Genomic DNA, 72,089 nt, shown 5'->3' with positions numbered 1-72,089 from the left:
ATGATCATACATGTATCACCTAACTTGTGGAATGTGTTAGGGTCCGTTTACACGTCCGTGGTGTATTGCGGATCCGCAATACACCCGGACGGTACCCCCATAGAACTGCCTATTCTTGTCCGCAATTGCAGACAAGAAGAGGACATGTTCTATTTTTTTGCGGACCCGCGTCCCGGAAGTTCGGGGCCGAAGCCCGGAAATGCGGATGCAGAGAGCACATAGTTGCTCTTTGCATCCCGTTCTGCCCCATTGAGAATGAATGGGTCCGCACCCGTTCCCGATATTGCGGAACGGATGCGCACCCATTTGCGTACGTCTGAATGGAGCCTTAATCTGTGAGAAAAGCCAGTCAGTAGCACAAGAAAATGTCTCTAACCCTGGCCTTAAAGTGTTTTTCTGAGACTTATTCTCTGGATATGTCATCAGTATCTGATTGGTGATACAGAGGATAGGTCATCAGTTATAAAAGCCTACCCTAAATCTCTGATTACTGACAGCTCATTCACAGTCTTTATAGCCCCATTCTTAGCAAACTAATAAGAAAATAGCTTAAAGGGGTTCTGCACTTTCATTTAACTGATGATCTATCCTCTGGATAGATCATCAGCATCTGATCGGCGGGGGTCCGACACCCGGGACCCCCGCCCCCCGCCGATCAGCTGTTTGAGCCCCACTGATGTCATGACTAGTATCAACTAGCGTGGGCGGGGCTAAGCTCTGTTCCCTTGTATTAGCCCCGCCCACGCTAGTTGATACTAGTCGTGACGTCAGTGGGCCGGCGGTAAACAGTGAGAAGGCTGCGGCGCTGCTGGAGCGCCGTTACCTTCTCAAACAGCTGATCGGCGGGGGTCCCAGGTGTCGGACCCCCGCCGATCAGATGCTGATGATCTATCCAGAGGATAGATCATCAGTTAAATGAAAGTGCAGAACCCCTTTAAATAAGTGTTTATGAGCGGTCAGGAGATTAGAGATAATGCACAGCCATCAAATGACAGTTCATAGTGAAGGTAAGATGCTTAAACAGGACCTGTGACCACTCCCATCATGTCTGTTTTAGTAACTACTTGCATCCCCCTTGTGATAACAATTCTGGAGCATCTATTCCTATGACTATGATGTGCCATTCCTGTATTATTCCTGCTAGAAGTTTACAAATAAATTGCCAGCAGTCTGCAGTAAAGGTACTGCTGGGTGTTACCAGTAGCAGGTGTGTGTGCCTCTGTCCAATCGGTGCTGCCGGTGTCAGACTGTGCAGGGACACACTCCTGGACTGGTAACACCCATCTGTACTTTTACTGCAAGCAGCTGATAATTCATTCATGACGTCCTAGTAGAAATAACAGAGGAACGGCACAACATAGAATCATAAGAATAGATGCTTGAGAATTGTTATCACAAGGGGGATGCAAGTAGTTACTAAAACAGACATGATGGGAGTGGTCGCAGGTCCTGTTTAAGCATCTTACCTTCACTATGAACTGTCATATGATGGCTGTGCATTATCTCTAAACTCCTGACAGCTCATAAACACTTATTTAAGCTATTTTCTTATTAGTTTGCTAAGAATGGGGCTATAAAGACTGTGAATGAGCTGTCAGTAATCAGAGATGAGGCTTCACATGAGCCATTCCCTGATGAAACATTGTAGGCTACTAGAGAATGTCAATGCTGTACAAAGACCAATTTGTAGCTCAAAATGAGTAGAATGAAATTATATAAAATAAAAAAAATAATAAAAAAGAATATTCCCCATGTGAACATGCGTCCACTGCTGGTATGACTAACATTGTGCCTTTTCTGCTTGAATTCTTAGACATTTCCCAGACTTTATGTTTATGTTTTGTTTTTTATATATTTCAGTGTGGTTCTACGTCGGCATGGGTGGCGCATTTTGCTTCATACTCATCCAGCTTGTTTTACTGATTGATTTTGCCCATTCTTGGAATGAATCCTGGGTTGAAAAGATGGAGGAAGGAAATTCTCGTTGCTGGTATGCAGGTGAGCCACAATTGTATCCATTCCTGAAAGGTACTAGTCTATGTACTACTGGAAAAATTAATTACTTTTATATTCAACAGACAGACTTTTGATGAAAGAACTGATGCCATTAAGGGTCACAGTGGATTTGATGAAAATGGCTTCATATAGTGCAAAATAGATTTACTATGCCATTCTGCAATGCTAAACTCTATAAAACAGGATTTAGATTTCTGTTGTTGTCTAATACATCCAATACTTTGTTTCCATAGCTCTGCTGTCGGCCACCGCTATTAACTATGCCCTGTCAGTGGTAGCCATAGTGCTCTTCTATGTGTACTACACTCATCCCGAAGGCTGCTCTGAAAATAAAGCTTTTATCAGTGTGAATTTGCTTCTGTGCATTGGAGCTTCTATAATGTCTGTTCTACCTAAAATTCAGGTATGTTCATACAAATGAGCTTTGATGGTTTCGGCATGTGAGATTATGTGTCTGAATAGTATAATAATAATACAAGCATGACTACAAAATGACACCAGGAGATTATGTGTCTATATAGTACTATAGTAAAAAGAGCATGACTACAAAATGACACCATCAGATTATGTGTCTATATAGTACTATAGTAAAGAGCATAACTACAAAATGACACCATCAGATTATGTGTCTATATAGTACTATAGTAAAGAGCATAACTACAAAATGACACCAGGAGATTATGTGTCTATATAGTACTATAGTAAAGAGCATGACTACAAAATGACACCATCAGATTATGTGTCTATATAGTACTATAATAAAAAGAGCATAACTACAAAATGACTAGAGTTGTTGCGATACCAAATTTTTGATTCGGTTTCGATACCATGAAAAAGTATTGCGATACTCGATACCATTCGATACCACGCGAAAAAAATAAACAAAAAAAGCCACGTGCATTCCTCATTTTTAAAAATGGCGAATCGCGCAGTTTTTATTTTATTTTTTCTGTTCCGGCATTCACCACCTAGATTTTTTTTTTATATTTTAATAGTTTGGACTTTTCTGACGTGGCGATGTAATATGTTTATTTATATATTTTATATGTGAAATTGGGAAAAGGGGGGTGATTTATACTTCATATTTTAGTGTTTTGTTTTTTTTCACTTTTTATTTAATAACTATTTCCCCCCTTAGGGGCTAGAACCTGGGATCTTTCATCCCTTTTCCTATTCACCCTGATAGATCTCTATCAGGGTGAATAGGACTCCACACTGTCCCTGCTGCTCTGTGCTTTGTGCACACAGCATCAGGGATGTTACCATGGCAACCAGGGCTTCTGTAGCGTCCTGGCTGCCATGGTAACCGATCGGAGCCCCAGGCTTACACAGCTGGGGCTCCGATCAGAAGCTGCCACTGCACCACCAATGAGGGGGAGTGGAGAGGTCCCTGTGGCCACTGCCACCAATGATTTTAATACTGGAGGGTTGAGAGGGGCCGGCGCACTGTGCCACCAATGATTTTAATGGGATGGGGGGATTGAGGGGGGGGGGGCACACTGCACCACCAATGATTTTACCCCTTTATACAGGAGGCGGGTACTAGCAGATCAGCGGCAGTTAACTGCCGCTGATCGCAGCTCCCTGTCAGGGGCAGGGTGCCGGCAATGCGATTCTGCTGCCGGCACCCGCCTCCTGTATGTGTTAAAGACTGACTACTGTATATGAGTCCAGACTTTCACTATTAGGCCACACAGAGCGGCGCCCAGCGATGTCTCAGCACTCACCATTTAGTCCTGGGCGCCGCTCCGTTCGCCCGCAGTGCCCCATTACTGTCTCCTCTCCTGCTCCACATGCTGCTGATTACTATCGGAGCGATGGGAGGAGACATCAGCTTCACTAGTGGGCGTTCCTTCTCCCTGGCTGTAGCGCTGTCCAATCGCAGCGCAGGGAAAAGGAACGCCCACTAGTGAAGCTGATGTCTCCTCCCATCGCTCCGATAGTAATCCTATCATTGGTGGCGCAGTGCGCCCGCCCCTCCTCCGCCCCTCTCTTCTCATTGCCGCCCCTCCTCCACCCCCTCTCTTCTCATTGCCGCCCCTCTCTTCTCATTGGTGGCAGCGGCAGCAGCACAGGGGGAGGGAGGACTGCTTCCTTCTCCCCGTGCTGCTGAGAGAGAACATGAGCGCGCCGATAGCAGCGCGCTCATGTTCAGAGATACTAGACTGCGCAGAAGCGCAGCCCAGTATCGAAAAAACGGAAATCCCGGTATCGTATCGATACCGGGACAAAAGTATCGATTGGGTATCGAAATTTCGATACCCGCAACAACCCTAAAAATGACACCATCAGACACTACAAAATGACACCAGGAGATTATGTGTCCATATAGTACTATAGTAAAGAGCATGACTACAAAATGACACCATCAGATTATGTGTCTATATAGTACTATAGTAAAAAGAGCATAACTACAAAATGACACCATCAGATTATGTGTCTATATAGTACTATAGTAAAAAGAGCATGACTACAAAATGACACCAGGAGATTATGTGTCTATATAGTACTATAGTAAAACGAGCATAACTACAAAATGACACCATCAGATTATGTGTCCATATAGTACTATAGTAAAAAGAGCATAACTACAAAATGACACCAGGAGATTATGTGTCTATATAGTAGTATAGTAAAAAGAGCATAACTACAAAATGACACCATCAGATTATGTGTCTATATAGTACTATAGTAAAAAGAGCATAACTACAAAATGACACCAGGAGATTATGTGTCCATATAGTACTATAGTAAAGAGCATGACTACAAAATGACACCAGGAGATTATGTGTCTATATAGTACTATAGTAAAAAGAGCATGACTACAAAATGACACCAGGAGATTATGTGTCTATATAGTACTATAGTAAAAAGAGCATAACTACAAAATGACACCATCAGATTATGTGTCTATATAGTACTATAGTAAAAAGAGCATAACTACAAAATGACACCAGGAGATTGTGTCTATATAGTACTATAGTAAAGAGCATGACTACAAAATGACACCATCAGATTATGTGTCTATATAGTACTATAGTAAAAAGAGCATAACTACAAAATGACACAAGGAGATTATGTGTCTATATAGTACTATAGTAAAGAGCATGACTACAAAATGACACCATCAGATTATGTGTCTATATAGTACTATAGTAAAAAGAGCATGACTACAAAATGACACCAGGAGATTATGTGTCTATATAGTACTATAGTAAAAAGAGCATAACTACAAAATGACACCAGGAGATTGTGTCTATATAGTACTATAGTAAAAAGAGCATAACTACAAAATGACACCAGGAGATTATGTGTCTATATAGTACTATAGTAAAGAGCATAACTACAAAATGACACCATCAGATTATGTGTCTATATAGTACTATAGTAAAGAGCATAACTACAAAATGACACCATCAGATTATGTGTCTATATAGTACTATAGTAAAGAGCATAACTACAAAATGACACCAGGAGATTATGTGTCCATATAGTACTATAGTAAAGAGCATGACTACAAAATGACACCATCAGATTATGTGTCTATATAGTACTATAATAAAAAGAGCATAACTACAAAATGACACCATCAGACACTACAAAATGACACCAGGAGATTATGTGTCCATATAGTACTATAGTAAAGAGCATGACTACAAAATGACACCATCAGATTATGTGTCTATATAGTACTATAGTAAAAAGAGCATAACTACAAAATGACACCATCAGATTATGTGTCTATATAGTACTATAGTAAAAAGAGCATGACTACAAAATGACACCAGGAGATTATGTGTCTATATAGTACTATAGTAAAACGAGCATAACTACAAAATGACACCATCAGATTATGTGTCCATATAGTACTATAGTAAAAAGAGCATAACTACAAAATGACACCAGGAGATTATGTGTCTATATAGTAGTATAGTAAAAAGAGCATAACTACAAAATGACACCATCAGATTATGTGTCCATATAGTACTATAGTAAAAAGAGCATAACTACAAAATGACACCAGGAGATTATGTGTCTATATAGTACTATAGTAAAAAGAGCATAACTACAAAATGACACCAGGAGATTATGTGTCTATATAGTAGTATAGTAAAAAGAGCATAACTACAAAATGACACCAGGAGATTATGTGTCTATATAGTAGTATAGTAAAAAGAGCATAACTACAAAATGACACCATCAGATTATGTGTCTATATAGTACTATAGTAAAAAGAGCATAACTACAAAATGACACCATCAGATTATGTGTCTATATAGTACTATAGTAAAAAGAACATAACTACAAAATGACACCAGGAGATTATGTGTCCATATAGTACTATAGTAAAGAGCATGACTACAAAATGACACCATCAGATTATGTGTCTATATAGTACTATAGTAAAAAGAGCATGACTACAAAATGACACCAGGAGATTGTGTCTATATAGTACTATAGTAAAAAGAGCATAACTACAAAATGACACCATCAGAGTATGTGTCTATATAGTACTATAGTAAAGAGCATGACTACAAAATGACACCAGGAGATTATGTGTCTATATAGTACTATAGTAAAGAGCATGACTACAAAATGACACCATCAGATTATGTGTCTATATAGTATTATGGTAAAACAAGCATAACTACAAAATGACACCATCAGATTATGTGTCTATATAGTACTATAGTAAAGAGCATGACTACAAAATGACACCAGGAGATTATGTGTCTATATAGTACTATAGTAAAAAGAGCATAACTACAAAATGACACCAGGAGATTATGTGTCTATATAGTATTATGGTAAAACAAGCATAACTACAAAATGACACCATCAGATTATGTGTCTATATAGTACTATAGTAAAACGAGCATAACTACAAATGACACCAGGAGATTATGTCTATATAGTACTATAGTAAAAAGAGCATGACTACAAAATGACACCAGGAGATTATGTGTCTATATAGTACAGGGTGGGCCATTTATATGGATACACCTTAATAAAATGGGAATGGTTGGTGATATTAACTTCCTGTTTGTGGCACATTAGTATATGTGAGGGGGGAAACTTTTCAAGATGGGTGGTGACCATGGCGGCCATTTTGAAGTCGGCCATTTTGAATCCAACTTTTGTTTTTTCAATAGGAAGAGGGTCATGTGACACATCAAATTTATTGGGAATTTCACAAGAAAAACAATGGTGTGCTTGGTTTTAACGTAGCTTTATTCTTTCATGAGTTATTTACAAGTTTCTGACAACTTATAAAATGTGTTCAATGTGCTGCCCATTGTGTTGGATTGTCAATGCAACCCTTTTCTCCCACTCTTCACAAACTGATAGCAACACCGCAGGAGAAATGCTAGCACAGGCTTCCAGTATCCGTAGTTTCAGGTGCTGCACATCTCGTATCATCTGAAGGCAATCGTCTATGCTGTGAAGATACGAGATGTGAAGCACCTGAAACTACGGATACTGGAAGCCTGTGCTAGCATTTCTCCTGCGGTGTTGCTATCAGTGTGTGAAGAGTGGGAGAAGAGGGTTGCATTGACAATCCAACACAATGGGCAGCACATTGAACACATTTTATAAGTGGTCAGAAACTTGTAAATAACTCATGAAAGAATAAAGTTACGTTAAAACCAAGCACACCATTGTTTTTCTTGTGAAATTCCCAATAAGTTTGATGTGTCACATGACCCTCTTCCTATTGAAAAAACAAAAGTTGGATTCAAAATGGCCGCCATGGTCACCACCCATCTTGAAAAGTTTCCCCCCTCACATATACTAATGTGCCACAAACAGGAAGTTAATATCACCAACCATTCTCATTTTATTAAGGTGTATCCATATAAATGGCCCACCCTGTATTATGGTAAAACAAGCATAACTACAAAATGACACCAGGAGATTATGTGTATGTATACCACTATAGTAAAACAAGCATAACTACAAAATAACACCATAAGATTATGTGTATGTATAGTACTATAGTAAAACGAGCATAACTACAAAACGACCCCAGATTATGTGTCTATATAGTACTAAAGTAATCTCATGGTGTCATTTTGTAGTTATGCTCTTTTTACTATAGTACTATATAGACACATAATCTCATGGTGTCATTTTGTAGTTATGCTTGTATTATGTGTCTATATAGTACTATAGCAAAACAAGCATAACTACAAAATGACAACATGAGATTGTGTCTGTATAGTACTATATACACTGCTCAAAAAAATAAAGGGAACACAAAAATAACACATCCTAGATCTGAGTTAACTAAATATTCTTCTGAAATACTTTGTTCTTTACATAGTTGAATGTGCTGACAACAAAATCACACAAAAATAAAAAAAAATGGAAATCAAATTTTTCAACCCATGGAGGTCTGGATTTGGAGTCACACTCAACATTAAAGTGGAAAAACACACTACAGGCTGATCCAACTTTGATGTAATGTCCTTAAAACAAGTCAAAATGAGGCTCAGTAGTGTGTGTGGCCTCCACGTGCCTGTATGACCTCCCTACAACGCCTGTGCATGCTCCTAATGAGGTGGCGGATGGTCTCCTGAGGGATCTCCTCCCAGACCTGGACTAAAGCATCTGCCAACTCCTGGACAGTCTGTGGTGCAACGTGACGTTGGTGGATAGAGCGAGACATGATGTCCCAGATGTGCTCAATTGGATTCAGGTGTGGGGAACGGGCGGGCCAGTCCATAGCATCAATGCCTTCGTCTTGCAGGAACTGCTGACACACTCCAGCCACATGAGGTCTAGCATTGTCTTGCATTAGGAGGAACCCAGGGCCAACCGCACCAGCATATGGTCTCACAAGGGGTCTGAGGATCTCATCTCGGTACCTAATGGCAGTCAGGCTACCTCTGGCGAGCACATGGAGGGCTGTGCGGCCCTCCAAAGAAATGCCACCTCACACCATTACTGACCCAATGCCAAACCGGTCATGCTGGAGGATGTTGCAGGCAGCAGAACGTTCTCCACGGCGTCTCAAGACTCTGTCACGTCTGTCACATGTGCTCAGTGTGAACCTGCTTTCATCTGTGAAGAGCAGAGGGCACCAGTGGCGAATTTGCCAATCTTGGTGTTCTCTGGCAAATGGCAAACGTCCTGCACGGTGTTGGGCTGTAAGCATAACCCCCACCTGTGGACGTCAGGCCCTCATGGAGTCTGTTTCTAACCGTTTGAGCAGACACATGCACATTTGTGGCCTGCTGGAGGTCATTTTGCAGGGCTCTGGCAGTGCTCCTCCTGTTCCTCCTTGCACAAAGGCGGAGGTAGCGGTCCTGCTGCTGGGTTGTTGCCCTCCTACGGCCTCCGCCACGTCTCCTGATGTACTGGCCTGTCCCCTGGTAGCTCCTCCATGCTCTGGACACTACGCTGACAGACACAGCAAACCTTCTTGCCACAACTCGCATTGATGTGCCATCCTGGATAAGCTGCACTACCTGAGCCACTTGTGTGGGTTGTAGACTCCGTCTCATGCTACCACTAGAGTGAAAGCACCGCCAGCATTCAAAAGTGACCAAAACATCAGCCAGGAAGCATAGGAACTGAGAAGTGGTCTGTGGTCACCACCTGCAGAACCATTCCTTTATTGGGGGTGTCTTGCTAATTGCCTATAATTTCCACCTGTTGTCTATCCCATTTGCAAAACAGCATGTGAAATTGATTGTCACTCAGTGTTGCTTCCTAAGTGGACAGTTTGATTTCACAGAAGTGTGATTGACTTGGAGTTACATTGTGTTGTTTAAGTGTTCCCTTTATTTTTTTGAGCAGTGTAGTAAAACAAGCATAACTACTTGAAGTAACGCTATAATTGAAAGTAATAGTTTGCAGAGGGATTAGCAATCATTCGTGGCATGCTCAGGCCCTGCACTAAGCATAAGATACTGTTACACTTTTGCCTGGAGTGTTCCTTTGAACACAAAAAAAAAAACAGGCCAGCACCTCCAAAAAAAAAAAAAAGGGTGCACGCTACCATGGCTGCAGTGTTAAAGATAACAAGGACTACAAGTAGCAGCACACTGCAATGTGCAAAGACACATGTAAACACTGGAAACATGAATAAACGTAAACTGCTCTACTGCTATACTTACTATATGAAAATTACAAGCTCTTTGTGCATATTTTTGATCAAAACTTTTTCTCGCCCATCTACCAGCGACAAGGTGGCTTCTAACAGATGGGACCTACACTGTTGAGCACGTTGGCATCAGATAGAGCAATATAGGGCAAATGGCAGGTCAGCTTTAAGGTGCTAAATTGCCGACCACTGGTGGAAACATTAAGGCCTCATGCACAGGACTGTATTTTTGATCCATGTCCAATCTGCATTTTTTGCTTATTGCATGCAAACCTATTGATTTCTATGGGGTCAGAAAAAAAGCGGACAGCACATAGATATGATCCGTGCGGCTGTTCTGAAGTTTATAGAACATGTCCTATTCTTGTCCGTCTTACGGACGAATAGCCGTTTCTATAATAGGGACCGAGGAAAGGGCAGGATGCACACAACCAGTATCCATACTTTGTGGGTCCGCGGACTGCAAAATACATACGGTCGTCTGCCTGAGGCCTTAAAACCATTACATGCGAACCATCTCCTTTGAACCAGATTTCCAGCTAATGATAATGAACTAAAAGGGTTTTCTAGGACCCACAAAAAAATGGTTTTTGAAGGATGGGAATGATCTAACATATGTCGTATTCACCTGCTGAATCCCTCACTAATCTAACGCTGCAGCTTTGGTGGTCCCTGCAATCTACTGTTCCACGTGACTCCTGTAGCCGATCGCTGGCCTCAGCGGTCACCTTGGCTAGTTGTGCTGCCACGTCGGTCTTGCTACAGTGATGACCTACCCACCAACCCCTTTAAATGTGTTTGGTTGTAAATTTTTGTTTTATTGAGAAATATAACAAAGGCATTACAAGCTTTAAACAGTGCAAATTAGGGTATCAATCACCATTATAATTGCATTAGTACATAAGCGATGTCAATCAATGATAAAATAACATGAATATGATGTATTTCAATGTGTTTGGAAGCTTATCAGTTACCCTCCTTTTCATTTATAGGAATCTCAGCCCAGATCTGGCCTGCTGCAGTCTTCTGTGATAACCATTTACACCATGTATCTGACTTGGTCTGCCATGACCAATGAGCCCGGTATGTATGTTGAAGGGGATTCTGAGCAATTCAGTATGGGCGTACACATTTCAGTACACAATGTAACTTTTCTGACTTTGTTTTCAGATAGGAAATGCAATCCCAGCTTGCTCAGCATCATTGGCTACAATTCCACCACCACTCCAGGTCAGGTCCAGGTAGTGCAGTGGTGGGATGCTCAAGGAATTGTTGGACTGGTTCTTTTCTTGCTCTGCGTCTTATACTCTAGGTATATACACATACGCTGTTGTGTTGTCTGGTCTTGTTTTACTAGTATGTACTTTCACTAAACTGCCTTGTATATTTTTCCAGCATTCGGACATCAACCAACAGCCAGGTGAATAAGCTGACCCTGACTAGTGATGAATCCACACTGATAGAAGATGGTAGCAGAAGTGACGGGTCCTTGGGGGATTCTGATGATTCGCACCGTGCTGTTGACAATGAGCGGGATGGAGTTACCTACAGCTACTCCTTCTTTCACTTCATGCTTTTCCTGGCCTCTCTTTACATCATGATGACCCTCACCAATTGGTACAGGTGCGTATTTCTAAAATAAACTTTAACAATGCTACCCTACAGGTGAGTTGAGGTTTTATACACTTATCAGAGGGACGCCATGTTTTTTTCTCGTACTTTTTTCCATTGGGGGACACAGACCATGGGTATAGCTTAGAGGTATTATTAGGAGGGACACTATGCAAACATAAAAGAGCTCCTCCTCCTTGGGCTATACCCCCAGGCTCCACCAGGAGGAACTCAGTCTTTTCATCTGAGGGAGAAGACTTCAGGAGCAGATAAGTATAAGGCTGCATCCTCTCTGTTCCCCCTCTCCCCCCCCCAGAATTTGCGTCCAGACCGCCGGAACGTTTTTTCCCTTCTCGCGTTCCGGGGGATCCGGCCCGAGCTTTGGACCTCTTGATAGCAGTTTCCTCCCTTCTGGACCAGGGGGTTATTACCCCAGTTTCCCCAGAGGAACAGGGCACAGGTTTCTATTCAAACCTGTTCGTGGTCCCAAAGAAGGAAGGGTCAGTGCGTCCGATCCTGGATCTAAAACTGCTCAACAAGTTTCTGCGGGTGCGGAGGTTTCGAATGGAATCTCTCCGCTCCGTTATTGTTTCTCTTCTTCCAGGGGAGTTCCTCGCGTCTGTGGACATCCAGAACGCCTATCTGCATGTCCCGATCGCAGAAGCTCACCAACGATTCCTGCGCTTCGCCATTGGTGGTCGACACTATCAGTTTGTTGCCCTTCCTTTCGGGTTAGTGACCGCCCCTCGGGTCTTTACCAAGATCTTGGTACCGCTCATGGCGCTTCTTCGTACCAGGGGCATTCCTTTGCTGCTCTATCTGGATGATATCCTGATAAAGGCCCCCTCGCTTCCGCAGGCCGAGGACAGCGTCCGGATCACTGTTCAGACTCTGGGAAATTGAGCAGCCAGCCAAACTGTTCCAAAGTCCTCTCTCCTTCCGTCCCAGAAGCTCTCCTTCCTGGGGATGATTTTGGATACCTCGACCGCCAGAGTATTCCTGCCAGTCTCCAAGTCCTCCCAGATCCAGGGGGCAGTGTCGCACCTGCTGCGCTCCCCGTGCCTCTCCATTCAGGAGTGCATGCGGGTCCTGGGTCTTATGGTAGCCTCTTTCAAGGCCGTTCCATATGCCCAGTTTCATACTCGATTGTTACAACAGGAGATCCTTTCCCTCTGGGACAAGACCTCTCGTGGACTGGACGATCGCATCCGCCTGTCTCAGCGGGTTCGGGCAGCTCTCCCTTGGTGGCTGTCCCCGATGAACCTGAGGTCTGGAAGATCCTTCCTCCCGTTCTCCTGGACGATCGTCACCACCGATGCCAGCCTCCTGGGTTGGAGCGGCGTTCTCCAGTCTCGCATGGTTCAGGGGGTTTGGTCGGCGGCGGAATCTCGCCTTCCGATCAATATTCTGGAACTGAGGGCGATTTTCCACTCCCTCTCCCATTGGACTCCTCTCCTTGCAGGCCTCCCGGTGAGGATTCAGTCGGACAATGCCACGGCTGTGGCTTGCATCAACCATCAAGGCGGGACCCGCAGCCGGATGGTGATGCAGGAGGTGACAAGAATTCTGCTGTGGGCGGAGTCGCACGTTCCGGTGTTGTCAGCGGTATACATTCCAGGAGTAGACAACTGGACAGCGGACTTTCTAAGCCGCAACAAGGTGGATCCAGGCGAGTGGTCTCTACATCCGGACGTACTCGAAGACGTCTGCCACAGATGGGGCCGTCCGGATGTGGACTTGATGGCATCCAGGCTCAACAACAAGCTCCCGGTGTTCCTGGCTCGTGCCAGGGATCCGAAGGCGTACGGGGTGGACGCGCTGGTGTCTCCGTGGCAGGATTTACGCCTCCTCTATGTCTTCCCTCCGCTTCCTCTGCTACCGAAGGTTCTGCGCAAGATCGAGGCAGAAGGAATTCCGACCGTTCTCATCGCCCCAGATTGGCCTCGCCGCCCATGGTTCTCGGATGCTGGCGGACGCCCCATGGCCTCTTCCCGATAGAGAGGATCTACTGTCTCAGGGTCCGCTCTTACGGTCTCTTCGTTTAACGGCGTGGCTGTTGAAACCGCCATCCTGAAGAAGAAGGGGTTCTCGGATTCAGTGATTAGAACCATGATCAGTGCGAGGAAGCCGGCTTCCTCCCGGATTTACTATCGTACCTGGAAGGCCTTCCTGACTTTTTGTGAGAACTCGGGGTTCCCTCCCCTTCGTTTTTCCATCCCTTTGGTACTGTCGTTTCTTCAGTCCGGCCTTGAGATGGGACTGTCGCTGAGCTCCCTGAAAGGTCAGGTTTCGGCTCTGGCTGTCTTTTTTCAGAAGTCCCTTGCTCTTATGGGTCCTGTGAGGACTTTTCTTCAGGGGGTGGCTCATTCGGTTCCCCCGTATGTTCCCCCTTTGCCTCCTTGGGACCTCAATTTGGTCCTGCGCGCTCTGCAGGCGGCCCCCTTCGAGCCTCTGAGGGAGGTCTCCCTGACTTTTCTCACCTGGAAAGTAGTCTTTCTTGTGGCCATAACTTCCATCAGGCGGGTGTCGGAACTGGCCGCACTTTCCTGCCAGGAGCATTTTCTGGTTTTCCACCAGGATAAGGTGGTGCTCTGTCCGGTTCCCTCCTTTTTGCCCAAAGTAGTCTCTCCCTTCCACCTTAACGAGGATCTTGTCCTTCTCCGGCAAACCCCAAGGAACGGGCTCTCCATTCCCTGGATGTCGTCCGGGCCCTGAGGGTGTATCTGACGGCTACCGCCTCCGTCCAGACTCCCTCTTTGTGATTCCCGAGGGACCTCGTAAGGGTCTGGCGGCCTCCAATGTCACTGTGGCTCGATGGATCCGCTCGGCTATCGCCGCGGCTTATCGCGCTTGTGGTAAGGTTCCCCCGGCTCAGATTACCGCTCACTCCACTAGGGCGGTGGGAGCTTCCTGGGCAAGGCGCAATCGTGCCTCAGCGTCTCAGCTGTGTAAGGCGGCCACCTTTACGAGGTTTTATCAGTTGCATTCGCTGGCTTCGGCTGATGCTGTCTTTGGCCGCAGGGTTTTGCAGGCTGTGGTTCCTGTTTGACAGTTTGACGTTCCTCCTGGCGGTGCTGATATTTTTTCCCACCCCATGGACTGCTTTAGGACGTCCCATGGTCTGTGTCTCCCAATGGAAAAAAGTACGAGAAAAGGAGATTTTTTTGTGAAACTCACCTGTAAAATCTTTTTCTCGTCTTTTCCATTGGGGGACACAGCTCCCACCCATTCTGCCTGTTGCAGGAGGAGTTTTCAGTTTGGTTCTGTTGTGGTTGGACCTCATGGGCTTTGTCTGATGGCTTCCATTATTTTTTTCTGGTCTCCTCCTACTGCTTTTGCAACGCCTGAGTTCGTCCTGGTGGAGCCTGGGGGTATAGCCCGAGGAGGAGGAGCTCTTTTATGTTTGCATAGTGTCCCTCCTACTAATACCTCTAAGTTATACCCATGGTCTGTGTCCCCCAATGGAAAAGACAAGAAAAAGATTTTACAGGTGAGTTTCACAAAAAATCTCCTTTTTCCGATGTTTGTCAGCATGATGCTATTGGGTTTCTATAATGCTGTACAATCTGTGAACAGGCAGGAATCAGACTTCTGTGATGTTGTTCCACTAGTCCTAAAATTTCTGTAGGTCATGTGCTAATATATGAGGCCTGAGCCTTTGTGTATCAGACCAGCAAGTCGGCAGTCTGCAATAAGGAATATTTCATGACCATTAGTAGTTTTAAAGAGAATCTTTCACCACTCACTTGAAGTAAGAAGGAGGAGCACTTTTCCTCTGAATTACGCTGACAGTAGGTATACAGGAACACAGTACATTTACTTTCAGTCCTGACCTTCTCTCTGTTCCCTGCACTCAGTAACTAACCAAGAAGAAGAGATGCACAGGGACTAGAGATAAAGGAGCAGGGCTGTGGTAAGGAGATATGAGGCAAGCTGAGAAGCCTGCCTTTTTATGTTCCGCAGTTATCTTCAGCGTTCAGTAGATGCTGAAGATGGACTCTCAGGGGGTTGCTAAGGAGACTCTTTACACCCTGTTTTCTAGTAAAAATAAACACCTCTGCCCAATAAAGTATATCACAAAAATGCTTAACATCCCTGTCCCTACACAATATTAAAAATAAACTGAAATGGCAAGATATTACCTTACAGAATATTTGCTATTTAAGATCTTGAACTAATGGATTTGGCGAGCACAGGGGAGGGAGTGAGCCCGGTCATTAAGCTGTGTTCACCAACGGAATAATCATGCGGATATCATTGTGTAGTCTGTGTTGACATCCTGTGAGTGAGTGTGTGTTATTTTGGGAAGAAAGGATAGAGTATAGCCCCCCTGAATGAATCCATGTGCGGACCAGTGCAAGCCGTGACCTGGTTTTCAGTCACTGGTACGTGCCTTGGTTTTATGCATCATTTGCTCAGTTCTCCAATACGATACCATACATTGTATAAACCTTCATTGAGTCACTTTATGTATTTAATGTGAAACTGACTTAATTTTGTTCTTTTTCTCCTAGCCCCGACTCTTCTTACAAGACTATGACTAGCAAATGGCCGTCGGTTTGGGTGAAAATTTCATCAAGCTGGGTGTGCATTGTCCTGTACGTCTGGACCCTGCTTGCTCCACTGGTGCTGAGCAATCGTGACTTTGACTAGGGAGATGAATTCAGTAGAGTATGCAGTATGTCACCATGTGCCAGGAGCACTAAGTGTGTATAGTAACATATGCCAGTTTTGCATGTTTTTTTTTTTCCCCCGCTTGCATGATGCTGCAGTTTGTCCTGTAAGGTTAGTCATTTGAAGCTTACACTCCATAGAAAAGGCATCTCATTCCAACTGCGGTATGTTTAACTGTGATAGCGTAAGAGACTGCATCTGAGGTGATACATGTGGTAAGAAAACCAATGGAGGAGACATCACTGTGCTGGTCAGGCAGATTGGAACGTGTCACACTATGGCGGTATGGCAGTATAAGAATACATACTCAGGTCATTGGCAGAAAACCTGTACACTCTTATGATTTATAGGAACCCTCCAGTTAGCACTGCCATAGCTACATATGTGTACGGGAAGTAGTTTTAGATGAGTTGTGACATCACGAGTTGACCATTACATTTGTCTGGAACTCCGCACTGAAGAATGGATAACTAGACGAGAGGTTGTATGGGCACTTGTCATTTGTATATAGGTCAGTATTGTAACCTGGGGTGGACTCCTGGTTTTTCCACTATTTTTGTGTTGACTCTATAGTAGTATAATGTAAGTGTGATGATTTTGTATATGTGATCCTTTTTTCAGCTTTATTTTGGAACCTAAGATCATTGTGACTTCAGATCCTTTGTTTTGTTTGTATTTAGCACTGTGGAAATATTTGAAGTATTGTCTTACTAAATAAAGCAAAGACTTCTACTGCAACACAGAACATTGTTCTTGCCTGATAATGTGTTACATATGTACGGTGGAGTCTTTTGGTTACTGTGGGCTCACGACTTCTTCCGTTAGCGCTTGATTAGTTGAACGAGCAAGGACTCAAAGGGGTTGTCCAAATTATTTTTATTGATGACCTATTCTCAGGATAGGTCATCAATATCAGATTGGCGGGTGTCTGACGCATGCAGCCTTCTCTTCATTGTTTATCTGCTCACCGACAGCAGCAATCTATAGGAACGGGCTGTCCGATTGAAATAAATGGGACAGCTTAGGTGTAAGCTGTTGCGACGACGAGCAGGTAAATAAAAATTCAAAGCAATACTTTCTTAGAACCAGTTCATATATTGGAATTTTGGCGCAGATTGTGTACCAAAATTGTATTGTAGGCTGCGTGGTGTCCACCTCCCGTCATTTTCGATGCCCTTCCTTGGCTTGGTGTCTGGACAGACATCGCCGGAAGCTGTGTTAGGTGTCCCTTCGCGGTTTAGCTCTGTTCACAGGGGCTAAACCGCGTCCTTGGGATTCAAAGTGTTAAAACAGAGGCTTTGGAGTACACTGTAATAATCTGCCATATGAACATATACGAAGCATAAATGTTTTATTTATGGAGCATATGGTCCATAATTTTTCATTTTCACTTACCTAGAGCCAAATTGGTAAACGCCCCCCCCATTAGTAATTCAATGTAATAAATTTACACAAACAAATTTATACAAAAAATAATAATGCTCTCGCCAAACGTGTCCTGCGTCATTGCTGTAATACACAAGTTTCCCCATTTTTGATAGTGACTGATTTTATAACGTGGTTGTTGGCTGCTGTGCATGGGAGATCGGTCAACCCATCCAGTCCCAGACATACTTGACATCTTGCACCAAGCTGTTGGGTACCCTGAAGAGCATGATGTGCAGGAGGGCATTAGATGTGGTGTTCCAACAACATAAGTGATGCCATAATGTCCTAGACCAATAATGGCTAACCTCCAGCTGTGGTGAAACTACGACTCCCAGCATGCTCCATGAGAACAGCCGAGCAAGTGTGCATCTTGAAAGTCGTAGTTTTATCACAGCTGGAGTGCCGGAGGTTAGCCATCAGAGTCCAGCAATAGAAAAATGGGGCGCCTGTGACGTCCGGTGTTGCCGGGGGCAGATCCTGGTTAAGGGAACGCCTTCCGCCCGCAGCACCAATCCAGGGCACAGGTGCCAGTGACGTCTATTGTTGCTGTGGGGACTCGGCGCATTATGGACACAGAGTACGCCGGATTTTGGCGCGAATTCACTTCTGAATACAGCGCTGGTTTTCACATGGACCCTCCTTCACCAGTAAGTATTATTTATTTTAAGTATAGGTAATGGATAGATGGTGTAATTAACGTCACTAAGTCACTTCAGATGTAGAATTTAGATCATGTGATGTAACGCCCCACACAGGACACACTCACTGACCCACTATTTAAAGGCACATTCCACTATATGATTTCATAGCTTAAGACCAGAGATGGTTGAAACGTTGCTAATAAAGTAACCGTTTTTTCACCTGAATTGAAGAGTGCTGTGGATTTTTCTATAATTTGTTCTTTGTGAATTGGGACATTTAAACTTTATTTTATTTTTTTATTCCAATTTAAATTTTGTAGGAGTCCGAGTCGGTTCATTTTTGCCGACAGAATCCAGGTACCCAAAATTGCCTGACTCCTCGACTCGGACTCCACAGCTCTGCCCTTGGTTACTGAAGTGCCACCCTGCAAGGAGGTCCTTGGTCTGGAAAGGGTTGACGTGACCCTGACTCAACATATACCCTGCTGCAGAACCCAAAATAAAAGGGTGCACCAACTTGGTTGTTTTAACATTGACCAAGCTCAACTACAAGTTTATACTTTGTCAATCTCGGCCTAATCGGATTAAGTTTTTCAAGTCTTCTTCCATTTACTTGTGTAGTTGCAAAGCCAGAGGTTGCACTACATTTTTCTGCAGAAGAATACTGCATTTGAGTAGCAGAGGAGGAATATAAAGTCAGTTTTTTTTTCTGGCCATAACATTTTTATTTTTGTCAATGTGGCCATAGGAGGGCTTGTTTTTTGCAGGATTTCTTTTTTTTCTTTTTTCCCCCAGACACAATTTTAGGGTCGTAGAACCAAACAAGAAAGAGGCCTCATCTATAAGATCATAGTCGAGGGCAAGCAAGAAAACCAACTATATAAACCTAAAGTGTCGTTCAACAAACGGATGCCCAATATATTAAAAATATATATATTATTTCATAATAATAGATAATACATGATAATTAGAGTATTAGGGATAACAAAAAAAGAAATTTAAAGAGTCAGCAGAAAAAACTCCGGATGCCGCAGTCCCCCGGCCGGTGTCTCTATAACCTACCACAAGATGGAACACATGTAGGGCATGTATAGAATACGCAATGTGGTGATACACAGAAAGTAAGGGGATATATAATATATATACCCTAAAAGGTAATACTACCTGTGATCATCACCTAAGTGCGTAGCTACAGGATGAGGCACCTGGATCCTAAAATATCACAGACAAAAAATATTGCCCATATGGGATACTCCGAATAAGTACATAAATGAGACCCCATGAACCAGACTAACTAGAGAGCTGTAAGCAAAAAGACTCAACCTAAAGTATCAGATGGAAAATCACAACATACCCTGAGACCTGGTGGAGGGCAGAGACAACAGGCACAGGACAGGCAAAAGACCCCGACGCGCGTTTCGCATCAGCTTCATCAGCTCCTGACCGGCCGGGGGACTGCGGCATCCGGAGTTTTTTCTGCTGACTCTTTAAATTTCTTTTTTGTTATCCCTAATACTAATTATCATGTATTATATATTTTATTTCATAATAGATATTTTTAATATATTGGGCATCCATTTGTTGTTTGTTGAACGACACTTTAGTTTTATACTATTTTAGGGTCACAGCTTCAGTTAACATTTTTTTGGCAAGTAAAAAGTTCTGCCATTGTTTACATTTACACCACACGGCATAACTAGTATATTACTATTTATATGCATGAGACATTTTAGAAAACATAAAATTGCTTGTACAGGCACATCTAGGACACTTATGCAAGTGTAATTGTCACTTCTGGAACGACCAATTAGGTGTCAGACGGCCGTGTGAGGTACGTGTTAGGGCGGCATTTTCTGGCCCAACCACATTTTGTCCAGAGTGATCTATAATGCTGTTGCAGTTCCAGCACGACCATGGGTCTAATATAGGACAGTAAAATCGTGGCCACCTGGGAAAGGGGGGGCGGGGGTTAGCATGGAAGGAGCGACCCTGTTGAGTTTCAATGTGCCTGAGCCTTTGTTCTAGAGGGAGGTAAGCCACTACCATTTCTCCATTTAGAACACATGCACATGGATCAGGCGGGTGAGAGGAACAGCTGTCGGCCTATCGGGCCTTTAAACCACCTCTATGAATGTCTGCCATCTTTAAAAGCAGGTTACGCCAACAGCGACACATTTCTGTGTTTGTGCCATGAAGTAGGAGTACAACATGCCTTGGAAATTATGGACAGATCTGTTTATTTAGGTAAAGCCACCTTCTGTAAGTAGTGTATTAACAGGTTTACATAAAAGATCCACAATGTATCATTGAACAGTGATAGTCATTGGTCCCTCAAAATAAAAATTGCTGTTCAAAGCACGCTAAAAGGACAGGCACTTTAGTTCCTAGGTCACATTTTCTTGCACTTTCCATAGCCATCCGAACACAGGATACAATTCCAGCATTGTGTATATACATATGTACTCCTGCTCTCAAACAAGGCACACTGCACCATCCATAGTGATGCTTGCAAGGTGCATTATACGTTAAAGGGACACTACCATCAACCTATAATATGAATATTCTATGTAAAAAAAAAGTGGATGGTTTTACGGAATATTTTGAAGTCACTCCATGTATTCTATTCTTGCCTTGGCTCTTTAAAGGCTATATACACCTTCAGGGGCATCTTTATAGGATTGAATTTTACTCATTTTTGGCTAAAACATTTTTTTTCTTAAAATTTGTCTTTATTAAAAATGCCTGCATTTTCTGAAATTTAATTTAAAAAAAGTCTGTTTTGCCAGCTTTCACTTGGTTTTCTTTTAATCCAGTCAACGTGTACCACTTCTCTCTAACTTCTTGACCTCAAACACTTATTATCTATCCGTTTGCCAAGAATTTAGCTATAATGAGTGTTTATGAGGTCAGGAGATCAGAGGCGCGAGCTCTACAAAAACGAAAGCGACAGCTTCCAAACAGACTTAGTTTTGATTCTCAGAAATGGATGAACATTTTTAATAAAGGCCAACTGAAAAAAAATAAGATTTTCACTCAAAACGAGTAAAATTCAACCCTAAAATAATGCTCACTAAGGTGTACATAGCCTTTTATTTCCCCTTCGTTTGGACAAACCGCAGATAGAGCGACTCAATTAGAGGATCACACTTGGCACTGATAAGTGCTATGCTCTTCTCTGGGCAGTCAATATTTTACTAAATCGCTCCCTCACAGCGGCAACACGATAACAGTGGGTTCCCCATCTACACTATATGTGCAGGTTGCTACAGAGGGACAATATTTTGTTTCTAATGGTACAGTACTGTTGAAATGAGAAAAAACTAACAAAAAAACTACTTTCTGATGGAAGTGTCTCATTAAAGGGGTGCAGCTTAGCCTTTTTTTTTTGGACACCATAGAGCAGGTCTATATACATTACACGTGAAACAAAATGGGGCTCTGGTTTCTAACCTACAATTATAGTAAAAATATACTTGGATAATGCAACAATCGGCCCTTTTTGCTAAAACTAAGGTTATTATTGTGCATAAACAAAATGTGAAATTGCAGTGTCTGAAAGTTGCAAAAAACAAACAAACAAAGAGAAACAGTACCAAAATGATACTTCAAATAAATAGTTCATCATTTTGATGAATATATACAGGTGTGTGGTACCCCTGGCACTTCAGTTGTCCAGCAGGGGCATATCGCTGTCCAGGGGTGAAGGGGCAAGTTCACATAAATAAAACAGGGTTGTCTCGTTGGCCTCTGCCTCAGTCAGCGGCTCCAGTCGCACCAGTTTACTCTGTGGCGGCTCAGAGTCCAGGCTAGATTCCAAAGGATTGTCTAGTTCGCTTGCTTTGCTAGTCTGCGTCTCCGATAGGAAGGAGCCGGGATCACTGTCCAGAAAAGCCATGAGTGGATACGTTGTATACTGCACAAGTTGCTGGTCTGCAAACACAAATGCTACATATTAGTATGACGACTGGTAAATTACATATACTGTACAGGGTTATCGAGGTATTCCGATTATAACATGTTGTGTCCTATCTGCTGGATAGGGGATAGCTATCAGATTGGTGGCGGTCCTACCACCGTGACCCCCACTGATCATAAGAACAGGGGTCACGTACCCTGTGGAGCCCCCCCCTGAAATGGATGGAGCGGCTGGTCCAGTCATTCATTTCTACAGAAGCGCCGAGTGCAGTACTCTATCTCCTGTGGATAGGGAATAAAAGTGGAATATCCCTTTAATGGTTTTGCATGACCATTAACAATGTACAGTGAAATACCAGTGTGCTCCCCCGGGGGCTATCCCAGGTATGGTTGTTTCAGTTCTTCAAATGGTTTTCACTCATTTTTACCATAATTAACATATAACCACAGTGTCATCAACCCTTACAGGTCAGTGGGTAGTGACTCAACTCCACGAAGCAATTTTATTTGGGCAATACAGGCAGTTCTGTGTACAGTTGTGGCCAAAAGTTTTGAGAATTAGATAAATATTGGAAATTGGAAAAGTTGCTGCTTAAGTTTTTATAATAGCAATTTGCATATACTCCAGAATGTTATGAAGAGTGGTCAGATGAATTGCATAGTCCTTCTTTGCCATGAAAATTAACTTAATCCCAAAAAAAAAAAAACTTTCCACCGCATTTCATTGCTGTCATTAACCACCTCAGCCCCCCTAGCTTAAACTCCCTTAATGACCAGACCACTTTTTACAATTCTGCACTACACTACTTTCACGGTTTATTGCTCGGTCATACAACTTACCACCCAAATGAATTTTACCTCCTTTTCTTCTCACTAATAGAGCTTTCATTTGGTGGTATTTCATTGCTGCTGACATTTTTACTTTTTTGTTATTAATTGAAATTTACCGAAATTTTTGCAAAAAAATGAAATTTTTCAGTTGTAAAAAAAATAAAATACATTTCTATATAAATTTTTCTCTAAATTTATTGTTCTACATGTCTTTGATTAAAAAAAATGCAATAAGTGTATATTTATTGGTTTGGGTAAAAGTTATAGCGTTTACAAACTATGGTACAAAAATGATAATTTCGGCATTTTGAAGCAGCTCTGACTTTCTGAGCACCTGTCATGTTTCCGGAGGGTCTACAATGCCCAGACAGTAGAAAAAACCCACAAATTGCCCCATTTCGGAAAGTAGACACGCTAAGGTATTCGCTGATGGGCATAGTGAGTTCATAGAACTTTTTATTTTTTGTCACAAGTTAGTGGAAAATGATGATTTTTTATTTATTTTTTTCTTACAAAGTCTCATATTCCACTAACTTGTGACAAAAAATAAAAAACTTCCATGAACTCACTATGCCCATCACGAAATACCTTGGGGTGTCTTCTTTCCAAAATGGGGTCACTTGTGGGGTAGTTATACTGCCCTGGCATTTTAGGGGCCCTAATGCGTGAGAAGTAGTTTGAAATCAAAATGTGTAAAAAATGTCCTGTGAAATCCTAAAGGTGCTCTTTAGAATTTGGGCCCCTTTGCCCACCTAGGCTGCAAAAAAGTGTCTCACATGTGGTATTGCCGTACTCAGGAGAAGTTGGGCAATTTGTTTTGGGGTGTATTTTTACATATACCCATGCTGGGTGAGAGAAATCTCTCTAAAAGACAACTTTTCCCTTTTTTTTTTTTATACAAAGTTGTCATTTGACAGATATTTATCTCACCAAGCATGGGTATATGTAAATAGACACCCCAAAACACATTGCCCTACTTCTTCTGAGTACGGCGATACCACATGTGTGACACTTTTTTGCAGCCTAGGTGGGCAAAGGGGCCCAAATTCTAAAGAGCACCACAGGGCATTTTTAACACATTTGGATTTAAAACGACTTCTCACGCATTAGGGCCCCTAAAATGCCAGGGCAGTATAAATACCATTTGTATTTTCCATTTGTATATTTATTTCGCCATAGTGATGTGCACCTACATACAGGTTGTGCTGACTCAATCCCTCACATTTTTTCTTTGTAGTATATATTGGAGGCGTGGCGATCTCCTTAGAGTCATGCACACCTGACCAGTCAATCTGTCCTGGAGGGTGGTTTTAAAGTCAGTATAAAACTGAGTCTGCTTATATAGAACCTACCAGTAGCCATTTGGCTCCAGGAGAAGTACACTGCTCAAAAAAATAAAGGGAACACAAAAATAACACATCCTAGATCTGAGTTAACTAAATATTCTTCTGAAATACTTTGTTCTTTACATAGTTGAATGTGCTGACAACAAAATCACACAAAAATAAAAAAATGGAAATCAAATTTTTCAACCCATGGAGGTCTGGATTTGGAGTCACACTCAAAATTAAAGTGGAAAAACACACTACAGGCTGATCCAACTTTGATGTAATGTCCTTAAAACAAGTCAGAATGAGGCTCAGTAGTGTGTGTGGCCTCCACGTGCCTGTATGACCTCCCTACAACGCCTGTGCATGCTCCTGATGAGGTGGCGGACGGTCTCCTGAGGGATCTCCTCCCAGACCTGGACTAAAGCATCTGCCAACTTCTGGACAATCTGTGCTGCAATGTGACATTGGTGGATAGAGCGAGAAATGATGTCCCAGATGTGCTCAATTGGATTCAGGTCTGGAGAACGGGCGGGCCAGTCCATATCATCAATGCCTTCGCCTTGCAGGAACTGCTGACACATTCCAGCCACATGAGGTCTAGCATTGTCTTGCATTAGGAGGAACCCAGGGCCAACCACACCAGCATATGGTCTCACAAGGGGTCTGAGGATCTCATCTCGTTACCTTATGGCAGTCAGGCTACCTCTGGCGAGCACATGGAGGGCTGTGCGGCCCTCCAAAGAAATGCCACCCCACACCATTACTGACCCAATGCCAAACCGGTCATGCTGGAGGATGTTGCAGGAAGCAGAACGTTCTCCGCTGCATCTCCAGACTCTGTCACGTCTGTCACATGTGCTCAGTGTGAACCTGCTTTCATCTGTGAAGAGCACAGGGCGCCAGTGGTGAATTTGCAATCTTGGTGTTCTCTGGCAAATGCCAAACGTCCTGCACGGTGTTGGGCTGCAAGCACAACCCCCACCTGTGGACATCGGGCCCTCATATCACCCTCATGGAGTCTGTTTCTGACCGTTTGAGCAGACACATGCACATTTGTGGCCTGCTGGAGGTCATTTTGCAGGGCTCTGGCAGTGCTCCTCCTGTTCCTCCTTGCACAAAGGCGGAGATAGCGGTCCTGCTGCTGGGTTGTTGCCCTCCTACGGCCTCCTCCACGTCTCCTGATGTACTGGCCTGTCTCCTGGTAGCGCCTCCATGCTCTGGACACTATGCTGACAGACACAGCAAACCTTCTTGCCACAGCTCGCATTGATGTGCCATCCTGGATAAACTGCACTACCTGAGCCACTTGTGAGGGTTGCAGACTCCGTCTCATACTACCAACTAGAGTGAAAGCACCGCCAGCATTCAAAAGTGACCAAAACATCAGCCAGGAAGCATAGGAACTGAGAAGTGGTCTGTGGTTACCACCTGCAGAACCACTCCTTTATTGGGGGTGTCTTGCTAATTGCCTATAATTTCCACCTGTTGTCTATCCCATTTGCACAACAGCATGTGAAATTGATTGTCACTCAGTGTTGCTTCCTAAGTGGACAGTTTGATTTCACAGAAGTGTGATTGACTTGGAGTTACATTGTGTTGTTTAAGTGTTTCCTTTATTTTTTTGAGCAGTGTATATGGTGGGCTCAGCGTGCATGTTGGCACTTGCATCCCTGGATCCGATGAAAGCTGTAATGGCACCGGACGGGGTTAAAAGCAGAGTGTGCTTGGCGTGTATGCTGACCTACATTCCCTGGACTTTGTGTGGCTGTCATGGCCCATGAACAGGTAGGAACTAGTGTTAGGGACCACTCATTAGAGGCGACCTTGACGTGGTGAGTGGCTTATTACACTTTGGCCAAAATGTACACCAATGCCTCATCCAGCATGAATGCTGGATGTAGAGTACTATCACATTTGTATTTTCCGTCAGTATAAATACCCCACAAGTGACCCCATTTTGGAAAGAAGACACCCCAAGGTATTCCGTGAGGGGCATGGAGAGTTCCTAGAAATTTTTTATTTTTTTTGGCACAAGTTAGCGGAAAATTAGGATTATTTTTTTTTCGTTTTTTCTTACAAAGTCTCATATTCCACTAACTTGTGACAAAGTTCAATCTTTCATGGACTCAATTTGTGGGGTGTGTTTACTGTTCTGGCATTTTGGGCAAGGCTAAATTGTGAGCAACCCTGTAAAGCCTAAAAAGGTACTCAGACTTTCGGCCCCTTTACGCACCTAGGCTGCAAAAAAGTGTCACACATGTGGTATCGCCGTACTCAGGAGAAGTAGGGCAATGTGTTTTGGGGTGTATTTTTACATATACCCATGCTGTGTGAGAGAAATATCTCTGTAAATGACAACTTTTTAAAACATTTTATACAAAGTTGTCAATTTACAGAGATATTCCTCTCACCCAGCATGGGTATATGTAAAAATACACCCCAAAACACATTGCCCTACTTCTCCTGAGTACGGCGATACCACATGTGTGACACTTTTTTGCAGCCTAGGTGCGCAAAGGGGCCAAATTCCAATGAGAATCTTTACGATTTCACAGGGCATTTTTTTACGCATTTGGATTCCAAACTACTTCTCACGCTTTAGGTCCCCTAAAGTGCCAGGGCAGTATAAATACTCCACAAGTGACCCCATTTTGGAAAGAAGACACCCCAAGGTATTCCGTGAGGGGCATGGCGAGTTCCTAGAATATTTTTTTTTTGGCACAAGTTAGCGGAAAATGATTATTTTTTTTTTTTCTCTTACAAAGTCTCATATTCCACTAACTTGTGACAAAAAATAAAATTTTACATGAACTCGCCATGCCCCTCACGGAATACCTTGGGGTGTCTTCTTTCCGAAATGGGGTCACATGTGGGGTATTTATACTGCCCTGGCATTTTAGGGGCCTAAAGCGTGAGAAGAAGTCTGGAATATAAATGTCTAAAAATTTTTACGCATTTGGATTCTGTGAGGGGTATGGTGAGTTCATGTGAGATTTTATTTTTTGTCACAAGTTAGTGGAATATGAGACTTTGTAAGAAAAAACAAAAAAATCTATTTCCGCTAACTTGTGACAAAAAAATAAAAAAATCTATGAACTCGCCATGCCCCTCAAAAGTGATCTTTATAGCGCCGCAGCGATTTTACGGTGTTTTTGCAGTGATCAGAAAAAAAAAAAATTCTGTCACAGCGGTGGGGCGGACTGAACGCAAGTGTGCGCACAAGATCAGGCCTGATCGGCCGAACACTGCATTTTTTGTAGAGCCTATAGAAAATGTCCTATTCTTGTGCATTTTCTATATAGTTCTGGCAATGTGCAGATCCGCAAAATGCAGAAAGCACATTGCCGGTGTCAGTGTTTTGCGGATTCGCAAAACACATACGGACTTCTGAATGGAGCCTTACAGGGGGGGGGGGGGGGGGGGGGGTGATCAATGACAGGGGGGTGGTCACCCCCCTGTAAGGCTCCATTCAGACGTCCGTATGTGTTTTGCGGATCTGCAAAACACATACTGACGTCTGAATGGAGCCTTACAGGGGGGTGATCAGGGGTTAATAAGTGACGGGGGGGGGGGGTGTAGTGTAGTGGTGATTGGTGCTACTTTACAGAGCTGCCTGTGTCCTCTGGTGGTTGATCCAAGCAAAAGGGACCACCAGAGGACCAGGTAGCAGGTATATTAGACGCCATTATCAAAACAGCGTCTAATATACCTTTAAGGGGTTAAAAAAAACAACGCATCTACAGCCTGCCAGCGAACGATCGCCGCTGGCAGGCTGTAGATCCACTCGTTTACCTTCGGTTCCTGTGAACGCGCGCGAGATGACGCGCCGGCGCGTCCAGGAGGAATGAATCGACCGCTTCTGGAACGCAATCCTGCGTTAGGCGGTTAAAGGACCTGCTGAGATCATTTCAGTAATCGTCTTGTTAACTCAGGTGAGAATGTTGACGAGCACAAGGCTGGAGATCATTATGTCAGGCTGATTGGGTTAAAATGGCAGACTTGACATGTTAAAAGGAGGGTGATGCTTGAAATCATTGTTCTTCCATTGTTAACCATGGTGACCTGCAAAGAAACGCGTGCAGCCATCATTGCGTTGCATAAAAATGGCTTCACAGGCAAGGATATTGTGGCTACTAAGATTGCACCTCAATCAACAATTTATAGGATCATCAAGAACTTCAAGGAAAGAGGTTCAATTCTTGTTAAGAAGGCTTCAGGGCGTCCAAGAAAGTCCAGCAAGCGCCAGGATCATCTCCTAAAGAGGATTCAGCTGCAGGATCGGAGTGCCACCAGTGCAGAGCTTGCTCAGGAATGGCAGCAGGCATGTGTGAGCGCATCTGCACGCACAGTGAGGCGAAGACTTTTGGAAGATGGCCTGGTGTCAAGAAGGGCAGCAAAGAAGCCACTTCTCTCCAAAAAAAACATCAGGGACAGATTGATCTTCTGCAGAAAGTTTGGTGAATGGACTGCTGAGGACTGGGGCAAAGTCATATTCTCCGATGAAGCCTCTTTCCGATTGTTTGGGGCATCTGGAAAAAGGCTTGTCCGGAGAAGAAAAGGTGAGCGCTACCATCAGTCCTGTGTCATGCCAACAGTAAAGCATCCTGAGACCATTCATGTGTGGGGTTGCTTCTCATCCAAGGGAGTGGGCTCACTCACAATTTTGCCCAAAAACACAGCCATGAATAAAGAATGGTACCAAAACACCCTCCAACAGCAACTTCTTCCAACAATCCAACAACAGTTTGGTGAAGAACAATGCATTTTCCAGCACGATGGAGCACCGTGCCATAAGGCAAAAGTGATAACTAAGTGGCTCGGGGACCAAAACGTTGACATTTTGGGTTCATGGCCTGGAAACTCCCCAGATCTTAATCCCATTGAGAACTTGTGGTCAATCCTCAAGAGGCGGGTGGACAAACAAAAACCCACTAATTCTGACAAACTCCAAGAAGTGATTATGAAAGAATGGGTTGCTATCAGTCAGGAATTGGCGCAGAAGTTGATTGAGAGCATGCCCAGTCGAATTGCAGAGGTCCTGAAAAAAAAGGGCCAACACTGCAAATACTGACTCTTTGCATAAATGTCATGTAATTGTCGATAAAAGCCTTTGAAACGTATGAAGTGCGTGTAATTATATTTCACTACATCACAGAAACAACTGAAACAAAGATCTAAAAGCAGTTTAGCAGCAAACTTTGTGAAAACTAATATTTGTGTCATTCTCAAAACTTTTGGCCACGACTGTACACTGGTGCCATCTGTCACCATATCCATGTTGCCCTGCCTGCCTAGTAGTAGAAGGCGCAGCATATAGTAGTGACAGACCCAGATTTCAGCCCTGGGTCACGTACTTGTGAAATAACTGTTTATTAGATGCGAGACCCAAATGCAGGAGTCCTTGATATTAGACAAGTCCTCGAATTTCAAATACTGACTGAAAATATACGCCCATGTGAATAGCCCTATACATTTTCACTAGCAGCAGATTCCGGTACACAAAATATGTGCCATATATGTATTACAAATACGCTTGTGTGAAAGAGGTGATAGAGGGAAACCTGTCAATCAGTGGCGGGAGAGATGGTTAGTCCACCATTCACGATTACGAGGACACTGCTCGACTCCTGCTACAGCCAACAAAAACTACTTTATGAAAACTACAATGAGTTGCACAACTATGATATGGCAGTTTATTAAAGGGGTTGTTTGGGTTCAGAGCTGAACCCGGCCATACCCCCATTTCCACCCAACCAGCCCTCATGATATGAGCATCAGAGTGTTTCATGCTTCGAAGCTCTCCCTTGCCATGCTCTGGATCACTCAAGGCAGTTTGTTTATGTTTATACACTGCTAGGCGGAGGCTTCCGTCCAGCGGTGTATTCGGTGGCGTCACCGGCTCCGATGGGTGAGCTTTAGCGCTGCCCTAGCCGTTTTACAGGCTAGGGGAGCACTAAAGCCCGCCCATTAGTGCCGGTGACATCACCAGGATCTCTGCTAGGTGAGCAGAAAGCCTCCGCCTAGCAGTCCCTATGGAGAGCCGGGGGCGTCTCCGGATCTCTGAAAAAAAATGCCTTTTCCCTGCGCGATTTAGTGTAGGGCAAGGGAGAGCATCGGAGCATGAAATACGATGCTCATATTAGGGGGGCTGCCTGGGTGAAAATGTGGGCATCTCCAGGTTCAGCTGTGAACACGGACAACCCCTCCAAGAGGCACACTGCTTAAATTTGTTTGGTCCATATGGTAGAAACCAAGATCTACGCCACCAAGGAACTTGAGTATATTTCAGAATCTATTTGTGGGCGTCTTCTGGTGCAATTATTTTGCGTTAGGCTGCATCTGTCCAATCCCCTTTCACGAAGCTCAGCCCCCTTTTTTTTGACGGGGTCAGAGGAGCAAGAATAATAAAGTCACACGATTTTTGTGAGAAATGCTATTTGGACTTTTATGCCAAAAAACAGTCTTTGTAGATGACCCCCAGTATCCTTACAAGTGACCCAGTGCTGAAATTAGATTCTCTATCACTACTTTGTGCTGCCCTCAGATATGGCAACATAAACCTGTCAGATACCTTTCACATCTAGGGTTGTTTCGGGTATCGAATTTTCGATACCCAATCAATACTTTTGTCTGGTATTGACCTGGATTTGCCTTTTTTCGATACTAGGCTTTCTACTGCAGTCTAGTATCAGAGAACATGGAGCACGCTGCTCTCAGCGCGCTCCGTGTTCTCCTCAGCAGCACAGGGGAGAAGGAAGCACTCTCTCCCTCCCCCCTGTGCCGCTGCCACCAATGAGAGAGAGGGGCGGGCGCACTGCGCCACCAATGAAAGTAAACGTTTAATACAAATCCAGGAGGCAGGTACTGGCGGGGAGCTCGGCAGTTAACCCCTCAGGTGCCGCACCCGCCTCTTATAATTAATGTTAATTATCATTGGTGGTGCAGTGCGCCCTCCTCCCCAGTATTAAAATCATTGGTGGCACAGTGCGCCCCCACCCCTCCGTATTAAAATCATTGGTAGCAGTGGCCACAGGGTCCCCTACCCCATCATTGGTGGCAGTGGCAGCAACTGATAGGAGCCCCAGCTGTGTATTCCTGGGGCTCCAATTGGTTACCATGGCAGCCAGGACGCTACTGAAGCCCTGGCTGCCATGGTACGCTCCCTGCTGCTGGGTGTAAAAAAGACCGAAAAATTAAGTATAAATCATCTCCTTTCCCAATTTTACATATAAAATATACAAACAATAAATAAATATAAACATATTACATATCGCCACGTCCAAAAAGTCCAAACTATATAAAAAAAAATGTCCTATGCGGTGAACGCCATAACAGAATATTTATTTTTTTAAATGGCGAATTGCGCAGTTTTTATTTGTCACCTTGTCCCCCTAAAAAAATAGGATTGGACTGTTCTAATATGGGCCGGACGTTCCATAAAATGCGGAATGCACATGGCTTTTTTTGGTGTATCGCAATACTTTTTTATAGTATCGAAACCAAATAAAAATTTTGGTATCGAAACAATCAAACCTATACTGAAAAATACAACTGAAACATTGTCGCCGTGGGCAGGGCTCACTTATTAAATTTTGTTTAAGATTAGGCCTAATTGCAAAAGGTGATTTCTGCTGCACCAGTAGTACATAAAAACCATACCTAAACAGAGCTGACCCCCTCCCCATAATGTTCTAACAAACTTACCAGACTTCCGGCTATCCACAGGGGAATCAGCGGATTCAGGAAAGCTTTCACCATTTCTAAAAGACTCCAGTCCTTTGGTATCCAGCTGTAAAACAATGAGGGATCATTGGATCTGGACCGCACAAATCACTTAAGGCAGTGAGACAATTTTAAGAAACATCCAGTCACGAGTGAAAAACCTATACAGACACGGCCATAACATTTCCTTTCCTTACTTTCTACAAATCATGATAATGTGATGAAAATAGTCCTTAGGCTACATGCACACAAACTTATTTTGTTTCAGTGTCCGTTCTTTTTGCGGATAGGATGTGGACCCATTCATTTTAATGGGTCCGCAAAAAATGCGGACAGCACACAGTGTGCTGTCCGCATCTGTATGTCCGTTCCGTAGCCCCACAAAAAATAAATAAAATTGAACATATTCCTATTCTGGTCCGTTTTAGGCTACATGCACACAAACGTATTTTGTTTCCGTGGCCATTCCTTTTTTTTTTTCAGATAGGATGCAGACCCATTCATTTCAATGGGTCCGCAAAACACATACGGTCGTGTGCATGTAGCCTTAATAGAGTCACAGCTACCAAGGCCGCTTTTCCTCAGATGAATACAAGACACTGGGGGGAGATTTATTAAAGGGGGTTCTCCTGGAAAAAAAACATAACATCCTCAGGATAGGTCATCATTATCACATTACTGGGGGTCCAAGTCCCGCAACCCCGCCGATCAGCTGTTTCAGAGATCCACAAGTGATTCCAAGGACAGAGCGTACATCATATAATGGCGGTGCTTGGTATTGCCCCTAGGGGGCTGATCTGGAACTACGCCATGTATCAGATGTACAGGGATGTCACTGGTTTAGGAAAAGGCTATGGTGCTGAAGGCCTCTTCTAACTGATCGGTTGGGGTCCCGAGTGTCGCACCCCCCCAGATCTGATACCGATTAACTATCCTTCTATTCCTGAGGATAATTCATAAAGAGGTTATCCAGGAAGAGATATTTAAGTTATTCACAACACTAGTGTGGCATAAAATAGTTGCAAAATATGGCACGAGCCATAGATACAACACTGACACAACCCGCAGGATTTCTTATAACTTATGCCAGAAACTGGCGCAGGTTATAGCTCAAGTATATGCTAGCCCCTGGCTGGCAGATACTGAAGTTTCTGGTGCAGAGCGGCATCTGCCTCTAAATAAATTGGGCACATCTTACTCTAGCATATGGGAACACTAGTCTTAATAAATCTCCCCCTCTGCCGAAAAAACAAAAGGCACTAAAAATTACAGGCAGGGCAGGATTAAGGTTTTCTCTAGGGACTAGTCTGTAAAGAAATACAATTGCATACAGCCTCTATGTAATCCACTTATTAAGGGTGCATTCACCCGGCATGCCTATTCTATGGTTCTAGTCACAATGCTGTTATTTAACGGCCATGAAAAACAGACATCAAAACATAGGATGTGTCCTATTTTGAGCATTCACGCGGACTGATGGCGTCGTTATTTTTCTCAACTGCCTGCTGGTGCCAAGACCGGGACCATATCTGTGACAGTGCACCGTATCACCAGAGGGGGGAATCATTGACCAGCAATGACAAACTTGGGATTTCCCAAATAGCCCAATCCAAAAATCCAAAATTTACATGCAGTTTTAGAAAACAAGATCTTTACCAGTGCAGGGAACTACAACCACAGTCCTGATAATAGTGATCCTAAGGATAAGGGGATCACATAACTTATGCCACCTGCCCCAGACGTCACTATGCCTCAAGCCCTAGAAAATGGCAGTGCTGGACCCATCACATCTGTGTTGAGCTTGCTGTTCCTTTAAATTGTCATCTGGATCTGTTTTGATGCCTATTTGTTTGAATGGCCGTCAGTTGTGCTCAGTCTGCAATCAGGTTTTGTCAGTTCTGTCAAACATCAATTATTTTTTTATGGAAGAAGTAGTCCCGTAAAAAATAACTTAAAATCAAGAAGCAACCCACACAAACTGAGAACAATTGATGCTTAAAATTAAACAGATCCCTTCTGGTCCATTAGAAGAATGGAAAGCTCAATGCAAGTGTGAACACAGCCTAAGAAGTATTCAGGTACATCACCAGAAGCATGAAATTCATTATTACCGGGCAAAAATAAATGGTACGTACAATAATTCACCCAGCCAGAGCCTTGACTTAAACATCTCTGAAGGGACCTAAATATGGCTGTGCACCGATTGTACCCATCCAAACCAACAGTACTTGAGGGGATCTGCAGAAAATCCCCCAAATCCAGATGTGCAAACCTTGTGACATGATCGCTGCCAAAGATGCTTCAACCAAGGCTACTTTCACACTAGCAAAACCAGTATCACTGAAAAACCAATAATGTCCAAACTCTTGCAAGAACGAATAGGGATATCACTGAAGGCAAGAATCTAAAACGTAACTTTTATTACATACAATAAAATCATATAACTTGGATCCATAAAAGGTCCTATACACCACAATAAGCTATCACCAAAAACATGGGCTCAAGCAGTGGGATGAGTACTCAGGGAGACTGTGTGAAAAAATATATAAGACTGTCCCTGATCTCACCCTCCAAACTGCTCAGCCTGGGGACGCACCTTAATGGTAGATGCTCCCCGTCCTCGTGCCTAGGACTGCACTTTCCTTATTATGTCCTTGGCCTATCCTTTGGACACTGTTTATTATACCTAAGTACAGCCAGTCCCAGAATGCACACCTAAATAGTCAGTGCCGACGCGTTTTCTCCTCCAGATGGACAGAGGATTCCTCAGGGGATTAGACCGAAAAGTTAAACGGCAAAAAACAATGGAACCATATCCACAAATAGTTAATCATACCAGGTGTCATTATAAGGCCACCATATATGTAGAGGATAGCAGATAATAAGGTTATCCTACCATTATGCTGGGTGTTGCCAGATGAGTCATATACTCACAGACCAGATATGTGGATCAACAGATGTGGTTCCTGGGGCAGATGATAGCTAGGAGCCATTATGGAAACGCTCATTAATACAGGAGGACCGGGAAGCAGTGAATGCAGAGCTTCCCTGGCTCTGTATTCACCGCTTCCTGGTCTTCCTCGGCTGCTCGCTGTGCTGTGACTGCGCTGAGACGTCAGCGCTCTGTGACCTCATGCTGTGCGCGTCAGATCACAGCAGAACCCGCGGCTGAAAGAACAAGAAGACAGCTGGATGACAGGAGCAGCGGTGGCATCTGGAGCAGGAGATTGATCGACAATAATCGATCAATTATTATTATTTTTTGTCTGCTCTGAGCATGGGGGTCATATACATTGGGGTCTGATTGGGGCTCTGAGCTGAGGTCTAATGAATATGAAATTGCAAGTGTACTTATTTTCCTCTATAACCTAGGTGTGCCTAGGGTGAAAAATATGGTGTGTGCCTTCTCCAGCATTTCCTAGGCCAGTGATGACACGTCCATGTGTCACATGGCCTAGGAGCAGCTCAGCCCCATATAAGTGAATGGGGCCGAGTGCGATACCAAGCATTGCCGCTATACAAAGTACGGCACTGTACTTGGTTTGTTCCCCCACCAATCAGGTCATCAGTGTAACACTCAGAAAACCCCTTTAATTATAACCCTCAGTACTATTTGCCATTATATAAGCATCTAGCCCTTTTTAAATGCTGAAATAGTATCTCCCATTACTACCTCTTAGAGTAGGGCATTCCACAGTTAGACTAAGGGTCCATTCACACGTCTGCAAAATGGGTCCGCATCTGTTCCACAATTTTGCAGAACAGGTGCGGACCCATTCATTTTCAAATGGGGCCGGAATGTGCTGTCCACATCTGCGGAGCCGCACTTCCGTTCCGCAAAAAAATAGAACATGTCCTATTCTTGTCCGCAATTGCGGACAAGAAAAGGCATTTTCTATGAGAGTGCCGGCGATGTGTGGTCCGCAAAACACATACAGACGTGTGAATGGACCCTAAAGGGAATGGGTCATTAAAAAACGACCTGCTGTTTAAATCACTTTTTATGTTGAAACATATTTTTTTATAATTTTTGATAATGTTTTTATAATTTTCCATATATTTAAACAAAAGAGAAACTCCTGCAGTTTTGCACTGGCCACTATGTCTAATAATTGGCCTCACTTCTTGGTCTGTACAGATATCATTACAGGCAGGATTAGAATGAGATAACTGCAGTAAAGAGAACACCTCTGTGTACAGATAAGACAGGATCCACCATTCACAACAGGCGATTGTCAGAGCTCTTCTTTTCTTTCCTTGTACAGGTCAGAGAGCATGTCTAGAAATCTCTCCCATAGAAGTCATTGAGGTCTCCTCCAGACTATTGTGTCTATGGCCCATGGGGCTGCTGTAAAGCAATTTTCTTAATGCTTTGTAAATGCTGTTAAAAAACAGCGCAGGCGAGATGGCAGCCCCATAATCATGTTCAGGAAATAGAATAAGAAATCCACAAATCAGAAGATAAAAACAGAGTAGAAAATAAGGATGTGTTACCGCCTGATTTTAACTGGCAGATAACATTTTTGGTGACACGTTTCCTGTACCCATGTTTTAATCACCTTTTCTCCACATACAAAGAATGTCCTTGGTCCTTTGTAAAGTCCTTGGAATTAATAAATCACGTCCCAGTTCTTTGTATTGACCTTATACATCTAAATAAAATCACCTCTAAGGCGTCTTCCCCTTGTTAGCGCCCCACTCCTTCCCTTCCCAGCCTGCAATTCTCCATTGGGTGCCCTCACTGAAAACATCCGGCTTGACGCCGTCTGCATCACTGGCAAATGGTCACATGACACAAGTAATTGGCTGCAGGCCGCGTCAAACAGGATGTTTTCAGTGAGGGAACACTGCAGGCTGGGAAGAGATGGAACAGGGAGCCAGTGCCGGGAAGCAGGTAAGTAAGCTTCACTTTACAGATCGGAGGGGGTGGTGAAGGGTGGGGGGTACTGCCTACTCTACCCCCCCCCCATTCTTGTTCAATCCTTTTAAGGAGGAATTCAGTTCATCAAAATCATTACAGGCAGAAGTATAATGACTGATAACACGTATAGATATATAACACAGTATCCACCATTCACAACAGGCGATTGTTAAAACTTATCTACTCCCCCTCCTTGCACAATGACTAAAAACAAGAAGAAAATTTACACAAAAGAGGAAAGCACGATTTTAAAGGAAAAATTACACAAGAAAAAGGACAGAAAGAGGTGCCTTTTCTTTCATGACATTATGGGCAAAGAAAAGTGTCATGGGACAGAACCATCATGTCTCCCTGTCCAGGTTTTAATAACAGGCTCTATTAGACCCTTTCCCTATTACTATGGTCTTAAATTGTGACTGCAGAGACCGAGGCAGGAGAAACCTCCCTGTCAGAAGCCATCAGCCACTACCTTATCCTAAGGGCTCATGCCCTCCGTAAAAAAATAATAATATATGGATACCGGCTGCGTGTGTTCCACAAAACTTCCGGGCAATAATAGAACAGTCCTATCCTTGTCCGTAATGCAGACAAGAATAGGACGTGTTCTATGTTTTTTGCAGATGCCACGGAACGGACATGTTGTGCTGTCGCATCCTTTGTGGCCCAAATGTAATCCACAAAAAATGCTCGACTGGATGCGGACAATACGTTTGAACTATATTTACTATTCAGAATCCACAGTATTCCCTGTAGAACGATTTCACTTAGCAGTTAGCCACAATGTCAGCAGTCCAGTATGAACCCACTGTCGTTAAATGCATAAAGTGAGGGAATACAGGCTATCTCCTGTTAAATATGTACCTTTGGACTGTTAAGATAGTCAGAAGGACTCATTTGGACACTATTAGAGAAAATCTGAAAAAAAGATGTAAAAAGAAAAATTAAGTAAAATTCTGTTTATAATTTTTTTCCCTCAAGACCCAAGGACCGACCGCTGTGCCAGATTCTCTCTGTAATGTACACCAGTCAGACTGAAACAGACATACATGCATTTCCAATGAGTGTTAGGCCTCTTGCACACGAACGTGCAGTGTTTTGCGGTCCGCAATTTGTGGATCCGCAAAACACGGATGCCGCCTGTGTGCCTTCCACAATTTGCAGAACGGAACAGGCGGTCCATTATAGAAATACCTATTCTTGTCCACAAAACGGACAAGAATAGGACATGATCTATATTTTGTGGGGCCATGGAACAGAGCAACAGATGCAGACAGCACACAGAGTGCTGTCCTCATCTTTTGCGGCCCCTTAAAGTGTATGGGTCCGCACCCGAGCCGCAAAAAAATTGGCTCGGATGCAGAACAAAACCACGGTTGTGTGCAAGAGGCCTTAAACACATTTATAAAACACCGCAATCTGCCTCAGACTGATGAGGAAATGGCCACCATTCTTAGGCATCATCATTTCAGGATGTCATACACCAAAAAACAGTAAGGGGCTGTTTTAAATCTAGTCTTCACATTAGGATGAGAAGGAACTTTGAGGGATTTTGTAAATTTTCCTTAAATCAGATCACTTATAGGAATGGCTTATAGGAATGGCTGCAATTTTCTTTGAAAAGATATATAGCAGTATATACACACTTAGGGCTAATACAGATGGCCGTTCCGTGCATTGGGGGCACCGACTCCGTAGTGCTTCCGTGCCGCCACGACCTTCCGGATCCAGTCAAGTGATCCATGATGGGGTGCACATGGCTGGTGCCGGCATATTGTGGACCCACTATTTGGGGGAAATACGGGCGAGGCCGAACAGCCGTGTGAATGAGCCCTTACTTTAAAGGGGTTTTTAGTGTCTAGATACCGACGACTTATTCACAGGAGAGCTCATCAATACTAAATAGGCGGGGGGCTCACTTGAACGGGAGCCAAGCTGCCGTAGGGCAACTGCACAATGCATGAAGCTCTCTGCTTCTGGCTCCTTTCACTGTGTTTCTGGTGCCCCACAACAGCAGTTCATCAATGGGGGTGTCAATCCCTACAGTTTTGATATTCATGGCCTACCCCAAGGATAAGACATCAATATCTAGACACTGGAAAACCTCTGTAATGACACTAAATGACTAATACACTGAAAAGATAGGGAATAAGGATCCGAGGAGGTCGGACCGCAGGGGACTCTTCTGATCACAACAATGGGGGATACTCCTTTCAACTCTGTGGGACTACGAAAGATTGCCAAGTACAAGTGTTCTGCCATCTCTGGCAGCCCCATAGAGCTGAATGAAGTGGCAGCGTGCATGTGTAACCACCGCTCAGGCAGTATGGGCCCCGTTTCTGATTAGACGTTTATTCCCTAACCTGTGGGGAGGGGGATAAGTGGTCTTAATGGGATAAACCCTTTAAAAATGAATCGGTCACCGGGATTCTGGACTATTATTTGCAGTAATACTTGAGTAGTACTGCACATAAGAAGTTCAGACTGCCATTTCTTATTTTCCATCTAAAGCGGCTTTCCCTGGGAGATCGGGGAAGCTGTTGCTTCTGTATAAAAGTCTTGGTCTCTGAAGAAACCAAGGCCTTTATAGCTGTAGAGTCCTGTTCTCTAACATAGTTATAGTTATCCATAACATAGCGAATCGCAAAGTAAAAAAAGTTTAGAATAAAATATAAAATGCTTTTTTGGAAAATGGCGATGCCTATTAAAATATAAATGTATGTATCCTGTATGGTGAACGCCATAGCAGAAAATAAAATCCATTTTTTCATCACTTCTCCTCCCCCAAAAAATGTATAAATAAGAAGTTATCAAAAACATAGTTCTGATCACAAAATGTTATCAATAAAAACCATAGATTGCCCCACATAAAATAAGCCCTTGCACCCGAAAATTATAGGGGTCAGAATATGGAGATGAAAAGAAAAAAAATTCCAAAAAGGTTTTATTTTTTTCAGTATGAAAACACAAGAAAAACTATCCAAATGTTTTATTACTGTTATTGTGCTGACCCGGAGAATGAAGACAACAGGTCAGTTTTACTGCTCAGGGAAAGCCGTAAAAATAAAAAAAATAAAAAGTAGCAGGATTGTGCTTTTTCTCCAGTTTCACCCCATTTTGTAATGTTTTTTTCTCCAGCTTCCCAGCTAAAGGGGTTAAAAACATGGCTGAATATATTTTGCATCTTTGTATAGATTATTATTATTATATTTTTTTTTACTTTGATCTCAAAAAAGGCATGAGGTTACAAGCTAAAAATATGTGAGCTAGTGATAGCAAATGGTAGCGTACCCCAAACAGTGACTAAAATAAAGTGGAGATTCTGAAAGGCTGAACTGCTTTATATAAACAAGCAAATCTTAGGCTACTTTCACATCAGCGTTTTTCCAGTCCGGTTTTGAGATCCGGCATGAGGTCTCAAAACCACAGCAAAATGCATCTATTTGAATAATACAACCGGCAGAATCCGTTCGGAATGAATCCAGTTGCATTATATTGAAAATGAACATGCCGGATCCGACGCTAAAGCCATTCTAAGTCAATGGGCACCGGATCCAGTTTTTTTGTGTCCGGGAAAAAGAAACAAAGAAAAAAAAAACCCCAAAAAAACACACATATGGATCCGGCACCATTGACTTACATGGTTTTTGGTGCCGGATCTGGCATGTTCAGTTTTCCATGCCGCACACAAAAATTTTGTGTCCGGCTTAGAACGGCAACAAACCGGAACGGAATGCATTCTGGTTTGTTCAGTTTTGTCTCCATTGACAATAAATGTGGACAAAACTGAAGCGTTCTCCTCCGGATCTCAAAACCGGATAGGAAAGAGCAGATGTGAAAGTAACCTTAAAAAGACGCAACATATTCATGTAATGTAATCCAGATTTATAATATTAAAACATGCAAAACAGAAAGTAAAAAAATAAATGTGTTCGTACATCGACCAGCAGATCTCGATCCATGCTGAACTGACGTCCAGATAGTAATGCTTTGAAATCTTCTAACGTGCAGTCAATGCTGTCCAGATAGTCTATGAGTTCCATTCTATAAAACAAGAGGAAAGGTACATAATACAGCAAATAGAACAGAAACTTTATTATTCAGCAGCTTTGTGAAAATTATTGACCCCTTGTTAGCCTTGTCACACGGCATATCTTTGGTTCCTAGATTAAGTGATCCAGAAGCGATTTTTGGCTCTGAAGGACCCCAAGTATATCATCTGCCCTGAGTACAGTATAACGTTATGTCTTGCTGACGCTCCTTTGCCACCCAGCTAAACCTTTGGTGACAATTTCAACATCACAAAATTACAGACAACACTTATTACTTAAATTGCAGACAAGCCACAGGATGTAATAGGTGCCCATCTCAAATATCTCCAGAACAGGGTGGTGGCCACCAGCTGCTGCATCCAGGCATTGAATAAATGAAGAGGTGGCAACCCTCTATTATGGGAATATCGCTTTAAATATATGGCCCAAATTATTAATGTCTGATACTTTTCCGCACCCCTATGTGGGTTCCGCAAAAGGCCAGCTGCATTTCTGCAGATCCAAATTTTGTGGACTGCAAAATACATATGGTCGTGTGCATGAGTGTGTGTGGTCTGGGAAATAAGCTCTGTGCAATGGCTGCATTTCCTAGACCAAACATTGCTCCTCTGATGCAAACTCACGGCATTATAATGATCAATGATGCTGTGAGTTCCTGCCCAACCGCTGGTCTACTGTACTGTACTCACATGTCATGCCATGAGTACAATACAGTCGTCCTGCAGTCAGGCAAGAACTTCAGCGTCATAGATCACTATTATGCTGCTAGTTCGGGTCAGAGGAGTAATGTTTGGTCCGGGAAATGCAGCCATCTGATAGAGCGTGCTTCCATGACTGAACACGCTTTTGTGAAATTGACCTTAGAGCCAGAAATCCCCTTTGAGCAGCACAACCAGTCACACTATATAGCAATACTGTGGAACACACAACCTGTGTGCATGCCTTCTGCTAGTTTCTATAATCAGCCAATTGGGAGCTGGTACTTACTTTCCAAGGAGATTAATATTCTGAGAAATAACACCACTTTCATTAAGAATAGAATCCATCATAGTGACAGGGTCTTCTGTGCTGAGTGAGGACTGGTTATTCAACAGCAGAGGACCAGACATCAGTGGGCTGGAAATGTCCTCACGGACTGGGCTCAATGGCCCAATTATCTCTGCAGTTATATCTGATTGAACAACTGTGACCTCTTCATCTTCACTGTCATCCTCCACTATTACAATTTCAGGTGAAGGCGGACTGCTGGTAAAAACAAGGATTCAGATTTTTTCTCATACATACACACACACACACACAAAAAAAAAAAATATATAAGAATGCATGAATTTAGGAGATCTTACTTTAATGTTTCAGGAGACGCTCTTTCGGAATTTTCAGGAAAAGTGTGGGGTTTCTCTCTTTCATCCTCCAGGTTGTCTGTTATGTCATAAATTACTATATCATCAGAAATCTCTCCTCTATTTAAAGCTTCTGTCCTGAGTGGGACCTGGAGAAAATTGCAAATAAAACCGGATTATTTTCCTATCCTTTAGTCATAATCAAGTCTGTTTACCACAGGCCACTGTTTAGAGCTTGAGGCTGAAAAGTGGCACTGTTTCACTTTCAACAAACTTTGCATTAATCAATAGTGCAAGTGAATAGAAGAAACTATGTAATATATCTCATCAGCAAAAAAATAAAAATAAAAAGCCTCCTTCTCCATTTATCTGGCTCCTCTACTCCAAAAAACTGACTCGAACTGTTCACTCACTCAATTTACTGGTTAAATCCATCTTGAGAAAGGCAGAGAGGAGATAGATTTTTTTAGGATCGATGAGGGATCATGTTACATCTGCAACCAATAAACATATGAAAATGGAGATGGAGGGAGCATTTGCAAAGTGAAAGTTGCAGGGGAAAAAAAACAAAAAAACAAAAAAAACACTGCTGCTACTTTTTGTGAATTTTCTACCATCTTCACAGAAACTCTACTTACTATATCTACATAATAATGTCCTTCACGCTGCTATGTGTCTATGCGAGAAAGATAGGGGTGCAGAATCTCCTCTTTGTGCTGTGTATGGGAAAAACCATAGCAGCTAGTCTCCTACCACTCTGAAGCTCTAAAACTTGTGTAATAAGCTTTCCGTCTACGTCTATTGCTAACACCAGTTTTAGAAAATTGCTCTTCGATTGACCACAATATACGTTCTTTAACCCCTTAAGGACCGGGCTCATTTTCACCTTAAGGACCAGGCCATTTTTTTGCAAATCTGACCAGTGTCACTTTATGTGTGAATAACTTAAAAACGCTTTTACTTATCCAGGCCATTCTGAGACCGTTTTTTCGTCACATATTGTACTTCATGACACTGGTAAAATGGAGTAAAAAAAATAAAAATGTTAATTTATAAAAAAATTCCAAATTTACCAAAAATTTGGAAAAATTAGCTAATTTCAAAATTTCAATTTCTCCACTTCTATAATACATAGTAATACCTTCAAAAATAGTTAATAATTTACATTCCCCCCATATGTCTACTTCATGTTTGGATCATGTTGGGAATGCCATTTTATTTTTTGGGGACGTTAGAAGGCATAGAAGTTTAGAAGCAAATCTTGAAATTTTTCAGAAAATTTCTAAAACCCACTTTTTCAGGACCAGTTCAGGTCTGAAGTCTCTTTGTGAGGCTTACATAATAGAAACCACCCAAAAATGCCCACATTTTACAAACTACCCCCCTCAAGGTGTTCAAAACTGATTTTACAAACTTTGTTAACCCTTTAGGTGTTCCACAAGAATTAATGGAAAATAGATAATTTTTGGGCAGATTTTCCATTTGAATCCATTTTTTCCATTTACAAAGCAAGAGTTAACAGCCAAACAAAACTCAATACTTATGGCTCCGATTCTGTAGTTTACAGAAATACCCCATATGTGGTCGTAAACTGCTGTACGGGCACACGGCAGGGCGCAGAAGTAAAGGAATGCCATACGGTTTTTGGAAGGTAGATTTTGCTGGACTGGTTTTTTGACACCATGTCCCATTTAAATCCCCCCTGATGCACCCCTAGAGTAGAAACTCCAAAAAAGTGACCCCATTTTGGAAACTACGGAATAGGGTGGCAGTTTTGTTGGTACATATGATTTTTGGTTGCTCTATATTACACTTTTTGTGAGGCAAGGTAAAAAGAAATAGCTGTTTTGTTACAGTTTTTATTTTTTGTTATTTACAACATTCATCTGACAGGTTAGATCATGTGGTATTTTTATAGAGCAGGTTGTCACGGACGTGACAATACCAAATATGACAACTTTTTTTGGTTGTTTGTTTCAGTTTTACATAACAAAGCGTTTTTTTTTTTTTTTATGATTCTTTAGTGTCTCCACATTCTGAAAGTCATAGTTTTATTTATTTTTTGGGCGACTGTCTTGTGTAGGGGCTAATTTTTTTGGGGATGAGATGACGGTTTGATTGGCACTATTTTGGGGTGCGTATGACTTTTTGATCGCTTGCTATTACACTTTGTTATGTAAGGTGACAAAAAAATTGCTTTTTTTTTTTTTTACACTTTTTTACGGTATTCACCTGACTGGTTAGGCCATGTGATATTTTTATAGAGCAGGTTATTACGGACGCGGCGATACCTAATATGTGTAGTGCATTTTATTTTTTTAATCAGTGATAAATGTGTTTTTTTATTTTTACTTTTTTTTTACCCAGACCCACTTGGTTCTTGAAGATCCAGTGGGTCTGACGTCTGTATAATACAATACAGTACACTATATAGTGTACTGTACTGTATTTTCACTTTACACTTAGTCTGATCAGACTTGGCCTTACCATGGCAAGCCGGAAGCCTGTGAAAGCGTCCAGTTGTCATGGTAACCATCACCCGCTGCCACAACAGAGCAGCGGGCGATGGGGAGGGAGGGGAGCCCCCTCCCTCTGTAATCCCGTCAAGAATCGGGGGCTGAAACGGCACAGCAGCCCCCGATGGGTGAGGGAGGGAGTTCCCTCTCCCCGTTAACCCCTTCCATACAGCGGTCCCTACGGACTGCAGCATGGAAGGGGTTAAACGGCTGACATCTGTGAGCACGGATGTCAGCCGTTTCAAGCAGAGTGTCAGCAATGTGCAGACACTCTGCTAACCACTCGGCCACCCTGAGAGAGGGGGCGGGAGGATGAGTAGTAGGGGGAGGGCGGATAAGTGGTAGAACAAATGCCAATTTTTTTTTTTTTAAATTTAAAAAAATTAACCACATACAAACTCAGTTATAACAAGCGTCAAATGGTGCTAGGTTTGTGCCGTGATATTTAGTGATACTTGCGTGCCCAGGCACTAGCGGGGAAGGGGAGAGAGGTCCCACCAACAATACATGCTGCCGCGCTGATGCATTTGTTCTGCCACTTATACAAATAAAAGGGTTGTTATCTGAATGGGTCTGGATTATATATCTGCTATCCAGCCATCTCCTTGGTTATAACATGTTGTCAACTTGCATATATATGCCTGCTTACCATCATGTTTTTAAACATTAACACTGGTATTCCCTTGTCTACACATGGGGGTATTGACCACCTGATTATCAACCGGGGGGTCATATCTATATATCCCCTTTTGTCTATATGGGATTCTACCAATATCTGTTGTTACTGAATTGGCTTGTGGTTCTATCTTATGGACATTGTTTTCGCTATTTGCACCACAGAATATACCAATAAGGGGTTGTTATTTGAATAGACTTGGATTGTATATCAGTTATCCAGCCATCTTTGTACCTCTTTGGTTGTAACATGTTGTTAATTTGCCTTTATATGCCAGCTTATCATCATTCCATGTCCTAATACATCAATATCGGCATTATCTTACATGCACATTGGGGTATTGATCACCTGACTGTTAACCGGGAGTCATATCTATGTATCCCCTGAAGTGCATATGGGATTCTACCACTTAGTTTATCCAGATTTGGGAACCAAATAGACAATAACGAGAGTTTTGTGAAACTCACCTGTAAAATCTCTCTCGCGTAGTCCATTGGGGGACACAGGACCGTGGGTATAGCTTGCTGCTGCCACTAGGAGGTGACACTAGGCTGAAAAAAGACTTAGCTCCTCCCCTGCAGGCTATACCCCCTCCAGCCTGGAGAGAGCATGTCAGTTTGTGCTCAAGCAGTAGGAGCAGTAGAAAACATGTGCCAATTAAAAGGAGAATGCAACAGACACCGGCGGAAGCAAACCCGCTAAACCCCGACCAGCAACCAGACATCCCTATCAACACTAATAAATACTGGGTGGGTGCTGTGTCCCCCAATGAACTACGCGAGAAAGAGATTTTACAGGTGAGTTTCACAAAAATCTTGTTTTCTCGCTGGTATCATTGGGGGACACAGGACCGTGGGACGTCCTAAAGCAGTCCACGGGGAGGGAAAAATGTCCACACCCATGGAGTAACACTATTGAGAATGCTTAATGCACTACTGCCTGCGAGACCCGGCGGGCCGGAGCAGCACTGGCGATGCCTAGGAAGCGCCTGGCAAAAAACTTGGTGAACGCGTGCCGGGAAGACCAAGGCGCTGCCTTATACAACCGCGAAACTGATGCAGGGTGAAACATGTATCTCACAAAGAGTTGACCACTGGTCAGATGTCCCAAACTCCATCGGGCAGAGCCTTGCCCCGGGAGCAGAATGCCTAAGCAGCCGCCAAAGGATCCACCTGGAACACCCCTTGGAGACCATCGAGCCCTTCCAAGGACCTCCAGGAATGACCAGGTAAAAATCCGCACGGCGGAAAGAGCTAGTCATGGACAAGCAAACCTCTGAGCTCGAATACATCCTGATGGAGAGCACACTCTCTCGAGTGCAAGGGAAAAGGAAAGGAAGGGAAAACAATGTCCTGTCGACATGGAAGGCAGCGAATACAGTCAGCAAAAAAGAAGGTAATGGGCGGAGCACTGCCTCGTGCAAGTACGTGACAAGAAAAAATAAATAAATGTACGTACAAGAAAAGGCACTCCCAACTTCCCAAAATTCGTTGGATGGAAAAACCTGCCCCTAGGAATGCCACCTTCCCAGAAATAAAAGAGAGGGGAAGAAGATTTACAGAGAGAGGTCATGTTCCTCACTGAAGGCCACCAAACGATCCATCGGTCGCCTGGACGAAACCAGTTAGCTGGCCCTAACTCCAAATGCAGAACCAAAAACCCAGGCCACGGGATACACCCCTGCTAAAGAGAGACGCTCCACAGAAGCGGTCGATTGGCAGACCGATGCTCCAGAGCCGAAGAGGCTTGCGGGGAGACTGAAAAGTTGATAACCCACAGAGAAAAAAACGTCTGAATCAGACACAGCCCACCGAGGGCCAAGGAACCAATACATGTGAGATAGGTAGAGAAAATCTAGTGCGAGAACCACAGACGGCGAGGATCTCAGTCAGTGACCATATATTGACAGCGTGGCAACGCCGCTCGACGAATATTTTGACTAGACCAAGTTAGGAGAAATACCCCTGCTGGATAGAGTGCGATGACAACGTCCAACGCCCTACCCGTAACAGGGAACACTGGTCAGATAAGAAAAAAAATGATGAGGGGAGTCGTGAGCAGCGCCACGCATGGCTACTGGTCAGGGAGATAAAGGGGAGAGACAAGCAACCAGCGGTTCGAGGAGAAAGAAGAAATAGAAGGCTCCCAGAACGAAAAGTCCATCAGCGGTGGTAACGCATGACAGGAGGCCCTGCTCCGCCTGGCGTGGTGAGTCTCAGTCTACCCACGGAATGGGCAGAAAAAAAAAAGGTATGATCACCATCGGACTGATCTGACAGACATTACTCATGTTGTAAAAGAGATAATTGTAGATACAGGTAGCACACCCAGGATCAATAGGAAGAATTCACCTGTAGAAGGAGGATGTGAAGGCGTCACAGTCCACCAGCCGGGACCGGAAACAATACCCCATGTAAATGCAGATGAGGGAAAAGTAGGGACGTAGTAGCCACCAAGGCTTGCAGGGTAGCCGTGAACCCGGAGCCAGAGAAGGAAAAAGATGGAAGGAGAGAAGCTCATTCCCCATCTGGGACTGGCACTATACAGAAGAAGCCATGGGATGATAGTGGCGGTGCCATACTCCGCCTAAGAAGGAACCCATACAAGGGGAACCGCAAGACTATGGCTAGCATCATATTCCAGCTGAGAAGGGGGCCACACAGCAGAGGCCACCGAATGCAGCGCTAGAAAAAAAATGAAGGAGCTGTGGAGGAAGAACCCTAGTATGTCGAGACAACGCAAAGACCCCCTCGTATCATTGTAGTCACGGTATATTCTGTCAATGCTGAGGGGAAGGACTGAGGACTTGCAGTATAAGTCATGGAACCCTACTGCCCCAGGTAAGTAGAGCTAGCCTAAAGCACCCCACCAGACAAGGGCGCCGAACAGGAGCAATTGCCAAGCTAGCATCAGGGAAGAACCCCTACCTGAGGGGGGACGCCCACTGCAATGGCTACGACCCTTAGCACCAGCGTAAAAGGTGCACATGCGGAGGAGAACACTGCAAAACTTAAACCAGAGTGTCAGCATAACCACTTTCCCCGATAAGGAGTGGGGCTAGAAAATACAGAGTCAGTACGACCCTCGACTCTGAGCGCTTTACATTGTAGAGGACAAATACCATGACCAAATGAGATGTGGTCTCTAGGATACTGACGTGTTGCCGGGTAACACCCTGAGAGGACAGAGGGTGATATATTCAAGCCCAAACCAGTATCGGCAAGAAAAAAAGGCCACAACGGGAAAATAGCCAAGGTATCCACTGTAGGTATCCATAGTTACCAGATGAAGAGTCCAGGGCACCAAAAGAAGCTAGAGCATCTAGAGCCCTGGCGCATTGGAGGTGCAGCATCTCAAGATGCTTAGTCATCCACCCGTTAGCGATCACTAACGAAAGGGTAAAATAACAGTAAGCATGGAGATGTCAATGTGACTAAAGAAATAACCTCCAGTGGAAGTGTAACATCCCGCTCAAGGAAGGGGGTAGCGCAACCGTCACAACCGTATCCAACGGTACTGGAAATACCCCATCAATGGAGTTTGACAATGCCTACGTCGAGCACTGCCTCAGTGGTAGTGCAACAATTCCGCCCAAAAGGGGGAACAACGCATACTGCAAGAACTGTATCTCGAGGAAGTGTAAGCACCCCTCCTAAGGAAAGGGGTGATGCATACTGCAGGAACTGAATCCAGTGGCAGAGAGATTATGCCACTTAAGGAAAAGGGTATGCATATCGCGAGTCTAGTACCCGGAGAGAATGCAATTACTCCACCTAGAGAGGGGTAATGCATACGGGAACACTGTGCCCTAACGCCACCTATAGAAGAGGCTAATGGATACGGTAAGTATGGTACCCGTGGAACTGCAATTCCGCCACCTACATAAGGGGGAACACCTACCGCCGACGCTGAAGTCAGTGCTAGTGCCGTTAGTCCACCTACGGAAGGAGGTAACGTCTAAGGCAAGTACTGTATCCAGAAATAGTGCAAATACTCCGCCTAAGGAAGGGAGTAATGCATATGACAAATACTGCTGCCTACCGTGAACGCAAACTGGGAAGATTGCGCTGGGTAATGACAGAGTCCGAATCAGTGATCCCCCCCACCCCCTCGGACAGAACCTTCCCAGGGAGGAAGGGTGCGTCTGAGCGTGACCAAGGTGGAATACATCCTGCTCTGGTCCGCTCGTGTGCAATCTTGACTCTCTTGACTTGCAATCTTGAGTCTTGTCCATGGCAGCCGCAGACTGTCCTGGTGGGATTTATCGACCAAACTACCCGGGGGGTGGAATGGGAACTTCCAGAGGATCACTTACCGGACTGCGTAGGCGGTGTCTTATCAACCAAACGACCCCGGAGGGGGGATTGGGAAGGTACGGAGATCCTCCATTGGACTGAGCAGGCGGTGCTTTATCAACCAAATGACCCCGGAGGGTGAGTGGGAAGGTCTGGGGTCCACCATTAGATTGCGCAGGCAGAGCTATCAACCAATCGACCCAGGAGGGTGATTGGGAATGACCGGAGATGCTCCACTGGAGTGCGCAGATGGAGGTATCAACCACACAACCTCGGAGGGTGAGTGGGAAGGTCCTGCGCAGTCGGTGCTCATCAACCAACAACTCATGATGGTGGATTGGGAAAACACAGAGGTCCTCCTCTATCCGGGATGCACTTTAGTTTTCATTATATTTATTTATTCATTTTAAAATGGATGCCCAGCCTCAAGTGGTCAAGAGGCAGGGAGGGGTTAAAATGCCCAGTAATAAAATCCCTTGCACTGCAGATAGTATAATCATGTGCCAGCCTCAATGCAGTGGCTGGTCATGAAGGGTTAACCTCCTGGAGGACCGGGGGCGGGGCTCAGCGAGGTACTGGGGAAGAGGGGCAGGCGGGAAGGATTTGCGCCAGACCGCGCCCCCCCCCCCCCCCCCCCCCCTCCTCACATAACCATACGAGGGCTGTGAAGCCGGGGGCTAAAGTTATGGAGCACGGCCGACCGGCATGCCACTGCCGGCCGGAGTACAGAGCGATTCAGAGCCGCTGGGACCGGAAACAGAAGGGCAAAGTGAAGCCAGGGTCCGGTCGACCTGTGCGTCTTTAACCCTTCCGGAGCGGCGCCTGCTGCCTAGAGGGGTGGATACTAGTGCTGGGGAGCCTCCTCCGCTCCCCTCCCTGCATAACGCTGGCCGTGAAGGTCTGGGCCGCAGCAGCGCGAACGGCCGCCCGCCCGCTGTGTCCGGCAGTGTGGGACGTGGCCATCAACCCCCTATGCGCCGTGAGGGGTAGTGGAGGGATGCCCTCAGAAATCCTGGGCACAAGAGTTGGAGCCCGGCGTCTGCCAAAGAAAAAGTGGGAGTGGGGGTTAAGAGAGAGAAGAGGGAGCCCGGTACTTGTCCAAAGAGGGAGGAGAGGCAGGGAGAGGGTTAACCTACTTACTTAGTCCCATGTACTCACCCCATCTTCCTCCTCTTCTCTTCACCCTCCCTAGTGGACCGGCAGGTCAGCTTTTCCAGCAGGGTCACCTCCTCAGCTGCTGGCACCGGAGTGGCAGGAGTCTGGCATGGCGGGAGGGTCTTCTTTGGTGGACCTAGGTGACCCCTTAGCTGGCGGGAGCAGGGGAGCGAGGCTGCCCTGGTCCTCCTTTTTCTTCTGTGGGGAGGTAAGCGGTGGACTTTCTCACCGGTCTTGCTCCCTGGGATAACGGAGAGGCAGAGCAACTCTGTTTCCCAACCTAAAAGGAAAAATATAAAATAAAAAAAGAATCAAATAAGAAAGCTGCCCCCTGCATAAAGCAGGGAGGTCTGCCTCCTACGACACTGACATGACATGCTCTTTCCAGGCTGGAGGGGGTATAGCCTGCAGGGGAGGAGCTAAGTCTTTTTTCAGCCTAGTGTCGCCTCCTAGTGGCAGCAGCAAGCTATACCCACTGTCCTGTGTCCCCCAATGATACCAGCGAGAAACTTTAGTTCTCAATTGTTGTCTTTGATTGGCTGCATCTTAGTCCATTCATATTTCTCTTAGGTTTGTTCTGACAACACTCTCATAGTAATCCCCTGAGGAGCCTATCATCAATTAGGCGAAACACGTTGGGATTGTTCTCAGACCTCACATGTTTGGTACTGTGTCTTTGTTTATATCACTTGGGATACATGCACTATTTTGTTGTTTTTTGTACGTTATTGTCTAGGAATAGGTTGCCTGCCATTAATCTATTGGTAGTACCCGTCCCCCTGTTTAGGGTCTCCTAGGGTTTATAGGAGGCACGAGACACAGGATCCCCCCTATCGGGGCGGCTATTCCATTTGTAGGTAGAGCCATCTAGTATAGGGTGAAACTAGGGTCAGCTTCCCTTATTTCCATCATTGGTCTACCCGACCCACCCTATACTTCATTGCCCTTATGGGATAGCCATTTTAATTTTATTATCAATATTTTTTTCATTTTTTTGTGTATATATGGGGACAAGTTCTTATTGTAATATACTAATAAAAGCTATGTTTTAGATGGTGGATTTCAGAGATCCAATGTAGTTCACTGTCAAGAGTCACATTTTTCAGGCATGTGCAATGTGAGAACAGAGCCTTAAAAAGTGCTGTCTAGTCACATAAAAAGCTGTTTCTTTGCGTTTATACTCACTAGTGTACTTACAGCGTACAAAAGCAGCTCTGATGTCCTAATTTCAGCACTGGTCCTGCAATCCAGGAAGCTCCACTTCGTTTGTTCCTGCCCCTCCTTGTGGCGGTGACGCGTTTGAAGTGGGTTGGCTGTATGGCTCAGTTCGTTACCTAGGCCAACCCTCTTCTCAAGCACTGCTCGTGCCCAGAAAAAGAAGGGTGCTGGTATAGCGAATGAACTGATCCATACAGTCAACCCCCTTCTAGTTTGTCACCAACACGGAGCAGGAGGAAGCCCTTTGCCCATGTTGGGATGAGTGCGGAAGTGGAGCTTCCTGGGATTGGCTGCTTTCCTATACATGGCATTAGACATACGTTGTATCAGTGTAAATAGCTGTATGTATTCAAGCTTTCAATTCTGCCGGAGTTCTGTGTTCCCAACCCCTTCTCGAATGCCCAACGTAAATTTACGTAGGCGGTTGGGCATTTAAAAATAGCTGCCGGGTGCCTGCCGTTTTAGACAGCAGGCATCGGGGGCTAATGTATGCAATTGACGATACATTTAACCCCTCAGATGCCATGGTCAAATGTGGCCGCGGCATCTGGGAAGTTAAAGACTGGGAGCGCGCATTCCCAGCCATGCTCCAGCTCCCCCCTGGCAAGGATTGGGGGGGGGGGGGGGCCGGATTCAGTGTGCGACAGCCCCTGTACTCAGGAGTGGTACAGGGCTGCCGAACACCATTTCCTGTGCAAAGCATGCCTGTGGCAGGGCTCCACAGGAACTTAGGAGGTCAAGCCAAATTAGGCATATTTCAGGCACTGTTTGCGGTTAGTTACGGTGCTCACATCAGGCCTAAATAGTGTTTGTGGCGTGGGCGAGCAAGGGGACGAGCCTAGCCGCCACGCCTGTCTCATTCATAATTTTCTACGCCCGTTTCAGGGGTAGAAAAAAGAATTTGGCAATGCAATTTTTCCAAAAATGTAAATTTATTTTTCCATTATTAAAGCGAAAGAAAAACTGTACATATCTGGTATTGTAATGGCCCGGAGAATAAAAATAACAGGTCAGTTTTACCACACGGGAAACTGTGGCAGAATATTTTTTTATAATTCCACCCCATTTCGACTTTTTTCCTGATTTCCACCATATTGCATGCAACCATAAATGTTGCCATTAGAAACATCTTGTCCTGCAAAAAGCAAGCCCTCATACGTGAAAAAAAAAAAAAGAAAGTTATTGCTTTGGGAGAGCTGGTACTAAAAAATGAAAAACAAAAACACACCCCTGAAAAATCACCCGGTCTGAAAGGATTAAAATATACTACCACAATTTAGCAATTGTGTATGTGAAACGCATACAACCTCTTGAAATGGCCATTTATGCGCAGCGTGCATATGATATCTGTTATAATGAAGAAAGAAAGGCACCAAGACATCTGCATCAGTCGACTTACATGGTGGTTGTCCTCTCCAGTATCTTTAACCATCGTCTGTAGTATTGTGCCTTTGGGGGAACTTTTAGTGTTCAAAAGCAATGGCCTTCAAAATAAGAATGGAAAACATGTAGTTACTGCTCTTTTATGTTCTTTGCACTCAGAATAGCAGCTGAATAAGATGTGCTTACTGTTTCCTCTTCAAACTGACTAATCGGTTATTCTGCACCAAGGTCACAATGAACTGTACAATCTGAAAGCAGAAGAAACAGGGCGAAAGCCCAAAGCATTAGTCTCAAGTCAAGCCTCCGAAAACAGAGCGCTGTACCAGCGACATAAAGGGACACAGGCAGAGCCCAGGAAAAAGACAAAGACATTCGTAAAAGGAGTCGTTAACTTTTCAAAAACTTTTGGTATGTCATATCAAAGGTTTACATCCGTGGAGGCCTGAGACCTTCACCAATCTCTAGAATGAGGGGAGAGATGCGCACGCATATTGTACTCTCTCTTCGCTGCTGGAGCCCATCGTGTGCAGTAAGGAGTTAGAGCGCGCGAGTGATGTACGCTTGCTTCTCTCTCATCGTTCTGGGGGGGGGGGGATCTCACTGATCTTTCGATATGTCTCTATGACATTTCAAAAGTTCTTTGAAATGTTGGGGGCGACGCTTTAAAATGTCTGGAATAATTTTATATATATATATATATATATATATATATATATATATATATATATATATACACATATATACACACACACACACACACACACACACACACACACACATTAAAACGTCAGACCAATAGATGTGGTTACACTTTCTAATAATCAAACTGTCAAAGTTTCATCACAGAGTTGACTAGCCTCAGGTCTAGTCTGTAGATTCTTTCCATAAAGACATGACATTATGGGAGCATTACATATGGACGAGATGCAAGTGCACATACAGCTGAGGTCCTAGGTAATAGCAAGAGAACCAGATCTACAGCTCTATATCCTCCTACACTGAATTCATTGGAACAAACACAGCTTCAATACAAGCTACTGCCTCCTTCCACGTTACATAATAAACTGTATAACTTAGGCTACTTTCACACTAGCGTTCGGGGCTACGCTTGTGAGTTCCGTTTGAAGGGGCTCACAAGCGGCCCCGAACGCAGCCGTACTGCCCTAATGCATTTTGAGTGGATGCAGATCCGCTCAGAATGCATCAGTCTGGCAGCGTTCAGCCTCCGCTCCGCTCAGCAGGCGGACACCTGAACGCTGCTTGCAGCGTTCGGGTGTCCGCCTGGCCGTGCGGAGGCAAACGGATCCGTCCAGACTTACAATGTAAGTCAATGGGGACGGATCCGTTTGAATTGGACACTATAAGGCTCAATTTTCAAACGGATCCGTCCCCATTGACTTTCAATGTAAAGTCTGGACGGATCCGTCTGAAGCTACTTTCACACTTAGAATTTTTTCTAAACTATAATGCAGATGGATCCGTTCTGAACGAATCCCAAGTCTGCATTATATGAGCGGATCCGTCTGTGCAGACCCCAGACGGATCCACTCTGAACGCTAGTGTGAAAGTAGCCTTACCCATTGGTTTGGGTACAATTACTGCTTCACTGTGAATACCTAGACCTGAGTCTCGCTGGCAATTTTTGGCACTGCCTTTATAGAGGCATTAGGGTATGGTCCCATATAGTGGCATTCACATGTAGCTGAACATCATACATACGTGCCATTTTCAAATAAGGTTAAAGGGGTTACTCAACAGTATAAACACCCCCCACAATGCTGTCATCTGTGATGCAAGGGGGCTGATGCCATGCAGGGATCCGGAGGGACGCGGTTGTCGGTTAATTATCTTCCATAGGAGGGGCCTGGACGGCGGTTGGTGTTAGGAGTTACACATGTTAACTGCCACCTGTAGGCTATATAGATATGACATATAAACCTAAAAATGTTGCTGAAAAACAACCATAGCATGCCCAATATGTTCAAATATATACTTTCTTTAGTCACAAATGGATCATGATTACACAATTATAAAAGATTACACAAAATGTATCTGGAAAAATCAGCAGAAAAAAAACTGCATCTAGTTTTTTTCTGCTGATTTTTCCAGATACATTTTGTGTAATCTTTTATAATTGTGTAATCATGATCCATTTGTGACTAAAGAAAGTATATATTTGAATATATTGGGCATGCTATGGTTTTTCAGCAACATTTTTAGGTTTATATGATTGGTTTCCTGCTTGCCCTACCTTACGGCATCATAGTGAGGCTTTCTTTCTTTTGGTTCTATATATATATATATATATAGATATGACAGTTTATAACCTTTGTTCTATTGTTGGTGTCTGAATAAAGTTGCTGTTGAAATACCCTCCATGGTTACAGGAAACAGTTGGATAACCCCTTTAATAAACGGCAAGATTTTACTGGTAGCGTTGTAGCTTTACTCACACAACAGCGCAGCCATGTTAATGGCCATGCGGTTTAGTGGATAAAAATATGGTAATACCAGACAAATTGTGTGGCTAAGTAGCAATCTATATGAAAGTCCCATGCTTTTTCACCTGCCTCCATGCAGGACTGTACCTTCAAACTCCATAACTCCCGAGATATGGAAACAGCGTTGCCTACCTCCCATGCACTGTTATGGAAGTTAAAGGAATTTTCCGTGAGTTTTACATTGATGACCGATCCTCTGGATAGGTCACCAGTATCCGATTGTCGAAGTCTCCGCTGGCCAAGCACAGTGCCCGTACACTGTATAGTGGCTATGCTTGGTATCGCAGCTCGGCCCCATTCACTTCAATAGGGCTGAGCTGTGCCTAGGCCAAGTGACCGATGAATGTGTGTGTCGTCACACAGCATAGGAAAAGCTGGAGAAGGCCACAGCGCTGCTGCCTTGTCAAACAGCTGATCCCAGGTGTCAGACCACCACCCATCAAATACTGATCACCTATCCAGAAGGATAGGTCATTAGTGTAAAACAATATCAGAAGAAAAGCGTATGGTATCAGCGCAGGAATAAAGGAACACATGGGGTAGGGTCAAGTAACAATAATAAGTACCTGTTGTAGTCGGATATATGTTGAGATTGTTCCCAATGGTTCGAATCTTCACAGTGTTGGACAGTGCGAGATAGATAACAAGTTTACCTGCTCAACTTCAAAAAATCGCGCGCGTCGCTCCGGCCGGCAGCTGGCGCGTGCACGAAGGAGCGTGATGGTGAGGGAATCCGAGAAGCGTAGCGTGTGATGTCACAGCTCTAGTACGGGTGCTTCCAGGGACCAAAAAACCAATCCTACGCGTTTCGAAACGCGTAGGATTGGTTTTTTGGTCCCTGGAAGCACCCGTACTAGAGCTGTGACGTCACACGCTACGCTTCTCGGATTCCCTCACCATCACGCTCCTTCGTGCACGCGCCAGCTGCCGGCCGGAGCGACGCGCGCGATTTTTTGAAGTTGAGCAGGTAAACTTGTACACAGAGAAAAGAATCACTTGACAGCGCGGATACAATTTTTTATTTTTTATACATTAATGTAAAACCCCTTAAAGGAAACTAGCAAAGCACTGGATGCTCGGCCGTTTCCATAACTCGCCTCCCCTGGCCAGAGCATGAAAAATGACAAGATGGGACAAATCCTTTTAGAGGGCAACAGCTAAGGAAACCTTGTGAAAGACATCAATGCAAGAACACTTGGAGACAGACAAGGGTCAAGTTTGATCGGTGAATTCTGAGCTACTTTAGGGGTCAATTTGAGTTTATTCTTCTGGAAAAACGCCCAAAAGCATTACAAATAAAACCTTACCTTTCTAATAACTTGCTGCTGCTGAGAGTGTTTCGCACGCAGGTCGGAAATTTCGCTCCATAATGCTTCATTCTCTCTGCAAAGAAAATCCACAATCTGCTCAAAAGAAGAATAAGGCCAATGGTTAAACTGAATCATGGTATGTTAAAGGAGTTTTCAAGGTGTTTAATATTGATGCTCTATCCTCCGGATCGGTGGGGCTCCGACACCCAGGCCCCTGCAAATCACCTGTTTGAAGACCACTACAGCGTCCTCGCTGTTGCTTGGATAACGGATGTGCTTGGTATTGCAGCCCAGGGCCATTCACTTGACTGAGCTATGCCTTGACCATGTGACCAATGAACATGATGCCTTTTCTGAACTTAATATAGCCCCTATGCACAACTATCAATTACTGACAGCTCTCTCTCTATACATGCTAAGGCCTCATGCACAGGACCGTGTGCTGACCGTGGCCATGCTGCGGACCTCAAATTGGGCACCGACTGTGGTTGCCATCTGCTGATGCAGACCCATTCACTTGAATGCACTCCAGACTGCAAAAAAGTAGTGCATGCACTACTGTTTGCGGAGGCACAGACAGAAAACCCACGGAAGCGCAGAGATCCAAGTTTTACTGAACCCTTTCCCACAAAACTATATCAGTCTGCTGAGCTCCTCTAACAGGCTTTCTGTAGATTGCACTGCAGTTCTTTAAGATCTGCCTCCTGATGTGTGCACTTAGGACAGTTGGCATTAGCTCTAAGTCACATCTTCAACAATAGCTGTGACATCCTAGAATCTCTATGCAAAAGAGACAATTGTGATCTATGTTGCGCCACACACACACGGACATATCTGGAGTGGATGCAATATTATCCACCCATTGTTCATCAGAGATATCACCCATATCTAGCGTCCATTTGTCTTTAAGGCCCTGCATGAAAATCCTTCAAGCGCTTGGGTAGCAAGAAATTATATGCAAAAGATCAAAGTAGAGGAATTAGAGGCTTTAAAATATATGGTTCAAACACCTCTCAATAGAGACTACGCCAGGGGTGCACAGTCTCCATGCATATCACCATAGAGACTATGCACCCCTGGCACTGAATAGCATGTATGGGTTGTAGGTTTGTCACAATGCCAAAATTTTTATTCGATTTCGATACCATAAAAAAAGTATTGCGATACGATGCGAAAATAAAAAAAAAAACCACCAAAAAAGCTGCGGGCATTCCGCATTTTATGGAACGTCCGGCCCATAATAGAACAGTCCTATCCTATTTTCTGGGGGGGGGACAACGTGACTAAAAAATTGCGAATTTTTTATTTTTTTTTCTGTTACGGCGTTTACCGCATAGGAGATTTTTTAAAATATTTTAATAGTTCGCACTTTCGGGTGTGCTGATAAGTAATATGTTTATTTATTTATTGTTTATATGTAAAATTGGGAAAGGTGGTGATTTTAAACTTAATATTTTGGTTTGGTTGTTTTTTTTACTTTTTTTTTTTTTTAACTATTAGCCCCATTAGGGGCTAGAACCTGGGATCATCCCTTGTCCTATTCACCCTAATAGAGCTCTATTAGGGTGAATAGGCTTCTGACACGGCCCCTGCTACCCTGTGCTTTGTGCACACAGCAGCAGGGAGATTACCATGGCAGCCAGAGCTTCAGTAGTGTCCTGGCTGCCATGGTGACCGATCGGAGCCCCAGGATTACACTGCTGGGGCTTCGGTTCAGAACTGCCACTGCACCACCAATGAGGAGGAGAGGAGGGGACCCTGTGGCCACTGCCACCAAAGATTATAATACTGGGGGGTTAACTGCTGCTGATCGCAGCTCCCTGTCACAGAGGCCGGGTGCCAGCTATGCGATTCTGCTGCCGGCACCCGACGCCTATATTTGTATTAATGGGTTAGTTATCATTGGTGGCGCAGTGGCCACAGCCCCTCCCTGGCCCCTCTCTCTTCTTATTGGCAGCAGCAGCACAGGGGTGAGGGAGGGACTGTTTCCTTCTCTCCTGTGCTGCTGAGGAGAACATGGTGTGCGCTGACAGCAGCGCGCTCCATGTTCTCCGATACTAGTCTGTGCAGTAGCGCAGCCTAGTATCGGTAAATGTCAAATCCCAGTATCGAATCGATACCGGTACAAAAGTATTGATAATTCAATACCCGGTGCAACCCTAATGGGTTGTACATAATGATAAAAAAAATATATATATATATTAAATATGCATACTGCAGACCAAATTCTGTCTGGAAGGAGTTAAAACAGTCCATTATCATACTATTGGTTTACATATTTGACCCCATTGCGCAAATCTTGCCAAACTATATAAAATCTCAAAAAGGAGATTTTTGTATAACTTACCAGTAAAATCTCTTTCTCGCTCTTCATTGGGGGACACAGGAACCGTGGGTATAGCTATGTCCTCTAGGAGGCATTGACACTAGTAAAAGCTGTTAGCTCCTCCCCTGGCAGCTATACCCCCTCCAGCTTGGAGAGAGAGCTTCAGTTTGTGAACACGCAGTAGGAGAAGCAAGCCAACCAAGAAAAAACATGGAACACCAACCATGCCAAAAGACCCAACAGGGTTCTAACCAGCAACTGCCACACTGTGGCCGAACAACAATACTGGGTGGGTGCTGTGTCCCCCAATGAAGAGCGAGAAAGAGATTTTACTGGTAAGTTATACAAAAATCTCCTATTCTCGCCCATATTCATTGGGGGACACAGGAACCGTGGGACGTTCAGGAGCAGTCCAGGGGAGGGAAAAACCACAGACCCATGGAAGCAAGCGTCCCTGCTGGTATCTAAGAAACTGCCGCCTGCAAGACCATGCGGGCTAAGCAGCGGCCGCCGATGCATAAAAATTGCACCTGGAAAAATTTTGTGAATGTGTGTAAGGAGGACCGGTAGCGGCGTTACACAACTGCACAGCCGAAGCGCGATGCCTCAGAGCCCAAGAAGCGTCCACCGCTCAGTGGAGCGAGCCGTGACACCTAAGGGCGGAACCCCGCACCGAGTGCGGAATGGTACAGCATTTGCAGACCGAATCCATCGTGCAATTGCCACCTTGGAGGCCGTTAATCCTTTGCGTGGAACCTCCGGATGACAAAGAAAAAAGGGGTTCCGTACACCGGAAGGGACTGGAGGCTGCCAATAATGATCAGAGCCCTGACGTCAATGACGTAACTCCCTTCCCTAGGGAGTGAAGGAGAGGGACAGTGAAAGAAGGACAATTTCTACATTGATGTGGAAGACAGAGACCACCTTTGGGAGAAAAAAAAAAGGAATGGGCCGGAGAACCGCCTTATCCTTGTGAAGACCCAGGAAGGGTTCTCTGCAAGAGCTGGCGCCAGGGTAGGGCCCCTACCTGAGGGGATGTCCCACTGCTGCGACCACGAACATTAGCGAAAGGCTGCACCTGTGGAGGAGAACACGCTGTAGCTGCTACCAGAGTGCCAGCATAACCACTTTCCCAGAGAAGGAGGAGTGGTGGATAGAGAATACAGTCAGTGAAGCACTTGACTACTGGAACGTACGCACCATATATGTGCAATGGTGTACGCACTACTACTGATGCGGACAATATCATGACCGAGTGGAACAATGAAGACCCATGGAGATGGGAGTCTCTAGGACACAAGTGATGCTAGTAAACCCCCTGAGAAGACAGAGGACAGTTATAATCATGGCCAAAACCAGCACCAAAAGAACACAATGAGAATAGCCAACGTATCCACTGGCGGCACTCATAGCACTAGAGTAAGAGTACCGGGCACCGTCGAGTACCGACTGTTGAATTGCCGTATCTGAAGATATTCAGTTATTCCCCCGCTAGTGGATCACTTGCGAAAGGGGGTAAGGCAGGCAGGCAGGAAGTACAGTGATGGCAAACACTCCGCCTATGGGAGGATAGCGCGACAGTCGGACCATATCCAATGGTGGTGCAATTACCCTACCTATGGAAGGTGGAATGCGTACGGAGTACTTAAGCCAGTGGTAGGGAAAATACCCCACCTAAGAAGGGGGGTTAATACCCAGTACCGACGGCGAGAACTAGTGCATATGGCGAGTCCTGTACCCTGTGGGAGTGCAATTAGCACCTAAGTAAGGGGGTAATGCATACAGCACACCTTGTAACCAGTGATAATGTCATCCCGCCACCTGTGGAAGGAGCTAATGAATACGGCAGGTACTGAACCCAGTGGAGATGCAATTCCGCCACCTACAGAAGGGGGAAATCATACGTCCAGCACTGAAATCAGTGTTATTGTACTTAGTCCACCTACGACAGGGGACAATGTATATGTTCAGTACTGTATCCCGGACCTCTGTATATGTTGCCGGAGGGTGGATTGGGAATTCCAGAGGTTCTCTGCTGTATTGAGCAGGTGGAGAATCATCAACGGCCACAGAGGACGGATTGGGATCCTGCAGTGGTCCTTCACTGGATTGCGCAGGTGGAGAATCATCAACCAAACGGCCCCGGAGGACGGATTGGGATCTTGCAGTGGTCCGTCACTGGATTGCGCAGGTGGAGAATCATAAACCAAAACTGCCGCAGAGGGCGGATTGGGAACTAAGCGAGGTCCCTCTTTACCGGAGATAGGACACGGGCCCAGTGTGGGACCACACAGACTGGGTGGCCCTGCGGCTGAGGAGGGGGACCTGTATGGACGTACATTTCCTTTATTATAATATTTTGTTTATTAACTAGGAAGACTGCCTCAATGAAAAGAGGCAGAAAGGCGTTAAATCCTCCACCCATGTACAGTGTACTTAGGGGAAGGACCCCAGATAATCAGGTGCCGGCCCAAGAATGGTGGGTGGTCATGAAGGTCCCCCCTCCGCCAAGCAAGCCGCTGCACGGCTTTTCAGAGAAAACATTTCCCAGCTTCATATGGGGTATGCCTTTTATCCAATGTACCGCAATTTTTACAAAATGCTATTGAACAAACAAGATGGAAGCCACATCAGAGCTTAAAATAATGCCACAACTATTATTGAATATCAGACTGCACCTGTCGAACAAGGGTTAAAGAGCCAATCATAACCAGTTTATGGACAAACGATAATATTTCCCAAAGCGGGTGATGATGGCCATAATATCAGGAAGTAAAGTGTCATGGTTGTCTACAAAAAGCAGATCAGCCAAACTTTAAATATGTCTCTCCTTCATCCCATACCTAAATCCTAATAGATCATGTAATGACCTCAGCATTGCCGCAGGCGATTCAACTGCGACTGCAAACAGCGATGGTGAAAAGGGATACCCTTGACGAGTTCTACCGCTTTACATTTACAGCATCATACTCTGCTGTTCCAGTAGTTCATTTAAAGGGGTCATGTCACTTCAGTAAGTGGCATTTATCATGTAGAGAAATAGGGATCGACCGATATTATCGGCCGATATTCAGGATTTTGAACGTCATCGGTATCTATTTTGCCGATATACCGATAACGTATGGTGAACAAGGATCGCGCTGCTGACAGCGCTCTCAGTGTTCCCTCAGCAGCACAGGGGAGAAGGAAGCAGTGTCTCCCTCCCCCTGTGATGCCGCTGCCGCCAATGAGAGGAGGGAGGACAAGAGGAGGGGAGGGGCTGTGGCCACTGCGCCACCAATGAAGATAACTCTCTCATTAATTTATACAGGAGGCGGGAGCTGGCTGCAGAATCACATAGCCGGCTCCCGACCTCTATGACAAGTAGCTGCGATCCGCGGCAGTTAACCCCGCCTCCTCCCCGCCTCCTGCAGTGCGCCCCCCCCCCAACCACAGTATTAAAACATTGGTGGCGCAGTGCGCCCCCCCCCCCCCCTCCAGGCCCCCCAGTATTAATCATTGGTGGCAGTGGTGGCAGTGGCCACAGGGTCCCCTCTCCCCTCCCCTCTCCCCAGCAGTGTAAGCCTATTGAAGCCCTGGCTGCCATGTTCAGCTCCATGCTGCTGTGTGCACAAAGCACAGAGCAGCAGGGACAGTGTGAGGTCCTATTCAGCCTGATAGAGCTCTATCAGGGTGAATAGGACAAGGGTTCTAGTCCCTAAGGGGTCTAATAGTAAAAAAAAAAAAAAAAAAAAAGGAAAAACACACCAAAATATTACCGTATTTTTCGCTTTATAAGACGCACTTCTCCCCGAAAATGGCCGTGCGTCTTATAAAGCGAATACTTGGCTGGCCGCTATGCTGCACAGCGCGGCCAGCGAAGTATCAGTGACAGTGTGGAGGGAGGAGGCGGGGCCCGGTGCAGTGACTCTACTCTAATACACCGGGCCCCGCAACTGTTAAACATTCAATCGGATCTATATCTAATAGTATATGCTCTGTACGGCTCTTACTGTAGTACCGTAAGTATAGCGAAGACCAGCATCTCCATCGGTCATGCGCCGCCTGCCGCACCTCCTTCCTCATGCGCCGCCTGCCGCACCTCCTTCCTCATGCGCCGCCTGCCGCACCTCCTTCCTCATGCGCCGCCTGCCGCACCTCCTTCCTCATGCGCCGCCTGCCGCACCTCCTTCCTCATGCGCCGCCTGGCTGTTCATTCATAAAGTGAGATGAGCTGGGGCAGGCGGCGCATGACAGAGGGAGCTGGGGCAGGCGGCGCATGACAGAGGGAGCTGGGGCAGGCGGCGCATGACAGAGGGAGCTGGGGCAGGCGGCGCATGACAGAGGGAGCTGGGGCAGGCGGCGCATGACAGAGGGAGCTGGGGCAGGCGGCGCATGACAGAGGGAGCTGGGGCAGGCGGCGCATGACAGAGGGAGCTGGGGCAGGCGGCGCATGACAGAGGGAGCTGGGGCAGGCGGCGCATGACAGAGGGAGATGCCGGTCTGCGCTATACTTACGGTACTACAGTAAGAGCCGTACAGAGCATATACTATTAGATATAGATCCGATTGAATGTTTAACAGTTGCGGGGCCCGGTGTATTAGAGTAGAGTCACTGCACCGGGCCCCGCCATGAGTGTCTCCGCCTCCTCCCTCCACACTGATGCAGGATTTGTAGATAACATAAGTGTCATCCACAGATCCCCCCCATAACAGTGCGTCATCCACAGATCCCCTCCCCATAACAGTGCGTCATCCACAGATCCCCCCCCCATAACAGTGCGTCATCCACAGATCCCCCCATACCAGTGCGTCATCCACAGATCCCCCCATAACAGTGCGTCATCCACAGATCCCCCCCATAACAGTGCGTCATCCCCAGATCCCCCCATAACAGTGCGTCATCCCCAGATCCCCCCATAACAGTGCGTCATCCCCAGATCCCCATTAGTTCAAAAATTACCAAAAGCACACCTTTTGGTTCAAAATATTTTTTTCTTATTTTCCTCCTCAAAAACCTAGGTGCGTCTCATCATCAGGTGCGTCTTATAAAGCGAAAAATACGGTAATTAAAAATGAAAAAGAAAGATTTACAAAAATAAAAATAATAATAATAATAATAATAATAATAATAATAATACACGTTAACAATAAACATTCATTTTCAGCAGATTTGTGTAGGATTTTTATTTATTTTTTTATGAAAATTCACAGAATATCGGTATGAATTATTGGCCATCGGCCTGAAAGTTCACAGATTATCGGTATCAGCCCTAAACAAATCTATATCAGTCGATCCCTAGAGAGAAAGTTAAAGGGAACCTGTCACCTCCTAAATGCATGTAAACCCACCAGTAGTACCTCAGGGTAGTCTGCATTGTGATACTAATCATACTTTTCATCGTGCAGTCCGATGCTGCATAGGGTCAGAAAACGATCTTTTATCCTCTGTCCGCGCTAATTTGCATGTAAGCTTGAAGTCAAGGAGGCAAAAGTCTCTTTGCTTCAAGTCAAGGTAACCACACCCCCTCTTGCCTTTTAGTGACAGCCCGCAATTCGGCTTCGCTTTCCTAAGTCTCGCGCATGTGCAGTGCCCTCTGTTTTACTGCGCGATCCCATGCTGGCGGGTTTGGATTCATTTTTCCATCACATTATGCACTGCTCATTTCAATGGTTATGACCACTCTGCAATCCATCAGTGGCGGTCGTGCTTGCACAATATAGGAAAAAGTGCCAGCGCCTCTGGTGGCCGGGACCATGGGAGCACACATAGGCTTGTGCTTTTTCCTATATTGTGCAAGCACGACCACCAATGATGGATTGCAGGGTGGTCTGTAACCATGGAAACGAGCAGTGTATAATGTGATAGAAAAATGAATCCAGCCAGGAAAGGAAGCAATATGGACAATAACAATACATTAGTAGGTGCCTTGTATTAACTTTCTCTACGTGATAAATGCCATTTGCTGAAGTGAGACAACCTCTTTAAGGGGTTTTCCAAGATTTTTGTACTAATGACCTATCCTTTGGGACAATGTTTTTTGGATGCACGAGACCAAAATAGAACTTTTTCTAAATATAATGCTTCTCATGTAAACTAACAACTCTTTAGGGCTGCAATGCAAGATTTTCCTTTTTTGAGATCCCACAATGGTGGTAGTCTTGCTGCATCTGAGCAAGGACAGCTTGCCATTATTTATGGAACAATAAATTCTGAAGGAAAACATCAAGACATCTGTAGCTGAGTCTCAAGAGAACAATGACCCTAGACACAAGCTGTTCTACCACAGAATGGTTAAAGAATAATCAAAGTTAATGTTTTGGAATGACCAAGTCAAAGTCCTGACCTTAAAGTGAATCTGTCCCCAGTTTTACGGTGTCCTAATGACAATATACACTAGTGACAGATCTCCTTAGCAAAATGCTGGCTCACCTTCTTGAATTGACTCAAGCCGGTTTGCTAAAATCTTGTATTGAACAGCTCTAGTGCATAGAGACGAGTCCTAAAATTCATGAGCTCCTGGCTTTCTCCAAACCCTGCTGCCAATTCAATTGCCAAAAAAAGCGTCAATGGAATGGAAATGTTGTGGAAGGACCTGAAGCGAGCAGTTAATGGGAGAAAATCCTCCAACATGACAGAGTTGAAGCTCCTTTGTATGGAGGAACGGGCTAAAATTCCTCCAAGCCAATGTGCAGGACTAATCAATAGTTACTGAAAATGTTTAGTTGCAAAAGGGGAGGTGGGGGCTGTGGGTGGTCCCACCAGATGCTGAGAGCGAAGGTTCACATACTTTTCCCACTGACACATGTGATGTTGGATCATTTTCCTAAATAAATAAATGATCTAGTATTTGTGACTCATTTGGTTATCTTTATCTACGTTTTAGGACTTTGAAAATCTGATGGTTTTAGGTCGAATTTATGCAGAAAATTCTGAAAGGTTCACCTTAAGTCTATGGAGGAAATGATACACAAATTGTAGATTGTGCAACTACACAACTTTCAGGTATACAAAAAAACAACAACTTTTTTTTGCCATTAAGTGCAAGGAGGACTTTGCTGTTGCTCTTATTGCACCAAAGTCCTTTCCTGGAAGGGACGAAGAGCTGCATTCCACATGTGCTGATATGCGATTGAACAGGCATGCTCGATAATACAGAGCCAGGCGAGATTACGTACCTACTGACTGGCTCCGTCAATCAACAGTCCGAGGAAAGTGCTGGCCAGACAAAGGAGCAGGGCTTTGGTGCAAAGGTACAGGCCGTGCACCAAACACCTCATTTGTATACAGATAAAAAAAAGGCCATTTATCTGCAGGGGAGTGCGGAGCAGCAAAACAGGGGAACCACTAATCAGGTGGCACCAGGCTTGGTTACATAGGGATGCCACTTTACATTGTAACAGTATTATGACTTTTAGAGATTCATGCACGTTAAACACCAAGGATCTGTGGAACTGATATAGTAGGAACCCAAGATACATCCAGGTCACGCTACAGGTAGTTTATCAGTCAACTACAGCAAGTCTATGGAGCGTATAACCAGAAAAGAACATCTTATCCTTTTTTATAACGTCACCCCCGGGTGACTAATACATGGCTGAGCCGCATCCACCAGAGCTCTTCCTTAGTGGCTCCCTTCTCTATGGTGTCCACATGAAGTGGGGTTTACAAATTATTTATGGAAGACCGTTCTAGCAAGTTACCTTTTCAGGGAGAATAATCTGGAATCAATAGTGTCTTGTTTGACTTGAACTTTAGCCGTGCTGCTCAAGATTTTGGATATATCTTCCTGTCTCACTTTTGCTTCCTCAGGTTTTGCAGAGGATACCTAGGAAAATACAAGATGAGAAACCAAGAATGAGCAGATAACAGATGGACCATCCGAGCATGGCAGAATACAGAACTGCGTGTCCTTGTGCGAGACACCACACATACGTATTATTTGCAGGCCTAAGTCCCAGGCGCTCAATGTCAGGTAGAAAAGGACGCCTGTCCCATCTGCTCGTGCTGTCAGAGACCGTAGCACTATAGGGGATTGGTCATTATCTTGCAACCACATGCTTTCACTAGTCCGTTATTCTAAGGGCGCAGCCAGTTTTTGCTCTTGCTCACCAGAATAAGGGTCCATTTACACGTCCGCAAATGGGTCCGCAATATCGGGAACGGGTGCGGACCCATTTATTCTCAATGGGGCAGGAGTGGATGCGGAGAGCACACTATGTGCTCTCCACATCCACATTTCCGGAGCGCAGCCCCGAACCTCCGGGCCGTGGCTCCGCAAAAAAATAGAACATGTCCTATTCTTGTCCGCAATTGTGGACAAGAATAGGCAGTTCTATGTGGGGTGCTGGCCGGGTGTACTGCGGATCCACATTACAACTACGGACGTGTGAATGGACCCTTAAACATTTCTATCTCCTTCCCTATCCAAGGCTCCGCTCCTGCGATATCACATTTTTTTCTAGTATGTAAATGTACTGCTTGGTGCAATAAGGGTGTCACCGTTGCTCTCATCTTTCTAGTGCCCAGCCCCTCCCTTCTTTGATTGATGGGGCCAGGCAGTGGCATTGTTATCGTGCCATATGCAAATTAAGCATTTGGTGCAACCAGGGCACCACAGCCTTTGCTCTCGTCGCACCCCAATGTCGATCCATTCTGTGGTCAGCCCCCCCTTCCTCACTGCTTTGTAAACGCCTGGCTCTGTCAAAGCAAAGAAGTAGGGCCTGACCACAGAAAGGAGCGGAGTCTGGGAGCAACGGCGATGGTGCTCAGGCTGCGCCATTGAGGTGAGAGGACAGGGAGAAATTGATTTATAGTATATACTGTCCCTCTATGTTGTAAATCAGTCTTTTATCCTCCATAGCCAGTGATGACTGCATGATATGCCTCTCTCGGTGACTGTTACTCAGTGCACCGGGTACAGAAGAATTAGTCACCGTCACCAATGGCCATTCCGATCAGTGTCAATATAGCAGGAGAAAGAGAATGAAGCCGTACCTTCCTTTTTATGTTCTCTAATAACTCATCTTGCCCCTGGATAAAGAAAAGATGTTGAAATTCAACGGGTCCATCCCTCTCCTGCTTTACAATTCCCGAGTCCACGTGAACCACCTTCCTGAAACCATCTTTGAGAGACAGAGGAACACAGAATTACACGGCTGCGAGTCAGGGAACAATATAGTCAAAATGAGTTCATATTCTTCGAATACACAGTCACATGACAGTGAAAAGCGTCGGCCACCAACAATGGTAGTCTATGGGGTTCTTCACACGGACGTTTTGCGGGGTCAAAAGAGAGAACATTCTATCCTGTCCGTTTTCACTGACCGTCAGCCCCCATACAATCGAATGGGACAGTCTTTAACGTCCATTCCTCAGAAAGGCATCAGGGATAAATACGTCCATTAGAAACGGACAGTTTATCTTTTTTAAATGGACATGAATATAGCCTTAGGCTAGGTCTACACGACGACATGTGTCGCACGACAATTTTTATAATGGTAGTCTATGGTGTCGTAATGCGACATGCTGCGACTGTGATGTGAGTGACAGTTGCAGAAAATTCCATCTCGAATGGATTTTTTTGCAACTGTCGCGTCGCAGCATAACACCAAAGACCAGGGATGGCCAACCTGAGGCTCTCCAGCTGTTGCAAAACTACAACTCCCAGCATGCCCAGACTGCCTACATCTATTATCCTACAGCAGGGCATGGTGGGAGTTGTAGTGTTTCAACAGCTGGAGAGACGCAGGTTGGCCATGCCTGCCATAGACTAGCATTATAAAAACTGTCGCGCAACAAATGCCATCGTGTAGACCTAGCCTTTTTCACAAAGAACTGGAGAAGGACAACGAGCATCTCCTCACTGTGCCTACGCGCCATCAGACTTACACATATTGAGCTGCCTCACAAAGCTGGCCATGTTATTGTGCTTGAAGTACTTGGGCAGGATTTCCTTTGCAAACCGTTGTTCATCAAGGACCAAAAAGCTCTGGCCGTTCTGCAAAAAGAAACAAAACCCCCAATTATTAGAAGTATGACATTCACCAGGGAGGACGACCGCAGTGGCCACAGCCGGGATACTTACAGCCTCTTAAACCTCAGGTTATGTATAAGGGGGCATTCACACGACCGTATCCGATGTGTGGTCCGTGAATTGCGGATCTGCAAAACACTGATACCAGCCGTGTGCACCCCGCATTTTCCCCTTCCACAGCTCCTGCACTAGGTCACTAAAGCCTAATCTCGTCCGCAAAACTGAGAATAGGACATGTTCTATTTGTTTGCAGAGCAGCAGAACGAACATACAGATGTTGACAGCACACGGCGTGCTGTCTGAATATTTTGCGGCCCCGTACAATGAATCGGTCCGTATCCGATCCACACAGAAAATACAGTTGTGTGAATGGGGCCTAAGGGCTAGTTTGGGAGTCCGGCAGCGATTGTCAGCCATGGGTGCGATGAGAGAAGATGCGTTACCATAAGCCATGCCACAATCAGGACAGGTAGGCTAGTTCTTTACGTGCTGGATTACCACTGATAGAGTTAGGCCTAGTTCAGACTGCAGTCATTTCTGTCCGTGTGCTTCCTGAACCGCCCCCATTAGCATACATGGTGCCATTGACACTTAGGTCTCTTGCACAAGAACGTGTGCGCCCCGTTGCCGTATTGCGGACCGCATTTGCGGGTCCGAAAATCCGGAATAGTACGGGACGGAACCCTACGGAGTACTTCTGTGGGGTTTCGTCCCGTACTTCCATTCCGCAAAAAAGATAGAATATGTCCTATCTTTTTGCAGAAAGGCCGGATCGCGGACCCATTAAAGTGAATGGAGTCCGCGATCCGCTGGCCCACGGACTGTGCTCGTGCATTGCGGCCCGCATTTTGCGGGCTGCAGCACGACCACGGGGCGCACACGTCCGTGTGCAAGAGGCCTTAACAGCGTGGTTCCTTTCTGTCCCAGACTCATTTATTCAAATGGGGGGAAAAAAATATATATATATAATAAAAACAAAATCAGAATTGAGAAAGCTCGTTGGAAGAACGAGCGAAACGTTTTCAAGAACTCTACAGTACGTCCAGTTACCTTGATTTATTCTTTACAGATATACCTGTAGTAGGGAGTCGCTGGCGCCACTGACTTCAGTCAACGGAGCTACACAGACCAGCAGTGTGCAGGGCTTCGGACCCCGTAGATCAGCTACCGAAGGGCCTACGCTGAGGATAGGACATTGCTTTAAAAAACCGTCAGAGGCTACTTTTGGGTAGTGTACCTCTTGGTGAGAGATTGGCGACTGCGAGACATGCCTCTACAACGCACATGAAGGTGCCCAGCTGCCATCGTTGGACTGACAGAAGCGGGGTCATTGATGAACCGCTCGCTATCTAGGCCATCCTGACCGAGCTGTTAGGAGGTATGGAGAGCAGTGGACTGGCTCGGGCAGGAGGGAGCGCAACGGCGATGCTGGGGGTTCAAGTAATGCTTATTTTGGTATTTGACATCATCCCCTGCCTGTACCCCATTTTTTGCTCATCTCAGCCAGGCCTGTGGTCTGTTCTAGGTCCCTAGGGCTAGTCAAGGAGCCAAAGGGGGTACACACACTACACATATAGCATTAGCAGCCTTTGTGTAACAGCAGCTGAGGCCGTGTGGCTTTAGAAGGTATGCGAGAAGCTCATAATAGACATCACATCAGCCTCCATGCAGTTACTTCAGGCCTGTGCCAGGCGGTGCCATAAGATGGTAGCAATGCCTCGCCCGATTACCTGGCTCCAAGTGATGAACTCGTTGGTGTCGGAATCCTCCACCAGCGTCCACAGTTTACTCAGGAAAGCCGGAACGTTGGAATTCTGCTTCATTATCCCGATGAGAAGCAAACACAATGTCGTCCGGAAAAAATGCGTGAACTACAAAACCTTTCTACGCCTGCGCGAACTTTACACCTTAGCCACGCCCCTTCATGACGCCGCCGCTATCTCACACAGGCTGGAGCATGGAGACTGCCTGTGGCCGGGGCTCCGCCTTACGTAACGGGTACAATCTCACGTGGAGGAGCAAGTGGTGGGAGGGGTCAGAGCAACCGCTGCAGATGATTGGAGGCTGGCTTTTCTGCCAGGAAGGATGCTGTCCAATGAAATGA

At 44.8% G+C, this 72,089-nt stretch overlaps 2 protein-coding genes across 6 annotated transcripts in view; one reads left to right on the top strand and one right to left on the bottom strand.

Moving 5' to 3' along the window:
- Positions 1-17,153, top strand: part of SERINC1 (serine incorporator 1) — a 23,282-nt gene extending 6,129 nt beyond the window's left edge. The window contains exons 5-10 of one of the 2 annotated variants that reach the window (XM_040429089.1): positions 1,861-1,998; positions 2,250-2,419; positions 11,119-11,209; positions 11,297-11,438; positions 11,522-11,749; positions 16,252-17,153. In XM_040429089.1, the coding sequence (XP_040285023.1) occupies positions 1,861-1,998; positions 2,250-2,419; positions 11,119-11,209; positions 11,297-11,438; positions 11,522-11,749; positions 16,252-16,390 (908 nt within the window). In that variant the 3' untranslated portion in view covers positions 16,391-17,153. The remainder of the gene's footprint in view (positions 1-1,860; positions 1,999-2,249; positions 2,420-11,118; positions 11,210-11,296; positions 11,439-11,521; positions 11,750-16,251) is intronic. The other variant, XM_040429090.1, reaches the window with a different exon arrangement.
- Positions 17,154-20,698: 3,545 nt separating this feature from the next.
- On the bottom strand, positions 20,699-71,884 carry HSF2 (heat shock transcription factor 2). Of its 4 annotated transcripts, none has more exons than XM_040429085.1 (13): positions 71,716-71,884; positions 69,841-69,949; positions 68,947-69,074; positions 67,653-67,777; positions 57,641-57,716; positions 54,019-54,080; positions 53,849-53,933; positions 42,593-42,738; positions 42,237-42,494; positions 41,136-41,241; positions 38,062-38,115; positions 32,262-32,346; positions 20,699-22,410 (listed from the first exon to the last, which is right to left on the bottom strand). In XM_040429085.1, the coding sequence occupies exons 1-13, from the start codon at positions 71,806-71,808 to the stop codon at positions 22,145-22,147; spliced, it is 1,593 nt and encodes a 530-aa protein (XP_040285019.1). In that variant the 5' UTR covers positions 71,809-71,884; the 3' UTR covers positions 20,699-22,144. The 4 variants fall into 4 exon arrangements, with proteins under 4 accessions (XP_040285019.1, XP_040285020.1, XP_040285021.1 ...); XM_040429086.1 differs by having other exon boundaries at positions 42,237-42,491; XM_040429087.1 differs by lacking the exon at positions 38,062-38,115.
- Between the last annotated feature and the right edge of the window lie 205 nt (positions 71,885-72,089).

The sequence above is a fragment of the Bufo bufo genome, chromosome 4 (genome assembly GCF_905171765.1).
Source record: "Bufo bufo chromosome 4, aBufBuf1.1, whole genome shotgun sequence".
Lineage (NCBI taxonomy): Eukaryota > Metazoa > Chordata > Amphibia > Anura > Bufonidae > Bufo > Bufo bufo.
The sequence above is the reverse complement of the archived record's forward strand: the minus strand, read 5'-3'. Positions and strand labels throughout refer to the sequence as shown.

Excerpts from the sequence above, each read along its gene's own strand:
- HSF2 (XM_040429085.1), bottom strand. The coding sequence starts at position 71,808 with ATGAAGCAGAATTCCAACGTTCCGGCTTTCCTGAGTAAACTGTGGACG. Across the intron at positions 69,950-71,715 it reads AGTTCATCACTTGGAGCCAG|AACGGCCAGAGCTTTTTGGT; the intron begins GTAATCGGGCGA and ends TTCTTTTTGCAG. Across the intron at positions 53,934-54,018 it reads GTCAGTTTGAAGAGGAAACA|GCCATTGCTTTTGAACACTA; the intron begins GTAAGCACATCT and ends CTTATTTTGAAG.